The 72,089-nt window shown below is 41.7% G+C and overlaps 1 protein-coding gene and 1 pseudogene across 4 annotated transcripts; one reads left to right on the top strand and one right to left on the bottom strand.

Annotated features, from left to right (window-relative positions):
- The first annotated feature begins 13,770 nt into the window (after positions 1-13,770).
- Positions 13,771-14,494, top strand: LOC119038567 (mitotic spindle assembly checkpoint protein MAD2A-like; annotated as a pseudogene).
- An 18,168-nt stretch (positions 14,495-32,662) lies between these two features.
- Positions 32,663-53,587, bottom strand: PLEKHF2 (pleckstrin homology and FYVE domain containing 2). 4 transcript variants are annotated; one of them, XM_037131098.2, is made up of 4 exons: positions 53,495-53,587; positions 52,591-52,672; positions 52,178-52,419; positions 32,663-35,243 (listed from the first exon to the last, which is right to left on the bottom strand). In XM_037131098.2, the coding sequence occupies exon 4, from the start codon at positions 35,227-35,229 to the stop codon at positions 34,480-34,482; it is 750 nt and encodes a 249-aa protein (XP_036986993.2). In that variant the 5' UTR covers positions 35,230-35,243; positions 52,178-52,419; positions 52,591-52,672; positions 53,495-53,587; the 3' UTR covers positions 32,663-34,479. The 4 variants fall into 4 exon arrangements, with proteins under 4 accessions (XP_036986993.2, XP_036986991.2, XP_036986992.2 ...); XM_037131096.2 differs by lacking the exon at positions 52,178-52,419; XM_037131097.2 differs by lacking the exons at positions 52,178-52,419; positions 53,495-53,587 and adding an exon at positions 53,342-53,428.
- Positions 53,588-72,089: the final 18,502 nt, after the last annotated feature.

Below are 72,089 nucleotides of genomic sequence, written 5' to 3' on the forward strand. Positions count from 1 at the left end.
AATAGTATCGCAGTCAACGTGCAGCACCTACAATAAGCATTGGGGGTTTGGAGCCCTCTCTGAGACAAGGGGAAAGTGACTGCAGAATTCCTCATGGGTATGAATCCTGACTCCTCCACTTACCAGCTGTGTTACATTGGGGTTGTTGCTTAACCTCTGGGTACCCATTTCTGTAAACTGAGGAAACCTATATACGATACGGGGTTCTTATAAAGATTCAATGAAGTGATGTTTGCAGAGCACCCAGGACCTAGTTGCCCCCGAATAAATGTTATTTTCCTTCTGTCCACCTCTAAGAAGTTCTCATGTCAGCATTTTGGGGCACCTTTTTTGTGACCATATATTAGTGGGCACAGACACAGGGAGGAGTAGTTAACATTTAGTTCTCATGTCACGTGGATGCAAACCCACCAAGGACTGAGGACAGAGGCACCATTAAGTTAATCATCAGTCCATCCTGTGTATGAAAAAATTCCTCTGGCATTGTCTTCCCTGTGTGCCTACTTGGTATTTTGTAAGGACAGGTTTTTAATTTATAAAGATTAAGTGGTTTTGCTATGAATCCATGGGGTAATCTCACTCCTCCCACATTTAACACACACACGTACATACCCCTTCCTGGGGCCAGGGGCAGGGGAGGAGGAGCAGAAACCTAGGACATCTGCACAAAGCAAGATGCCATGGAAACTTCTCAGTTTACTCAAGAGAAACCATTTCATCACAACTTCAGAAGGGCCTTCTCTTATTATTAATAGGAGGTGCCAGACTAAGCATTTTAGTTGCATCTTTTCATTTTATCACACAGCGAGCCCATGCGGCTGGCATTTTATTACAGGTAACTTGCAGAGAGGGACCTGGGGCAGGAAGGAGCGCTAATCCACGGTTACAGCGTTTGCCCCAGAGCTCCATCCAGGCCTAAGTACATGACCTCCGTTCTCCCCTCAGGTGAGAGCTGCCCAGCCAGCCCCCTGCAGGTCACCTGATCTGACACAAGTGGATAACAAGCTTCCAGCTCTGTATGCTTCTCCCTTCCTTAAGATGACAGACCTTTTTCCCCCCTCCATCATACCAAGCCCCCCAAAAGGCAGGAGGAAAGTCCACCGTACTGATGCGCTCACATCCCACTGTCCCCTGAGTCTGGCAGTCAGGTCGACACTTTACCCACCCTGCTGGGGACGCAGCCACAGGGCGAGTATGCCTTTTGGCTTCAGCCGACCGGCAGGGCCCTGCAGGTGTTGGGCGGACAGCATGAGGCCTGGGCGCCACAGTCCCTCCTCCTGCTCTGGGGGCACAGCAGAGCACCCAGGGGCACCTGAAGATAGGGACCAGGGCTGCCATCTGACATCTCCTCTTATAGTTGTGAAGGGCCCAGAAAGGAATCTGCACCATGGCACGCGGAGGAGGGCTCCTGCCCTCAGAGGAGCCAGAGTGATTAGGTGCCAACTCAGGGCCAGGTGCGAGCCCAGCTCCGGAGGGGCTGGGGGGTGACTCACATACTCCCAGCTGTAAACCTACACAGAGCACAGGGCTTATTCCTGTATTATTTACTTATGTATTTATTATTATATTATTTATTACTGTTAACTTACTCTTGTCCCACCCTGTGTACTTTGTGGCAGCTAAAAAAAATAATGTTTTTCCTCTCACCTTCTAAGTTCTTCTGGCTGGGCTAATAATAAAATTAACAGAGATAGATTCACAGGAGAAAATCAGATTCTAATACATGTGCATGGAGAATTCACATAAGCATGAAAATTCCAAAGACAGAGAGGCAACATTGGGTATATAGGACATTTTGGACAAAGGAGAAAAAGGGGGAGAGGAGGCATTAGAGTTCAGAAGTGAGAACGGGTGATTTACAGAGGACTGAGGAAGAGCAGAACATACACGGCAGGAAAATTTTTCTAGGCAACTCAGAAACAGTGGGGCACAGGGGGACCTGGCTAACTGGCCCCTGCCCGAAGCCCTCTTATTTACCTTACTTACTTCACATTAGGCTAAGGTACATCCTAAGATTATTCCCATTCTGAAGCAGGTTTTTTTTTAATCTGAATCTCCTGAGCAGGAACATGGGGAAGATATAAAAGTTTCCTTCTGAGCCTTGAAAAGGCAGCTCCAGGATGGCAAAACTTTGGTTCCCCTCAACTTATACTAAAAAAATTCTTTGTTGTCAAGAACAGGCTGACAGTGACCAGAGGGGTGAGGGGAGGGAATTTCAGGAGGAAAGGGGAAGGGTTTGCAGGAACAAGTATAAGGGACACGTGGCCAATAACAAGGTGAGGGTAGAAATGGGAGGGAGGAAAGGAGGGCTGGGGGGGGCCAGGATGGGGGTAAAAGGCAGAAAACTGTACCTGAACAGTTAAAATAAAAATTTATAACCACCACACCTAAACAAAAACAAAAACAAACCAAGCAAACAATTAGAACAGGGACAGAACCACAGAAATGGAGATCACATGGAGGATTAGCAACAGGGGAGTGGGAGGAGGAGACAGGGGGAAAAGGTACAGAGAATAAGTAGCATAGAAGGTAGGTGGAAAATAGGGGGACGGCAAGAGTAGTGAGGGAAATGTAGAAGCCAAGAAACTTATATTTATGACACATGGACATGAACTAAAGGGGAGGGATGTGGGTGGGAGAGGGAGTGCAGGGTGGAGGAGAGTGAAGGGAGGAAAATGGGACAACTGTAACAGCATAATTAATAAAATATATTTAAAAAATAAACATTAAAAATTTCTTTGTTGTTTATCTTAAAATCAAATGTAACTGTACTTTATCGGGTAACCCTAGCTGGTGGCCGACTATGTAGCAGATGTCACTCTACATTCTTTTATTCGCTCCTCATACAGCCCAGGGAGGGAGCGATTGTCAAGCGATAACGCCCTCACTGTGCAGATGAAAATAGGGATACTTCGGTACGCAGCCTGATTTGCTCTGTGGGAAACTAATGCCCTGTCCAATAACACATTTGTCTTTATGTGTATTCAAACAGCAGTCCTCTCAGGAAAGTTTCCATTCTATTTGGTTTGGGTTTGGGTGACATGTATTTTTACATATTTAATTTTATTAATACTATTGTGAATGGACTATCTTTTCCATTTTATTTTCTAACTTGTTTTTGCTGATGTATAAGAAACATATCATATGTACTACCATTATATATTTATTATATTACTAATGTATATATGTGTGCATGTGTGTATGTATATGTAGCATCTGCATACTATACGGAACTCTGATCTTCCAAAAGTTTTTTAATAATTTTCTTGGTAGTCAATCATATCATCTTCCAACAAAGGTAATTTTTTCTTCTTCTCTCCAATATTTAGACATCTTGTTTAATTATCTTGCTCATCATATTGACGAGCACTTGTAAACAGGGAGAGAACAGTAGCACTTGTCTCCCTCTGACTTTAACAGAAGTGTTTCTAATTAAGTTTGAGATTTTAAAAGTACATTATGAATTTTTCATGAGACAGATTATACTAATAGACTTCCTAAATTTTGTTATCCATACATTCCTGGAATGACTATCCCTTGGTCATGATATATTCCTTAAAATATCATTGCTGGATTTTATGTCCAAAATTTTATTTGATACTTTTCATCAATGTCTATGAGTAAGATGAAAATGCGGGGTGTGTGTGTGTGTGTGTGTTCTGTGTGCTCTCTTTTCTGTCTCGTGCAATTAAAGTTTGTGCTATGTTTTCTTCATTTGGGAAAGTGCTTACACTGTGATGTACATGCAGTGTTTGCCTTTATAAGCAGGACAAAGAACCAAAGGACATCAGTGATGGTGGCACTGGCCATCTAAGTGGTGGGATTGTTAGGTAGACCAGACAGCAAACCAAGGCAGGGAGGAGGAGGGACACATGTCCCACCCACTGACTCAGCCGTCCTGAGCCTGGTCCGGTAATACCGACAGGTGGGAGGAGGGCAGCCCTTGGTATTCTATGTATGTCTCCACTATCTGAGAAAGAAAGCCTTTGAAACTGTTTCATCCCAACACCTGAAAGGTGAGAGCGGGTCCACAGTGCCCAAAGAAGAAGCCCATAAAACAACTCTGGTTAACTGCCTAACTCTGGTAACTATGTTTCACAAGGGAGTCCCTAGTGCTTACAGAAAGAGCCTATAAATAACTTTGGGTAAATGACCCACATTTAATTAACTGCCTCCTGTCATATATCCATTTACAAGATGAACAAATGGAGTCTGGAACAAGAAAAGGGTTTGGGCTAACAGACCCCCACATATACCTAAGTTGGGTTAGTCATGACCCACTGGGAAAGCTGGCATCATCTTTACCCATAGATCAATACGTAACTTCTTCACCCCAAATCCACCAACTATATAAGTCCTCAGAACAAAGGAGCTGGCACACACTTGCCACCCTGGCCTTTGGCTGCCCTTACTTTCACCACCCTTACCCTGCTTCGTCTATGCCTTTCACCCCCTACCTAAGCTAGGTCCAATCTCTTCCATGAGAACAAATCACCAATGAACTCTGCTTGCACACTAATGATCTGCTGATCTGTAATTCTTTACTGTGTTGGCAAGAAGAATTGAGTTTCTCCTGTAACAGAATTATAGGTTTCCCCCCACCATCATTTTCTATAATAATCGAGTATTATTTTTATAATAGAATGTTTTAAATATATGCCATTAAAAGAGAGCAATGAGACTACATTCACAGTTATCTCTGGAAGGGGACTGAGAAGTGACTTTTATCTTCTCCATCCTTCTGTGAACCCTCCGGCCATAACTACCACTCCCTTTTTGTCTGGGTCCCCTACCTGACAACCAAGAAATATGAATACACATGTTTACATTATTACTTTATTAAATGTTACAAACCAGGACTTATATTATAATAAGCCAGTGCAAGCAAATCTAAACTATTCTCTGGATAAAATGAACAGGAAATTCCATGGCTATTAAGAGGGGACAAGATGAAGAAGGCTGTCAGCTGTGAACATCCACGTTGGAAACCGGAGTCAGATGTAAGTTATTGCCTCTGCTTATATGGTATAAAAGCAGTTGATTTGTTTAGGGATCTCAGCAAAACTAGGAAGTCTTGTTCCATTAGAAAGTTAGCATTAGCTTCAGTGGGACAAGAGGGATTTTCAAAAGCTTGAAGCCTCACATAATACACCTGCAGCCTCACTCAACACACCTGCAGCTTCACTCAATACACCTGCAGCCTCATGCAACACACCTGCAGCCTCGCCCAACACAACAGTGCATAGATATTGGCATCTTTCCTCCAAAGATTCCTAATCACTGAATCTACTTGGACAAACTTTCTTCAGCTATTAAAAAGAATAGCTGAAGTTGTGTCTTAAAAAGTAAATGTTAGACTTCCGCCAAGATGGAGGCATAGGTGGAAGCACTGCACCTTCTCACACAACCAAGTTTAAAAACAACAAAGTTTTAGCAACAAAAACGCAGCCAAACCACAGAAAATTGAACTATCCGAAAGTCTGACAACAACAAACCCTTCAGCCAAACCGGTAAGAAGGGCAGAGCCAGCAGCAAAGTGGGGTCGGGCAGGAAAGATCCATTGGACCTACCAGGGTGCGCAACCCAGGCACGCCAGCAGCCGTGGGTGGATCCCAGGTGTGGAGTAGCAGGTGGACTCACTGAGGGCTGACCAAAGTCACCCAGTTGAAGGCAGATAAACTGGTGAAGGAGCGAAGTGGTGAGACAGACCATGCAGGCCCCAGTGGCGGAAAGTGGCAGAGGGGACCACCATTGTCCCTCTCTGACCCGCCCCCACATATAGCGTCACAAACCAGTGACCTGGGTGGCCCCACCCTGGTAAATACCTCCTCGTACGTAACAGGCATGAACAGATCAAAACATGGCTCAAGAACAACTCAGAGCCCCAGAGCCAATAAATCTAAGCAATGAAGAAATAGCCAAGCTTTCAGATGCACAGTTCAAAACACTGGTGATCAGGATGCTCACAGAACTGGTTGATTATAGTCACAAATTAGAGGAACATATGAAGGCTAAACTAATTGAAATGAAGGGAAATGCACAGGAAACCAACAGTGATAGAAAGAAAACGGACTCAAATCAAAGGAGTGGACCAGAAAGAGGAAAAAAAATGACCAAACAGAAAAGGATGAAGAAACAAGAATTCAAAAAAATGAGGAGAGGCTTAGGAACCTTCAGGATATCTTTAAACATTCCAACATCCGAATTATAGGGGTACCAGAAGGGGAAGAGGAACAGCCACCAGTGGAAAACTTATTTGAACAAATAATAAAGGGGAATTTCCCCAATCTGGCAAAGGAAATAGACTTCCAGGAAATCCAGGAAGCTCAGAGAGTTCCAAAGAAGGTGGACCCAAGAAGGAACACACCAAGGCACATCATCATTACATTAGCCAAGATTAAAATGAAGGAGAGAATCCTAGAAGCAGCAAGAACTAAGGGGACAGTCACCTACAAAGAAGTTCCCATCAGACTGTCAGCAGATTTCTCAAAAGAGACCTTACAGGCAAGAAGGGGCTGGAAAGAAGTATTCCAAGTCATGAAATCCAAAGACCTACATCCAAGATTGCTCTATCCAGCAAAGCTTTCATTTAGAATGGAAGGACAGATAAAGTGCTTCTCAGATAAGATCAAATTCAAGGAGTTCATCATCACCAAGCCCTTATTATATGAAATGTTAAAGGGACTTACCTAAGAAAAAGAAGATAAAAAAGATGAACAGTGAAAGGACAGAAAACTCACAGTTACTAAGAACCACACCTAAAACAAAAACAAACTAAGAGGACAGCTAGATCAGGAGCAAAACCATAGAAATGAAGATCACATGGAGGGTTAGCAACAGGGGAGTGGGAGAAGGAGAAGAGGGGAGAAGGTATAGAAAATAAGTAGCATAGATGGTAGGTAGAAAATAGATAGGGGGGAGGGCAAGAATAGTATGGGAAATATAGAATCTAGAGAACTTGAGACATGTGGTCATAAACTAAAGGGAGGAATGGTGGGGAAGGGGTGTGCAGGGTGGAGGGGAATGAAGGGGGGAAATAGAACTGTAAACATAATCAATAAAATATATTAAAAATAATAAAATAAAAATGAAAAATGAAAAAAAAGTAAATGTTACATACTATCTTATTGAATGGCTAGGCAAGCCTTCAACTGAGGGCAAGGACAAGGTTTGGGCCATCAGGGCTCTCTGGCTCCAGGGGATGTTTCAACAGCCCACCACGGGGCTGCACGGACTAAAGAAGAAACACTCGTTACACAGTCAGCAGAGAAATTCGTTTTTCTTCCCACCTCTGAAGGATGTCCTAGTTTGTTGACTCTTTAAGGTTGTGCCAGTTGCAGATGTTATAGTGCCATTGCTAAATTCTGATGCTCACATTTGCCTTTGTCTCCCTCAAAGATTTGAAGTCCAAGGGTTTAGTCATTGCCCTAAGCAGGAAAATAATAAAACATATTGTTCGTCTGAAAAGGTGAAAGTTCAGATTTTCCATATCACAGTCACAGCAGAATTTCAAGTTGGCCAGATTAAGGTAGAAACTTTTCCCATTTCCCATCATCTCCACATCTTCCAGGCATTAAAGGCAACTCCAGCCCCCTTTCTCGAAGCGTCCACTGCTCTGACATCCACTGAGTGCTGCCAGACGTGGGACATGGCCATGACAACACAAAGGGATGAAGAGGTTTTCTTCCTGAAGAACTCAGTCAGGAGGAGAGACAAGTTAAAAAGAATCGCAGCGGTATCAGGACTCACCGAAGTCAAGCACAGGGCATGATGAGAGTGCAGAACAAGGATGCCCACCAGCCTCCAGGGAAGCTGGTGCTCAGGCTAAGGGAATAACACCAAGGCAGCCAGGCCAGGAAGACCCCACAGGAGGCCCGGGCCCCTCCTCCTTGAGAGAACGGAGACCACTGTATTTCCTCAATTTTTACACCATGGATTGTAAAGTACACCGTGGATATTTCTCAGATCTTTAGGAAGAAAAAGGAAACTATATTTAAAATCAGGATAAGTGAGTGAGGTTCTTAGGACAGACAATAAGAGGAGGCTTCACCCTCAGGACACCCCCACACTTGAGTGGAGACCCTGAGACTGACCTCCTCCCTATGTTTGTGTCCCAGGTGGGCCACTCCTCACCCTGGTCCTGCTGAAATTATGTAATTTTTTCAACTGTCAAGAGCACACACTTATCAAACACACTTCCTTCTTCAGTATCGTGGTCAACACTTAAGTCTAAGCCTGCTTTGCATTCAGCATCTGAAGAGCTCTTGGGAACCATTCTTGGCCATCAGCAGCCATGCAAAGCATCCACAGTGGCATACTGTTGTCCACAACCAGAACTTTTGACCTTGACCTCTATGACACCTTTAAAATTGACAGCTAAGTTCAAGGTCTGGGGAAGAGTCCTGGGAATGCCTGCGTTTTCTAGGTCCCCTTGAAGTTTCTTTTTCCCTTCATGGGATTTAACATTGTGGGAATTAGATACTTCTCATGAAAGTCAAACCAGAAGGTTTGACAAACTGTCTATTATTCTCACTTCTCTGCATTTTGAAAATTCCAGGATCTACTTTGAGAGATTTGGTTGTTCCCACTGCCTTCAGTTCAATGGCTTGGCTGGTACAAACCATCTTCTGATTATTGTGTGTTCTTCCTGAAGACATTAAATAATAATTACGAACCTAAATTTAAGTTAAAATTGTCATGTGAGGAGCCATCTAAGCAAACGACTCACTGAAATGCATATCTGATAAGCAGCTGTGGCAGGCCAAGTTCTCATACATTTACAGAGGCCAAGATGCTCAAGACAGAGCTTGTCCTCAGCCTGACTGGAAAGTTTATTTTGATAGGATTAAAAGACAGCCCAGGGTTAGCAAGTTAGGGCTAAATGTCTGCTTCTGCACTGCCCAGGAACCACAAGTGGTCTTTACATTAATGAATGGTTGAAAAAAGTTAAAGAATAATACTTCAAGAACCAAACTTTAACCCCAGTTGGGTCTGACTCCAAAGTCATGTCTCCAGCTGCTAGGCTGCCTGGCCTCCCCTAGGTCATGGGTGCCTCATGCAGGGTCAGACAGCCCAAGGTCAGCAGGCTGTGTGGGAGTCAGAAGCCATGCTATTTCTAGTCAAAGATCTGTTTATATACCATACCACTTCCCTATTATAACCCACACTGCCAACTCTGAGGTTTTTAGGTAGAGTTTTCAAACTTTTTTCTGTGAAAAGTTTTCCTTAGGGAAGTCAGATTACATCCAATGTCCTTGCACAACTGAGATTGCATGGTTCTAAGAAAATGCATAGGAACTCAGAATTTTAATACCAAAAGGGATCCCCTTCATGTAACAAAAGAACAGACTGAGTCTCCACAGCTTGCTCAAGGTTGGGGAATGTATTCAATATTTAAAACTCCCCAATAGACCAGCCCAGCGAAAAGGAAAAGCCAGGGATGCTGAGATGCCCCCCACACGTATCCATGGAACAGCATGAGCATGGGGAGTGTGACCCCAGAAGAAGGCTGCAGCAGGGTAGCCAAGCCCTGGCTTCACCTGAAAGGACGATGCTTTGTTTCCTGTCCCCTCCAGCTGGCGGGTACTGAGCGGCAGCCTGAGTCACACAGACGGGGCTCACTCAGCTGCCCCGTATTACCACTTCCTCCTCCCCAGAACAGGCGTCCTCCACCAAGTGGATGTATCTATAGATGCCTCCACCTACCACTTGCAAGGAACCCTAGACTAGATGTTCTGGAATCACTCACCAAAGCTGGAGTGAGCATTTCCTCCTCAGGGCTCTAACAGACGATGGGGTAACAATGGCATGAACATGAAATGCACTGAGTTAGGACAAGTGAGATGAAGCAATTCAGCAGAGACATATTGCATCATAACTGCAACTCAAAAATAAAACAAGCCCTAGTCCCAGGGTGTCTCTCGTGCTCCAGCTTGCTGATGTGATTGTTGTGTGAAGAGAAGTTGGCTCAAGCCACGGAAAGAATGCATGCCACCCCAGTACATCCTCACAACTGGCATGAGGATCTGCACCTGAAGTGTTTTGATTTGTCCCTTTTTTTTTCCTCTAAGCAGGGATTTTTGAGAGGTCCCCAGGCTGCCACAGCATGGGAAGAAAGAACAGAAGGATGAAAAATGCTCTCGTTTTTTTCCTCCTTTGAGTGCTGAGTAGGTCAGTGTATTGGCTCCAGCAACAAGTCTAAAATTACATTTGAGTAAATAAAAGGGGACTAAGCCGCTGCAAAAAACACATCTCAAACTTCTAGAAAAAGAATAAGCAGCTTGAACTTAATTCCATCAGTAAATCTATGGGAGAGGAACACGCTACAGGCAACCCTTCCAGCCCTGAATGACCTCGTGCTACCGTGGGGCTTCACCACATTAAGGGTTCAAAGCAGAGCCACTCAGCCCTGGCTAAATGTTAGTTTAACCAGGGAAGCTATTAAATTCTGATGCCCAAGCTCACCAGCCAATCAAATCAGAATCTTGAGAGTAAGGCTTGGGCACTGGTTATTTTTACAGAAGCTGTCCCTCCTGTCCCCCAGCCCCGGTGTGCAGCAGGTATTGAGGGCCACTGGCCTAACAGTGAGGAGGGAGAGCAAACTGGAGCGCACACAGCAGCCACTGTGGCATTTAGGCACAAAATACGTATCAGCATTCCTGAGCCACGGACCCCAGCTTATGAAATCGTGTTCCTGGGGTACGGTTGGTTTCGTGTTACTTTCCCCTCCACTCACCCCTTGAGGACGGGTGCAGTGTGATGGTGGGTATCTGTTGCTTTTGGAGACAAACATCTCCATGTCTCTTCGGGGGCAGTCCTACAGGGACTGTCCATCCAGGTCCCCACTGCGTGGCTGAGGGATAGGCAGATGACCCAGACTAAGCCTCTCCAGCCCTCTCTTCCAGAAACTGGACTCTTGGGTGGAGTAACCCAGGAGCTGAAACTGGTTGGAGCTGAGATATGCTGGAACCAGACCATAAATATCTGAGAGTCCTAGGGCTGCCCTGCCGCCTAAGACCTGAACGTTCCTGCCAGTCTGTGAGCTGCCCGAGGGTCCACCCAGTCCGTTTTTGCTTTAATTTGCCAGAAATATAATTAACTTATTTGTGCTTTAATTTCAAGTGGTTTCTACTACTCGAAATCAAAGAACTCTATGTGATAACGTTATTGATCAGAGCAACTCAGGTTTTGCCATCACAGTCCACTGGGGCTCGGCTCTGTGTCACCCCCTCGCCAAGCAGGCCCCAGGCTGATGGAGCAGCCACCCCTGGGATAGAGAGAGGAGAGAGCACCTCGGAGGGGCTCACACTGTCTGTTAAATGCTCTGTCCAGGCAGCACGTGGCAGCGCCTACAGCTCATTGGCCAGAACCATCCGGAATTCCCATGGCCCCCACCCGACTGTTAAGGACAACCCTGCAGTGCAATACAGTTTGCCCTCTGTATCCATCGGTTTTACATGGGAGGATTCAACCAACTGCAGATTTAAAATATTTGGGGGGAAAAATCCCAGATAGTTCCATAAAACAGAACTTGAATTTGCCACACACCTAGCACTGCACTGAATCTACATACATGGAGTGATGTAACCAAAATGCAGGTTGAGCTGCTTGCCACTGTGAAGCCAGTACTTGAGAGGCAGGCGCTGATGGAAAGGAAAGTGGTTTATTTGCAGATGCCGGCCACCTGGAAGATGGTGCCTCATGTCTCAAAGCTCATCTCCTGGGAAGATAGGGGGACTCACATCCCAAAGTTCATCTCCCCATCTCAGTGGGGCAGAGGTTTTTATAAGAAGGGAAAGGGGAACAGAAAAAAGAGATCAAGGGAGGGGGTTGAAAAGTTCTCTACGTGCAGACGATCACCGTCCATTCAGACAAGGCTAATGATGGTCTGGAGCATCATCCTTGTTTCATCATCCTGGCTTCACCTCATCTCAGATTCACGTCATCCTGGCTCCACGGTTGAAGGTCAGCAAATCTCCCAGAGCTGGGATGCCTGAAGGTGTCGGGATCTGTATCTTTTGAAGTTAGCTCCTAGGATTCTTATACAAACATGCTGCTCATCTACAAGCTACATATTAGTCAGAGTCTGCACTTACAGAAACAATGAGAAAAGAATGGTGGGGCGGGTTACAATTTCCCACCATTACAGTACACATACCCTGCTGTAGCCTATATGCAAATATAGATTATATGGAAATACTGTACCATCTAATATAAGGAATTTGAGCATTCTAGGTGTTTGGTATCCAAGGGGGTCATGGAACTAATTAATCCCCCCTGCCTCATGCTGAGGAATGACTGTTGTTGACAAATACCAGTAATAGTATCCAGCTACATTTACCCAACATTCAAATATACTGAAAGCAATCACTATATTATTATTTCAGTAAGTTTTTGTGGGCTAACTTGGAAACTCATCAACTACTGAAAGCAGTGATCCTATAAAAAAAAATGTGCCAAGTTTCAAGTAGCTATCTTATAAAGGTGGAATGAAAACTGTTAGGAAGTTGGGCTTACTAATGCTTGTAGAAACATGGTCCCAGAACTTGACAGGCTGGATTGACTTATTCGACCGTAGCCATGACAACCACAGGTTGCTACCTAATTCCCGGGCCCAGTTGTGGGGCCCCTTGTTCATAAGGCAAGAAAAAAGGGTCATAAAATATAAAGCTTTTCCCTTTCTTCTATGGTTGTTTATTTGGTATTTAATATTATTGTCAGTAAAGAAAAAGTAAATTTTAAAGTATTAGCATGAAGTTTACTGTTCATCTTTATATTATGCAATGCCAGTTTTTAAAGCAACTGTAAGAGCATTTCACAGGGCCAGATACCGTTGGCACCTGGTCCTCTCTTTAATTAGGGCAGAGCTTCATCTGAAAGTTAATGCTTAGCCAAATCTTCCTGCTTGGTTCCCCAAGCTTGTCCCTGCAGGCTGGCCAGAGGAGCGGCCCTGGGCCAGCCAGGCTGGGGAAGCAGTAACTGGAGACTGGGGCACAGCTGGCCCCACCAGGTTTAGTCCCAGCTCGTGCAGAACGAGGAGGGCTGGGCGACCTGGCCACTCGCTCACCACTCCCACCGGATCTCTGTCTGAATGGCTCTGCTGTTGTTATGTGTTGGCAGATTCTGCTCCATCCCTTCAGCGTCAACACTGGCATCTCTGAAGCTGGCTTTGTCTCCCACCCCATTGTTCCGGTCGGGCTGTGTTTCTGCATTTCGAAGCTCTTAAGAACTTCATGAAGTAGAAGGGACAAGAAAAGGGGCAGTCAGACAGGACACACTGGTGGCACTATGCTCGCCAGTCCATCCAGTTCCAAGGAGCTCCCGCATCTTGAATAGAAAATGAAACGCTAATGCGCAGCTGGGCCCCCTTGACCTGCTACCTTGTTGAAACAAGCTAGATAAAGGCAATCCTTTGGAAGGCTCCCGAAACACAGGGATGAACCACTCTAAGAAACAGTTTATACTTGCGAGTATTACGTTAAAAAAAGAAAAAGTCAGTGTAGGTTCATTGATGGTGACAAATGCACCGCTGTGGAGCCAGACATTGTTGCTGGGGGAAGGGGGGGGGGGCTTGCGTGGGAGGAGAAGGGGGCATGTGCCAACTCTCCCTACTTTCTGCTCAGTGTTTCTGCGGACCAAAAATACTTGTAAAAATAAAATTCATTGAAGATTAAAAAAATGAAATGTTATGAGGAGGACTTCCTATTCAAAGTTGTTTGCGTAGCTCAGCCATTATTACTGTGTTCACGTCTATTGTGGGGATGAAATGAAATGAAAACTAACAATGAAAATGCGCTTTATCTTTCAGCAGCAGCTATTTGCACGTGTAATTTGAAAGATAAGTATTATATTAATAAACCGGAAGCCATTGGCGGCGCTCTGCGCCGGGGGCGCCTTGGATGTGGGCTGCGCACGCTCCTCGGCGCAGTCATCGCCCTGCGCCCCAGCGCCCAAGTTGTGGCCGAGCTCCTCTCGTTTGTCATCAACAGCATTTCATATCAGCGTGGCACATATCCATCCGAAACCTTCACTCAAGAATAGAACTAGGGCCTCCCCTTACTTGTAACTACTGATCCTGAGCTTAGGAAATGCCTAATGTGATGGATCGGCTAACAGTTCCATCCAGAAACCTGCGGTAGTCACCTCCAGTGCTGAAAGTGGTGAGGTCCTCCAAAGATGGCAATTTGATATTGAATGTGACAAGGCTGCCAGAGATGACAGCGTACCCAGGAAAAGTCTCAGAAAGCTATCTAAGATGAAATCTGCTCTGCTGTCAGACAGGTCACAGCTGCAGTGGCATTTCTGGCACTGGTGGAAGCTTCTTGTTCATTTGATCTGTCGACTTACACAGACAAGACCTGGTTGTACCCGAAAAGTGGAGAGTCGGGGCCACAGTTCATTGCCAATTCTGAGCACGCCCACCTGCATTCCTTCACTGCTACAATCCACAAAGGGCTTGGTGGCCTACGAAATCCCTGTGCCTGACCGAAAATGAGATGTGGACAATAATATAACTCTCAAATATACTTTTCCTGAAACCGAGTCAGCTATAGATCGTATGTTTTATTTCATTGGTTAGTTTTTAGGTCAGAAAAACTTAACACACTTTGCTGAGCTCGGGGTAATTCTTTCATTTTGGATACCTGTTGGACTTTCCAGGGGTTGATGTAATTTTTTGCACACCATTCAAAAGGAAACCAGCAGATTACCTCAGCACTGTGACATCAATTCCTTTGAAGGTGGTAACTGGAGATAGAAAATCTTTTGTTATAAAATTAAATGCCTTCCTAAATCAGCTGTTTTGCTCAAGTAGCTTTACTCAGAATATAGGTAGAGAGGTATTTAAATGTAAAACACAGCAAAAGAAATCTGAATATTCAGAATCTTTAAGTCCTAAAATAATTGGTAATCCACAAATAAATGACAAAGTGTTGCTATTCTATTAGGTCCTTTCTCCATTTATTTCATTTGTATACTTTCCAAGTTGAAAAAAACCTCCAATTATTTGGTTTTAATGTAATAACATAGAGTTACCAGTGTTTTCATTCCAGTGATACAGAACTCCTAATTATATGTTTTATAAACTCAAACTTTAAATGACAGTGATAAATAAAGTTAAATGTGTATGTTTAAAAAAACTTAAACTCTTCATAGTTACAATTAATTAAACAGTTGCTGTACCTTGAGCTAAGCACTTCAATTACCTCATGGATTAGGGGGAAAAACAACTCTACCAGGGAAGTGCTCCCATCATCCCTATTTCACAGGAGAGGAGACAGGTGTAAGCAGGTTAAGAAAATTATATCAAGTCCCACAGCCAGTGAATGACTGGCTGGGAGACTGGCATTAACTGAAGAAAGAAGAAATTAAATCGGAAGTTGTCAAATATTTTTGCCTAAAAGTAAACAAAATTAACATGTCAAAAGATTTTCAATTAGAAGGGAAAAAAACAAACCCCTCCTCTTACCTCTACCAGGCCAACGAGCCGTAGCCGGGAAGCTTGGAGGTGAGGAGAGAGGAGAGAGGACATAAGAGGACATAGAAAGTGGGTATCATTTTCTAAGCAATACCCAGGTTGGGGGGACGGTTAAAAGAATTCTGCCAGAAAAAAAAAGAAGCTAAGTTCAGAGAAGGAATAAATGGCAGAAAGGAAGGATATAAGAAGAAAGAAAAAAGTATGTTAATAAATGGGACATTTCGTTCCTGTGACTTTCATATTGAAATTAATTGGTTTCAACAAAATAATAGCTTATGGTGGCATCAAATGTGCCATCAAATATGCTGTTATTTAAACTTAATTACATGATCAATTAAAAACCTGTAAAGAGTTTTTAGTTTTTGTTCAGTGTAGATGTGCTGCACCTGCCCCCTTTCCCTCCCTGGGAGTCCCTACCATCTCCTCAGTCAGTCCCACGGGCCTCTCGTGGGGGAAGCATGTCACTGCTCGGTGCCTAAAGGTATGTGTTGGGGGTTCCCCATGGGCCACATGCGAGCCAGTGGCTTCATCTGGTGCTCAAGTGAAGACACAGTCACCTGCTTCAGCGCTGGAGGAAACACACGCTGTGTTTGTCTCACTGAGAGACTATGCAGGTGTCTTCCCAAAGGGTTTCCAGAAGGAGCCTGGTTTGACTGGAGGTTTGCCCCACATGCTGTTGCAGAAGGTAACCCCCCTGTACGATGGATGCAGGAGGCATCTGTCCTTCCACTCCCCACCCAGTAGTATCCAGACACTAGAACCATCCAGGACTGTGAGACGAGCCATTAGGAGAAGCCACACCCAATACCAATGCGTCCTCTTTCCTGTTCTCATTAGCACGTCTTCATTTCAGCAATGCTTAGCAAAATCACACCGGTGCCTCGGTTATCCTGATTAGCAAACGCCACTGAGCAAGTAGGAAAGGAGGAAACGTGGGTTCCTGGCAGGCCCCTGCCTCACGGCCTCTGCATGAGCCCAGGCAAGTCACCAGCCTGGGTCTCAGATTCCTCATCAGAACAGGTAGAGTGGGCCAGATGACCTACAGCCCATCCAGCTAAACACTTCTTTCTCCTCATAGCAAGCAAAAGCTGGAGTTAAAAAGAACTTTAAATCTCAAATTTTGACCACTATATGAACCTTGGATAGTCTCCCCAAGACTGACTGCTCACACTCACACATAAGAACACACATACTCACGCACACACATGTACTCGCCCATATGTCACATGCAGGCTAAGAAAGCTGCATCACATAGAATAAGAAAAACACTTTCCATCCTGGCCTGGGCTCCTTGAGAACAGCTTAGGACGAGCTGATGAGGAGGAGAACAACACACTATCTGTCCTCCACCTGGAATATGATCGAACTGCCCCATCTATATTGACTCCTGCTGTAATTGTCACAAAACACCAGAAGCACAAATAGACTGATGAGCTGACATTTCACCGTTGAGCAGTCATGGAGAAATCCGGAGTAAATTCAGAACGCGCGAACTACCACAGGGCCCACAACTCTGCAGATGTCACACCCAGTCATCGCCGTGTGAATGCATCGGTCCTTGAGAAGCACAGCAGAGCCCCGAGTCCTCCTGTGGGCCCTACTCAGATTTTTATTTCAGTTACCTTTTAGTTCTCGAATCTGCCATAGAGTTTCTGAATTACTTATCCCTGGAATTTTTAGTTAAAGAAGTCAAGGATGAATAACTTTATAAATTTAACATAACGATGTCTCATCTAAGGATTGTCCAGTGGTGAGGTCGCTTGCAACATCAGGGATGTGCATATATTTGGTTTCTAGGTTAAATCACAAGAGATTTATTACAGATGATAATCATCATTTATAAAAAGGAAGGTTAAACAGCTACTACATCTATTTTTTCATATCAGGTCCTAAAAAAAGTAAAGTGTACAAAAACTTTTTCTTGTCTACATTAGTATTGAGATGTTCCTGCTGGGAGAACCTCAACATCCTGAAGTCTTTCCCTCCCGCCCCTCTCTGTCAGTCTCTCTCCCCCCACTCTCCTCATTGCCGTCACATACATGATTGTGACACATCCTTGCTTATAAACAGGTAAGCAGGTGCTGCCAGGCCTCTTATGGCCCCACCTGACACCCAGTCACTCTCCCATAAACGCTGTGTCACAGCCACCCTGAACTACTCAGTCATTCATCTCTGGTGTCATGAGACCCCTTCTTCTTTGTGCCTCTGACCGTGCCCCTCCCTCTGTGGGAAAAGCACTGGGAAGGCTGCCTCCTCCCAGAAAGGCCCGACACTTGCCCCTGCCGTCCTCTCGGGGATTCCTGGACTCATTCTTTGGAATACTTGCAGCCAGCATTCCCTCCAAGCACCAGTTTCCTATCATCTCTGGCCACTGGCGAACCCCTCAGGTTGTCTCTTCACCTACACTATAACCTCCAAAGAGCTCTGAACTTCCTTGCCATTGACCAAACTCCTACTGCTCCTCTCCCTCCACAGCCCTTATCCATGTCCTCAAGAACTTCATCCCATGGCCAAGTCTCTCTCATCCACAACCATGTGACTAACAGTCCTTTCCTCTGCCTCCTCTGATTAAGGGAATCCTGGCCCATCCCCGCAAGGACACTGCTTCTGTTCTGTAGCCCTCCTAAAGAGATGCCACTCATTCAGCCTCATCCCACAGACTGCACCCAGGAGTTGGGAGGAGAGCCCCAATATCGGTGTCAGCCAGATGACATTCAGGCTGATGCTACACTAGCTTTCGTGCCCTACTTTGTCAACACCTGATGCCAACCTCCTGTCATTCCTCCTCATTCAGGGAGACGGTGGCACCTTGCTTAACCTTACTTTCTACCCCAAACCCTGCATTTATCTTGGGTAGCTTCAAGATCTCAGTTCTTTGATCTCAAGAGTGTCCTCTCAGTGTCACATAAGCCGCCCTTTTCTTGGCCACCTGCTGGACCTTGTCATCACCCAGAATTGCTCTGCCTATGAAAAATGAAACCCAGCAGCCTATTCTGACCCCAAGGTGTCCCCATTCATTCCGATGACTATCACCTCATCTGTATTTAATTTCCATAAGACCATCCAATTTTGATTCCTCTGCTTTTTTCTTCTCTACAAATTACCTCCTGTTCTTTTTTAAAAAAATTAATAAATATATTGGTGAGCAAGAGAGAGGGAGAGAGATCAATTTGTTGTTCCACTTATTTATGCAGTCTTTGGCTGATTCTTGTATGTGCCCTACTGGGGATCGAACCCTAAACCTTGGCATATGACAATGTTCTAATCAACTGGGCTACCCAGCCAGGACCAATCCCCTCCTGTTCTTACTTCTTCTCTATCAAATCCAGACTCCATGACATACGGTGTCAATCACCACCTTACAGATAACCTCAGCTCCACTGCAAAGTTCACTATCTTGCCGTTACACTCATCTGGCAAATGTCCCCAAATCTGGATAGCTCCACCCACACACCCAAACTCCCCCACCCCCACTTCTAAACCCAGGCTTCCAAGGGAACCTACAGAAATGTCCCTTAACCTTGTGGTTGGGCCACAGACAGTTCAAGGTCTCCAACTGCAACGGGGCCTCCCCAGGCCAGACCAGCAATCCTTCCAGATTCTCTGCCAGGCTCCAGGTTCAGCTTCTTCATTCCTCAAACCTTCTACCCAACCACTTCTCCCCACCCTGTACCCCTTCCAAAGAATAGCTCACCCTCAACTTCACAAAAAAATAAAAGAGAAGTCATTAGAAGGGAGCTGGTGGGGCCATCTTGCTTCCTCCCCTCAGGCCCAATGGAACTGTTCTGCCTGTTTGGCTCAGAAATGCATCCGTTATCCTTTATCTCAGCCCCTCTCTCACTCCCTCCTGCCTGCCAGCATTTAAAGAGGTTCGACTGGCTCCCAGGTTATAGAAAAAATAGAACTCTCACCTCCAAGCTGCTTTCTGGAAAGTTCCCTTCCTTCTGTGGATGAACAAAAAAGGGGCCACATACTAAACCCGAGAAGCTCAGGGGAGGCCTGCGTGGCAGCCGACAAACTCAGAGACTTAGAGTGGCAACACGGGATAGTCTGAAATTAAAGCTCCTTATTAAAAGTGAATCGTGGCCTGTGGCCATGTCTTAGGCTAGTATCTTCCTTGACAAAAGTCACTCTTTACTTTAACCGACCGAGCCTGTCTACTGTCCCCTTGCATCTACCATGACATTCCTTTGTCACATCAGAGTGATCCCCTTTTCTCCAGACCCCTCGGGGCGCAGTCTCGCACCAGAACCCAGAGCACAGATCCCTCATTGCCATTTTGTTCTTCCTCACATCATCTTTACATGCTGAGAACGCTGCGAACTGTCCCGTACCTACCAGTGTAAAAGAAGTATTTGTCTCTTTACCTTACTTTTTATCCAATCGCAGAGATTTCCCCACTTTGCTTTCTCCCTCCTCCCTAAATACCACCTCCTTACGCCTCCTCCTTTGAAGCTAATGTATATAAATGAGGTGCAAAACCGCCATTCTCCAAGCTTTTTCTCAGTCCCTCAAGATGCTGTTTCCCGACAATTGTCTTCAGTTTGGCTCAAATACACTTGTAAAAATTCTCTACGGGTTTGGCCGTTTCTTACACCGACACTTCCTAGCCAAACCTGATACAAGGATTATCCACACTTTTGCCCCGGACTCCACAAAGAAACTTTGGACCCAAGCACTCCTTAAAGGAGCTCTGAGCCTCGTGATCCAACACAGCCTCGAGGCTGCCCCTCTTGGCCACTCCCTCTCCTGTCCACAAAGGGCCCTCCTCCCTCGGCTTCACGAACCGCCCCCTTCCCTCCCAGAATCTCATCCTTTCTAGGACGTGTTTTGCCTTTCCCTTTAAACGCCAGTGCCTCTGTTGGAATCTTCCCTCTCTCCCTTAATAATCTCCTATACTCTAATTGGACCTCTGGCATTTAATTTCTTTTTCTACATAGGATGGTAAGTCATTTACTTTGCTTCCACACCCCCAGAAGACTATATAATCTCTGTATTTAATTTTTTGAACTAAAGAATTATTTTGACACGGATATAGGTATAAAATACTGCCAAAAGAACAAAATGAAATTTACTCCTGATGCAATCAGTATTTATAGCATCTCTACGATGAGATAGTTCCAGAACCACGGTAGGTACGATGTCCTAAGCAGTTACTGTGCGGCGGGCATAGGTGTACGAACTTCGGGGACTCTCACCAAACCTACCCACCAATTCTGCAAGGTAAGTATTACTGACCCCAGCTTTCAAAGAAGAGGCTATGAATGAGAGAGATTATATAATCCATATAACCCTCAGGGTCCTGTCGCGAATGACCCACAGGGCTGGAATGTTATCCTGGTTCTGACAGACACTAGACCGGTCTCCTTTCCACCCACATTGCTTCTCCTGTTTGAGTGTTTCTATTCCCATCCAGTTCACTATGGGCTTCTCAACAATGCTAAACAGAGTATCCGTTTTTCATGACATGTAAACATTATGCAACATTATAATCAACAGCAAAAACACCAGAGATTTTCTCTAGAATCAACTTTATAGATGACATCCCTAAAGAAGTTTATCCCATGCTTGTGCCATCTATTTTTTTAATATTGTAAAGTTTCCTTTATTAAAATGTATTATATCAGGCCCTAGCTGGTGTTGCTCAGTGGTTTGACCACCGGCTTTTGAACCGAAAGACTGCCAGTTCAGTTCCCAGTCAGGGCACGTGCCTGGGTCGCAGGTCTGGTCCCCAGGTGGGGTGTGCAAGAGGCAACAAAGTGTTTCTCTCACACGCTGATGTCTCTTTCTCCCTCCCTTCCCCTCTCTTTCTCAAAAATAAATAAATAAATAAATGCACTATATCAAGATTTTGTTTATAAAGCTTTCTTGTAAGGGAGTGCTATTAAAGTCAGTTCTCAACTTTCTTTTTTTCCACTAGAAACGACAGTAATACCAAGCTTTATCTTTCAAACCCTGACCACTATAACGTTTTGTGAGAAACTTCCAAGATCTCGAATTTTTCTCCAGCCACCAAGCCTGGTATTTCACTGGAATACCAGTGAAACCCTGGAAAAAGACTGTCATTCTCTGGTGACTAAATACACATCCCTATAATCTGCATATTTCTTTGGAATTGCCAGCCGATCCCAATCCTGACCTCTGCTGACCTAAAAGCCAGCCCTGGCTTCAAAGGAGGCAGCTTTGGGTTTCTCACTTCATAGGAAACACAGTAGTAAGTCCTGTAACTTTAAATAAACAAGGTTCAAATTATTTTCCGTGAAAAGTCAGCAGAAAAGCTGTTCCTCCCATGAGGCACTGGGAACCGTGGAAGTCGCCAAAAGTTTAGTGTTCTTCCCCTAGTTTGAGAAAGTGAGACAAGCTGAGCCTCTCAAACAGGTGGGAATGCTGTTCCATTACTCGTCAAAGCCTCTCCTACAGACATTTACTTTCGCCTCCCGCACGCCCCAGAGCTCCACTCTGAGCGTGCGCTCGCTGGTGGACACCTGCTCATGAAAGCAAGGTGTTCCTGGAAAGCAGAGAGCCTCGCTCTGCCCCTGTTCAGGTTGATACCAGCTCAGTGTGGGAACCTGGCAAGCAAAGAAATCTGCTCAGTGCCTGCCAGAGGTCAGGGAGCCCTACCTTCCATCTGTGTGCATTCCCTGAGTGCATCAAGCTCCCTCCTTCTCCTGTCCCTCCACTTCATTTTCAGTAAACCCCTTCTTTTGGATTTGTTTCACCTCCTCTCCAAATTTCTACCTGGGGGTGAGGAGTGGGGGGGGGGGATGAGGTTTGGCACAATAATCCCTTCACCGGTGACAAAGGATCTGGGTAACTAAAGTGAGTAGGAAAGAGGTGAGGATGCATAAGAGACACGCCTCCCTTTACAAAGCTCACTTTGAAAAGGAAAAACCAGCAGAACCTTTTTTTTTTCCCCAAGGTAAGTGAAAATCAAGAAAAAGTCCCTGCTCGGCAAAAATAGAACACAGAATGGCAAAGTGGTACAGATGCCTTTCCAAAAAACCCCGGCCACAAACTTGTCCTTCTGGCCCTCGGAACCAGAAGGCAGGGCAAGCTAGCCTCCTGCTAAGTAGGAACGAGCGGCCTGGCGTTCCTTGGCACACTGCAGAGGGCGAATTAAATCAACAAGCAGCAGTGCTTCACTTCAGCTTTCCACACCTGCTTACAGAAAATGTGTGCATGCAGACCCAGGAGACACTGATCTCTCTCCTAAAAGAGGATACTGAAACACTTCCATGACATTCGATTCACATGTCACACACTGACATGCTGGGGATAAAAGGATAAACCTGCCCCTGGGGAGTTCCAAACCAGCCTAAGAAACAGGCTGGGATAAAGCAACTCTAAGGCAACAGGAGATTAGACTTAGTGGGTGGATGCAGTTCTGTGGGAGAGGGGGTGTGGAGAAGGCAAGGGGCAAAGGGGACGAGAGTGTGGGAAAGCGTCTCAGAAGTGCTCACACTGAGCTGGGTTTTCTCCCCACTTCCAGAGCCAGGAGGCAAATCCCAACCTTTCAAAATGCATTGGTCTAAGTAGAACTCACAAAGACTTGAAAAGAGCTACATTCTTTAAATATGCAACATCCTAATTAGTGGCTGTCCTCTGAAGCCAAACAGGGCGACTGGGTAGCAGACTTCAAAGCCACTCGTGATGACGGACTGGGACACAGAAGGACTTTAAATGAGAGTAAACCCTGGCTGAGCTACATATTGCTAGCATCCCAATTATCACCATTGCTGGCATGCCCAATGTATTCCCTCATAAAAGTCTCTTTCTCTTTGTCATCCCAAAGCAACATAAATCTTCAGTGGTCCTCAGAGGGAAATATTAACAAATTCATTCATTAAAAGATGCATGTAAACTTGACCCTGAAAACTATCATTCTGTTTGAATTCAGTAAGTGAGCCAGTCCTTGAATCTGAGTCAAATACTCCTTAACAGGATCTACCTTCACCTAGGACCAGAGGCCAACTTTATTTTAAGCAGTTACTGAAACAAATGTTCATCCTTCAGAATGGAATTATACCCTAACAGTTGATTCTAGTTTATAACAATAGACTAAATTTCTAATCTTGAGCTTATTTTTCATTCATTCCAGCATTTATGAAGCACCCACTACGTACACAGTAGGGTGGAAACCGAGCTTTCTTCACCATTTTCAACCCCTCACCGTCATCTTCATCCCAGCACTGATATACCACTGACATTGTATTACAACGTACTTGCACTTCACGGGGGTGGGAGCTTCAGACTGCTGTGATAACTGCTACAACCCAGAGCCTAAAACATTGCCTGGTGGAAAGTACTTACTAAGATACTGTTTGTTCGCTCAGGTCAATGAAGGAGCCAGGTATTGGACCGTGTAGTTGACACAAAGTTACAGAACACAAGTAGCAGCTACATTATTTCCATATGAAGGGAGTTGATGGATGGAAGGTAGGAATGGAAGGAAGGCATGTGCCTTAAAACTGGTCTGTGCAGCAAGCACAGTGTTTCTACTGAGATTATGTGCTGATTTGGTGAGAATACTGGAGATTATGGCAGAGCAGCTAAATTCTTGCCACTAAATGGTAAATGAATAAAAGAGTGAATGTGTTTCAATAAATATCAAAGTCCTAAAATAACATAGGAACCTTGCCCTCAGGAAGTCACATTCAGCAGGGGGAGCAGACAGTGGATGACTAAGACGGTGGATGTACACATACGTACAGCAAGCGTTACATAAAACCAGCCACGAAATGAGGAGGACAGGTGAGGACACGTGAGCTGAGGCTGACTGAGTGGGAATGTGCCACGTGGCCTATCTACAAAATTTCCCGTAGTTCCCTCAAACACACAGAAGACTTCCCCAACTTCGTACAGCCTCTCGAGGTTAGACACAGGAGCACGAACTCTGACCCAGGCTGCCTGGGCTCACCATCCTGAGCCTGCCACTTACTTACATGCATGACCTACCTCCTTATCCCTGTAAGTTGAAGATAAGAAGATATTTATACCTACCTCACAGGATTAACATGAGAATTAACTGACCACAAATGTACTTAGAACAGGGCCTGTCATGAAGAGTAACATCAAATGTTAGTTGTAGTTATTTTTGTCATTGTTTTTAATGAAATAGCTATTGTTATTGTTGTTATGGACACAGTAGCTTCAGGATTAAATAAATTACCAATGATGACTTAATGGCAGTTTTAGTTTTCACCCTAGGCAGTGAGGTCAACTGGGCCCAGGCCAACTGGGCACCAATAACTAGAGAGAAGACCTGTTTTAACCGTCCAGGTAAATCTTACCCCTAAAACACACAGCACAGCTTTCAATGGAATGGAAAAATCTGAGTTATTTACACATGTACACCATAAGCTCAGGTAATAGATATCACAGAGAAGAGAGGCTCCCAATGAAATAAGAAATTATATTAATTTATAACATTCAGCCCAGACTCTATAACTTGTTTTGATTGGAATTAAGATAATTCAGCATTTTAGCAAGTGTCCAAGTGCAAGCTACCTTCAACATTTTATCATTGATTCTTCCTGCTTTTAAGACCTTAAATGCTACTAAATATTCTGAATCACAGAAGCTATTTCTAAACCACTAGATGCAAAAATTTCAAATTATCACTGTAAATTTAATGACATTAATACTGAAGGTTCCCTACTATGAAATATAAATTTCAGGAAGTCAGTAAAAATTCTACAAGTCATTTGCTTATGTATAACCAAGCATACTTTTTACTCTTTTATTCATGCAAAGCAACAAGGGAAATTTTGACTACAGGTGTTCAGGGATATAGATGAAATATCCCCTAAAATACCCAGGGATGTAGATAAAATATCCCCTAAAATGCTTTTAAAAGATAAAAGTTTATAAAATTAAAAGTCATAGTTTATACTTTATTATACCAATTTAAAAGTAAACTGCTTTAAAAAAACAGGTATTAAAAGAATTTAATCTCTTTTAAACTCATTGTCATTGCTCTAGCAATTTCCTCTTTTTTAAAAATATTTTATTTATTTCTTTTTAGAGGGGAAGGAAGGGAGAAAGAGAGGGAGAGAAACATCCATGTGTAAGAGATACATTGATTGGTTGTCTCTTGCACACCCCCAACTGGGGAACTGGGCTGCAATTCAGGCATGTGCCCTGACTGGGAATCAAAGCAGAGATCTTTTGGTTAGCAGGCTGGAGCTCAACCCACTGAGCCACACCAGCCAGGGCTGCTCTGCTTTCTCTATTTCTCAATGACACATTACTCTATGTAATTGTTGTCATTTAAGTAGCAATATTTCCTTTGTACATGTGAATATCAAAGTTTCTATTTACATATTTTATTTTTCTGAAATATACCATGATTTACCACATTGGCTCAAGCACAAATGCAGAACTGTATATAAAAGCTGTCACTTATTTTTCATATCACAGAAATAAATTCCATTTATGAATTCTTCATCCAAACTGAGGTCCTACATCTCCTTCCTCCTGTTTAGTCTATGACACTGCTAAAACAAGTTGATTTATTATTTATAAGTAAACTAAAGCTCCAAAAATAACACCTTTACTTTCCATCATCATTAAATAAGAACTGGAAACCACTTATTTTGGGGCCACCTAGCCCATGCATGCTATGGCAAATGTCACCTGACTTGGTTTAAAAGCCCTGGTTTCCAAATCCCCTGGGGTCTTAGCAAAGTGGAGTTAGGACAAGCACAAGTCTGGCCTGGTTCTTGGGGCTCACCAGCCCTCCCGTCATCCAGAGCAGCTCAGAGGTCTGGTTTTCTCTGTTATATTTGTCTATGTTACCAGGTGTTTCAAAAAGATATTCCCTGGCCTCTCCACCCCCAGCTTCTTTTTCTAGGAGTAAATATAATGTGCATAACCCTCCCCTCCTCCACCTAAACGATTCAATCCTAAAACCATTAAGTGGGCAGAGCAAGACACAAGTCTGTGCAGGGAGGTTTAGAACAGCAGGTAGGGGTGGGCGTGTTGCCGGGGGAGGCTAGGCGGCCTGGTGCAGTGAGTCAGGGCCCAGAGAGGACGAGGTGTTCACAGGGGTTAGTGGCCTGACACCAGTTGGAGCCCGGGCAGTGCTGGAGGGCACGCTCCCACGTAGGCAGCTCAGCACACAGTTCCCTGTCCCACACACAAGTGAGGAGGGCATCCAGCAGGGGTAAGGTTCAGGGCCTGGTGCCAAAGCTCGAGCAGTGTGAAAGGGGCGCTCAGGCATAGGAGCAACTCTGAGGAGAGTCAGAGACCAAGCAGGGGAGTGTCCTTGAGTGCCGGAGGCCCAGTGTGAGATGCCACAGGGCATCCCCACAGAGGTGGTCCATTGCTGAATGCTGGAGCCCATGTGAGGTATGGAGGGTGCCCATATGCAAGGGAGCCCAGAATGAGGTGAAGAACAAAAAGGATGAGGACATACCAGAAAAAGGACCAGCACGGAGACTTGGGGTCTAAGGGGACACCCGTACCAGGACTAGCCTGGTTTGAAGTGTCAGAGCCTATAGTGTTGTTAGAATTGGAAGTATCCCTATGAAGTCATGGATTTCAGCATATAGAAGTTTGAATATGAATGTATATGTATATATATGCATATGTATGTCCCCCAGATGTGTCTGCTGACAGGGCCTAGGCATGGTACTTTGCCCAAAGCAACAAGCAACACCTAGTGCCCAGATCTTTGATTCTAAGTACCAAACTCCACTAGAGAAATCACAGCTCTTTAGAGAAATGGCTAATTCTTGGGTTGCAGCAGCAAAAGTTCAAGATGAATCTAGAAAATCCTGTTGTAGCGAAGAAGTAGCAACTAAAGATGTCAACAGGGCACAGAAGTCAGCTTGCCAAAGGCCAAATTAGGGACAACTGGAAGACCAAAGTAAGTTATGATAATCACAGGTAATGAAGTACGGTACCTGGGCCAGCAACAATAGCATCACCTGGAAACTTGTCAGAAATACAGATTCCTGTGTCCTGGCCGTGCTACAGGGTTGGGGACTCTGCAGAGGAGCCTCCAAGAGATGCTCACGCACACTCACGTCTGAGTCCATAAAAGAAACAAGTAACAGTTTGATGAGGATTAAGACATCTACATGGTCTCCAGAGTAACAGCTCACAAGATACTTATTATCAAAAAAGGAACTTTACAATGAAAAGAGTCTGGCACACGCCACAGTAACCAAGTGATCGAAGTTAACATAAGTAATAGTACAAATTGAAACTGAGCACCACCTGATGTGATAAAACATCATAACTTCTGTGATATTTCGGTTGCATATATGCATAACCTGAATTTTTATCTATTTTTTTAAAGATCTGATTTACTTATTTTTAGACAGAGAAGTGAGGGTGAGAAACATCAACCTGTGGTTCCCTCACATGCCCCCTACTGGGGAGCTGGTCCACGACTCAGACATGTGCCGACTGGGAATTGAACTGGCAACCCTTTGGTTCCCAGGTCCGTGCTCAATCCACTGAGTTACACCAGCCAGGGCTCATAACCTGAATTTAATAAGGAAACATCATACCATTACTGAGGGCCATTCTACCAAATCACTGGTAGAATGTGTCTTTAAAAATATCAAGATCATGAAAATTAAGGAAAGAACAAGTTGCTGTTCCAACTCTATTCAATAGTAGTAGACACATTAAAAGTGCTCAATAAACATCATGGAACAAAAAGTCTGCCTTAAGGAGCTCTGGAATTTTGCCTCAAGTCATTAGAATATTTCATCTAAACTTAAAATTTTACCCTATTATTTTGTAATAGATGATCTTAAGTCAGAATAGTTTGAGTCATTCTTTCTGACAGTAATTGGACTATAAAGCCAAGTTATATTAAGGCAGCTCCCCAAAACAATAAACCATGTGTTCAGCATAGAGCAGAATGTTTGTTTTCTGAGCATGCCTGCAGTACAAGCAAAAGTACTTTTATCCTACTGACTTGAAAGAAAGGCTGCTGTGAACTCGCTGCTATTTTACTTCACTGGAAATCCACTAATGAATTGTCTGATTCATCAGGAAATACTTCCGTATTCTAATTCTGGAGGTAGTATTAAGAAAATGTTCTGCATAATCAATAACCAAGAGTCCTCCAAGAGTGACTCAGAAGAAAACATCAGAGTAAATCTTGGTGATTTTGAGTTAGGCAACAGTTTTCTTAGATGTAACAACAAAAGAAAATAACTGATAAACTAAACTTCATCAAAATTAAACCTTTGTGGTTCAAACAATGCCATCAAGAAAGTGAAATGATAATTCACAAAATGGAAGAAAATATGTATAAATCACGTATGCGAGAGAGGTCTTGTATCCAGGCTATATAAAGAACTCTTACAATTCAATGACAAAAAACAAACCACCTCATTTAAAAGTGCACAAAGGATCATAGTACACATTTCTCCAAAGACATGCAAATAACCAATAAGCATATGAAATTATCATTAGCCATTAGGAAAATGCAAGTCAAAATAAGATACTTCACATGCCGTAATTAAAAACAATTCAGTGTTGTGAAAGACGTGGAGAAGGTGGAACCCTCCCACACTGCTCGCAGGAAAGTAAGATGATGCAGCCACTTTGGAAAAGCTTGGCAGTTCCCCAAAAGGTTTAGCATAGAGATAACATATACCTAGCAATTCCACTCCTAGGTATATGCTCGAGAATGAAAACACAACCACACAAAAGATGTACGCGAATGTTCGTATAACATTATTCATAATAACCAAGAAGTGGAAACAACCCAGTACCAACTGACGAATGAAATGTAGGGCATACAATAGAATATTGGCAATAAAAAGTTCTCACACATGCTACATGAATGAATTTTAAACACACACTAAGTGAAAAAAGCCAGAAACCAAAGACCACATGATACACAGTTTCCTTTGTGAAATGTCCAGATAAGGCATCTCTATAGAGACAGAAAGTAGAGTAATGGTAGCCTAGACACTGGGGACTGCGGAGTGGACTGCTAATGGACAAAAGGTTTCTTTCAGGGTGGTAAAAATGTTCTGGAAACAGTAGTGATGGTTGTAGGGATATACTAAAAACCATTAAACCGTACACGTTATATAGTTGAGCTGTATGGTACAAGAATTTTATCTCAAGAAAGCTGTTAAAAAATAATAAGTACAAAAGCATACAGCACCTCTAAACATTAAGCTGACGAGCAGGACGACACAAAGTCTGATTAAAGTGGTACTTAATACTTTTTTCTTCATCGACTGGTAAGCTAATAACATCAAGGCTTTACAGCAACCATTTTAACTAATTTGAATAATTAAATACAATAATGATTTGGATGAAGTTAAGATAGTGTTAGCAATATATCATCACCAATTTTTTTCTACCTTTCTATTCTTGATAAATTAAACTGATACAATGCTCAAGTCAAGCAATTCTACTGTTGCCAATTTTGTGTTTGACCACTGTTATAGTGGACACAGAGAGAAATACTGTTGGCTATCTGGTTCAAATTCTGCTTTCTAATGCCAAAATTTGGTATATAAATGTCGCATGACTCTAAAATAACTTAGCTCTCAAAGACAGACCTCAAAAATAGTTTCATGTATTTTCAACCTGGACATCACAAGTAAATTTCATTCATCTTTTAAAATGTATAGCAATCTGAGTCTAGGACTTCCGCTGAGATGGAGGCATAGGTGGAGACGCCTTGCTTTCTTACACCACCAAGTTTAGAGTCAACTAAACATTAGCAACAGAAAACAGCCAGAACACAGAAATTTGAACTTTTCAGAAGTCTGATAACAACAAATTCTTCAGCCTGACCAGTAAGAGGGGCGAAGCCAGCAGCTGGCGGAGCGGGGTTGCACAGGAAAACTCGGTCAGACGGACTCAGGTGCGCGGATCCCAGGCGCAGGGTTGGAACGGGTGGACCTAGTGAGCGACCCAGCGAGCGACCTCGGGGAACCAGCAAGGGAGCAGGGCCGGGATTTGACTGTGGTCGCACATTCGTGCGCAGATAGACCAGCAAGGGAATGGACGGTTAGACGGGACCCAATGGGCCCCAGCGGGACCCAGCGGCAGCAGAGACAACTGCCATTTCCCTGCTCTGACCCCACCTCCACATACAGCGTCATAACCCAGCGACCTGAGTGGCCCTGCCCTGGTGAACCACCTAAGGCTCTGCTCCTCACCCAGTGGCAAAAAAGAGCAGAGGGGGTCACCATTTCCCCACTCTGGCCACACCCCCACATACAGCCACAACCCAGCGACTTGGGAGCCCAAGGCTCCACTCCTTATACTTAACAGGTGCAAACAGACCAAAAATGGCTCAAGAAGATCTCAAAGCCCCAGAGCCCATAACTCTTAAGCGACGAAGAAATAGCAAAACTACCAGACACACAGTTTAAAACACTGGTGATCAGGATCCTCACAGAACTGGTTGATTATAGCCACAAATTAGAGAAACATCTGAAGGCGAAACTAATTGAAATGAATGGAATTGCACAGGAAACCAATAGCAATGAAAAGGAAACTGGGACTCAAACCAATGGAGTGGACCAGAAGAAAGCAAATAATGGCCAAACAGAAAAGAGTCAAGAAGCAAGAATTTAAAAAAATGAGGAGAAGCTTAGGAACCTCCAGGACATCTTTAAACGCTCCAACATCCGAATTATAGGGGTACCAGAAGGGGGAAAGGAACAGCCACCAGTGGAAAACTTATTTGAACAAATAATAAAGGAGAATTTCCCCAATCTGGCAAAGGAAATAGACTTCCAGGAAATCCAGGAAGCTCAGAGAGTCCCAAAGAAGTTGGACCCAAGAAGAAACACACCAAGGCACATCATCATTACATTAGCCAAGATTAAAATGAAAGAGAGAATCCTAGAAGCAGCAAGAGCTAAGGGGACAGTCACCTACAAAGGAGTCCCCATCAGACTGTCAGCAGATTTCTCAATAGAGACCTTACAGGCAAGAAGGGGCTGGAAAGAGGTATTCCAAGTCATGAAATCCAAAGACCTACAACCAAGATTGATCTATCCAGCAAAACTTTCATTTAGAATGGAAGGGCAGATAAAGTGCTTCTCAGATAAGATCAAATTCAAGGAGTTCATCATCACCAAGCCCTTATTATATGAAATGTTAAAGGGACTTATCTAAGAAAAAGAAGTTAAAAAAACATGAACAGTGAAAGGACAGCAAACTCACAGTTATTAACAACCACACCTAAAACAAAAGCAAACTAAAAGGACAGCTAGATCAGGAGCGGAAACATAGAAATGAAGATCACATGAAGGGTTAGCAACAGGGGAGTGGGAGGAGGAGAAGGGGGGAGAAGGTACAGAAAATAAGTAGCATAGATGGTAGATAGAAAATAGATGGGGGGAGGGCAAGAATAGTATGGGAAATATAGAATCCAAAGAACTTGAGACACATGGTCATAAACTAAAGGGGGGGTAATGGTGGGGACGGGGGGATAGGGTGGAGGGGCATGAAGGGGGGAATAGAACTGTAATGGCATAATCAATAAAAAAATAAAATTAATTTAAAAAAAGAAAAAATGTACAGCAATCTAATACATGTGAATGTTAATTGCTACTATACTGTTTAAAGCTACAACATCTATTTGAGAACAAAATTACCATATCCAAGTAAAGGAGATTGCAACCCAAACCCTGGACCCTTCAAGAATCAAACGGTATACAATTTAATACTGCCTATTCATAAGAATTTCAACATAAAGATGATAGAAACAAACAACTGTTTAACTATGGCCATTTTATGCACTTAGACCCAAAAGCATAAGTTCCTGTACTAAAGATATACCCAACTGAATGTTTTTCCTTGGCATTTACAAAACCTTACTTCTTTTAAACTAGTGGTTACCAATTTGGATAAAGTACTGGGGTTCAGTACAGTCCACATAAATTTCATTCAGGAGAAAAGGCATGACAAATTGGCATCAAAATCATTTCAGGTATATGTAAGATTCACAAAAGGTTTAAAAATTACAGAAAAAGAATGTGGAAGAAAACATATCTTGGATTGTATCTGCATGTAAACTCCATAAAAGAAGGAATTTTTGTTCACGACCCTACCCCAAGGGCCTACAAAGACGCCTGGCACAGTGAAGGCACTCACAGCTGTTAAATGCAGCAGAAGATGCACGGCATTTCCATTACTTTAGTAAAGGGAGCAAACTTCAAGTCACAATATGCACAGAACAGAACGTAAGTTGTAAAGTATTTTTTATTGTAAAAAGGGGTCAAGAGACTGACGACGCAAATGTTACCGCAGAACATTTCCCCTTAGTTCCCGAATCTGCTGGGCTCCTACGTACCAGCAAGTCTCCATTAGCACTTCTCAGGTTTCATGATCCTATTCAGACATGTTGATTATCTCATACACTGCCTGGAAACAAAAGTCCATCTGATATTAAAACAAACTTATTGTGCCTTTCTTTCACATTTCCTACAGGGAAGTCTACATATCTCAAGATGCTGTCACAATTTAACAGTAAAGTTAGTGCCTTAAACAAACCAAAGAATCCTCTGTCACAAGTTACTGAATCAAAGTTCTCATAACGTATGCAATATATCCAGACTTATAGGTTTAAAAACAAAAGAATTTAGAATTTAATACAATCTTTAGGCTGATTTTTTTCATATTTGAAAGAGTGCAGTTATTTGCAGCACACAAATGGAGAGAGTAGTGCAAGATGCATCAAGTTTTATGTGATAACGATGCTTTCAACCTACTGGCTGCCTCAAAGCAGAGTGAAAAATTACCACTTCTCAAAAGCAATCTAGACTGACTCAGTAAAGCTCACAATTTTGAAAGATCAATTTCTACTCTAGTTCCACATGTTGCAAAATGATTTCAGAAACAGATTAAAAATACAATTGTTTTACAAAAATAGAAATATTGTTTGGGACTTTACAAAACTTTATAAAATATAACACTATATTTGTAAATTCAAGATAGTTTCACACTGAAGTAGACAATACTTCCATAAAAGTGTAGTCAAACTTAATTGGTCTGTCGACCATTCTTACATATAATTTCTTCCATATCTTGGCCTAAGTACATCTGTGCTCTATCATAGGATTTTAATCTGTCCCCAGGACTTTATAAGATTTTTCATTCTAGAAATAATGTTAAAGCAGATGAATTTATATCTATAAATGTCTTACTAAAAATAGAAACTAATGCAATATGACAATTCTGTACTGGATAAATTCCAAACCAAAATGCTAAGAATGACCTCCTATTATTTTAAAATTTATATTTGACAATTATAATTTGGTACCTATAAAACAAAAATATAATCATAACTATTTTATGGAAAAAATATCTACATAGAATGAAAAACCTCTAAATTTAGTTATTTGTAGCTGTCAGATGACAAGTATTTTCTAATTACACCCATTCATAAACATTCACTTTATGACCTCAGAGAGCACCAGTGTATTTTTAAAACAAACTAGAAAGTGAGACGGTAGGGGTTTATTTTGTGTAACAGTGCTATTACAATAAGGCACCACTTGGTATATGAAAAAGCCAAAGTATTTCCAAATCATGTATTTCTGTTACTGGTGTCTTAACCATTAGATAGAACGATTAGGAAAAAGCTTGTAATATTATCAACTAACCACACTGTATTCCATTTTCCATCATTCTGTGCCTTTAGTTTTTCCACATAACATATAATAAACACATGTAGTACATGACATGTTAAACACCTTTCCCCAATCTCCCAAGAAAGTAATCTAAAATTAAACAAGAATAAGAAACCAAACATTTATCTGCTGTATTTGCAATAGGCTGTGCCCGTAGAACAGTGGGGAGTTGGAGGGGACGGTGGTGAAAGAGTTGAGGGGAATGACAACAGGACCTATTTTCTATAGAATATATCGAGGCACATAGGTTAAAAGTTTCTCAGGCAAATTCATGGCTAGAGCAAAATTGAAAGAGCTCAGAATTTTACACTTCCTCCAAAGCTGACTTCTCCAATAGTCACACCCAATTAAATATTTCAAAATATGTCCTTAGTCACTGCTATCATCATCGTCATCATCATCAGATACATCATTTAAAGTAGACTTCAATGACTGACTGTAAGAGTCCGATCTAGTAGGCTGGCATGTGCCCATGTCCCCAGTAGAAAGCAGGTCATAGCAGAAGTCACAAATCCGTACAGGCTTAGAGGACTGGCTGGGAAGAAGAAATCTCTTTTCAGAGCAGGGCCCACAGACGACAAAACCACACTTGCGGCAATGGTGACGACGATTAACAGGTGTGAATTTTGCTTTCTGACATCGCATACATACAGTTGCCTCCGAGTCAGGAACCCAGACAGCAGCATGTTCATTACTGGGTGTCTTCCCACTTTTGGACAGTAAATCAGTAACACATTTATTTATGTGATTCATCCATTCTGATTTCTCAGTGGCAGTAGCAGCATAAACTGCAAATGACTTAGTTGGTGTCTTGATAAGCCATCCATTCCTCAAGTCTCCTTCATCTTTGATGGAATCAATAGTGACATTTTCCAGGGGAATAATATGTTGCTTGTTATATTTTTTCTTCTGGATGACAATATTGCCATATACAAGAATATCATTAAATAAGAAAAACTGCCTTGCTTTGGGCTTTTTTCTGCACAACTTGGTCAATACTCCTTCTCCAATAAGAACCCGTCCGGGTATAGTTAAGGGTTGGCCAGCTGCTCCAAAGCAGTTTTCCACTATATTTATACGTCTAGTATTCGCTTCACTGTTTGCCAAGCGATCCACCATCTTTTGCTAATAGCCTTTAAAACAAAAAAAGGAAAAAACATTAGCACATAGAATTATAAATTCACATGAGTTAAAAATATCCCTCCCTGCCCCAGAGGGGACAAGAAAATTGTATTTCTCTCCTTCTCTCCTTCCCTTCCTCTCCAAAGATAAATAAATAAAATATTTAAAAAAATTATCTAACCTAAATTTAGTGTAACAAATCATTACCTTTACCCAAAAGGCAAAATGCTCTAACATTATCTCCCTCTAAGATAAACACTAAGCGTACTAAAAGGGCTAACATCTCCCAAATTTTATAATCATCGACAACACTTAATCATCTCTAATAGCACCATACCAGTCAGGCAGGTATTTATAAAAATATAAACTTCTTACAGACTTCAAGGAACAACAAACAATCAGACAACAACTGTAGTCATCTCTGCAAAATAATAAATCCAGTTTCATGAAATTTAATCTGAGGGATTCTGAACAAGGCAGTCAAATATTATATAAACTAAGAGAAATGACTGATTTTTCCAGTAAAAAATTACCATTGAGCTAAGGCCTTAATTATGATTGAGCTAAGGCTTTAATTCTCTCACATGGATTATCAGAACTATTTCCCAACAAGTACCTAAATTGGTCCTCAGGCTGTGCCCTGAAAGTTGTTCCTAAGAATTAACATGATAATGCAATGTACAGTGTTGCATTAACTCCAAACTGCGATGTCTTCTCTAATTAGGGCAAACCTGCCAGTCAATTACAGGTCTACTATCCTATGCACAAGTGCGTCACAGAAGAGGAAATAAAAACAGCTAATAAACATGAAAAGAGGCTCAATTTCACTCATAATTGTAGAAAACATCAGGATATTTTTCACTTATCAGATTAACAAAAAAAATTTTAATTTCCAAAACTGCAATACTGCTGAGTGTATAGGTAAACAGGCACCCTCATATACTTGAAAATATGTGTACCCCAACCTGGGTATTTAATCAAAAGAAATTTCACTCAAGAGTTTAAAGACATGTACAAGGATATTCAACACTGTACTGTTTTAAAAACAAACAAACAAAAATTAGAAAGCTCCGAATGTCCATCGAGAGGAATTGGTCGAACAATTTATGATATACCCTTAATAATAAGCAAGATAGCTGTTAAGAATGAGATCAAAATATAGTGATATGAGGAAATGCTCAAGATATTTAGGTGGGGAAAGAACTGAACATCATGATCTCTTTTTTGTTTCAAACATACTCATATACCAAATGTAAAAGGCTACAGATTTTAAGACAACTTCATTTTATGTGACACTGAAAAAGAAAAATGCTGCCAATTCAATCATGGCATACCCTTGATTATATAACAACCTGATTTCAAATATAAAATATAGTAAAACAATATTCATATCTTTAGACTCAATCAAATATGGCATAAATGTATAATCATAGAAACTTATAAATATGTAAGCACACATATAAAAAATAAAATTAGAAAACTACATATTTAACAATGTCAACAATGATTATCTCTGAGAAGTACAATTGTAGATATTTTTTATACTTTATATTATATTCAAACATTCAGGGAAAAAAATGACACAGGTAAGGTTAAGGTCCCTGCTCTTCAAGGAAAAAAGAGAAAAAATCTAGAACCAAGTATTAATTAATGTTATAATTTTTACAATGATTTTTTAAAAATTAACTGGAAACTACTCAGATTGGATAGTCAGGGAAGGCCTTTCTAAAGTGATATTATGTTATTTTCTTTTTTAATTCTCACCTGAGGCTATTTTTATTGATTATAGAAAAGAAGGGAAGGAGGAAGAGGGGGAGGAAACAAAAAGAGATACATCAGTAGGTTGCCTCCTGCACGTACCCTATGTATGCACCTATTTATGCACCCGACTGGGAATGGAACCCACAACCTTTTTCGTGTACAAGGCGACAATCCAACCAAATGAGCCACCCAGCCAAGGCAAAAGTGGTATTATTTTAGCCGATATGAAAGAACTAGATATGTAGGCATGGGGAGTAGGGACAGGAAAATATTCCAGGCAAAGGGAATAACTGCGTAAGTCCAAAGGCAGAAAAGAGGTTGGTTGGAACCTTCAAAGAACTGAAAGTATCTATTTATTCCCATTACAATCAACTGCTGATTCTATTTACTTGGACATAGAGTTATTAATCATCTCATATGCAATGCAAATAGGCTTCCTATTATTATATTACTGGAATTAATATTACCACAAAGTAGTACTTTTCACATTTATTATCTTCTGATTCTAATGGTCTCAAACTCTTGTGAACTAGAGAAATCTGTATTATCTCCCGAAGTATCTAATAATATTAACTGAAATGTGAGCTTGAGGAGAAACTAAGACACAGAAAGATTCCACAATGTAAAAGGTAAAACAGCCTGGAATTTACTCCCTGGGAGCCAAAGCAAGCAGTTGAGTACTTTGTATTCATTATCCTATTTCCTACTGGGGTAACCTTACTGTAATTATGCTCTATTGGTTCCATTTCACAGATAAGTAAACAGAGACAAAGGAGGGAAGTACCCTGCCCAGGGCTGTCACAGAACTGGGACTCAAACCTGATTCCTCTGCTGTCACCAGCACGTTACACTATGCTAATCATTCCTTAAAGCTCCGCTGACTTTACCAAGAACTAAGAAAACTATTTCTAATCTCTGGACCTTCACTGCAAACCCTAAAAATACTGATGAGAAAGATAACAGAGTACTATCTTGAGCAAATTGCCTGAAAGAATAGCTCGTCATAATTTATTTAGCCAGTCTCCTGATGTTTCGTTGTTCAAATTTTGCAATATAATAAGCCTGACCCTGTTCACAGATCTTTAAGAATGACGAAACATAAGTCTGGGGCACTTATTAATTGGTATTTGGCTAGAAAAAGCAGCTTTCAAAAGTTGACAATGACCAATATAAGAAATACATCCCACACTGCAAGGGGTTCTTAGTAAACTGGATTAGAGCGCTACCCTTCAAGGGGACCTCTGCCTTCCTCCAAAGCCCAAACCCAAATGCACCACCAGTACACTGAGGTACCCCAAGCATAAGAACTTTTAAAGACTTTCGTGAGAGTGTTAGAATACAAGATACCAGGTCTCGCCAAAATTTTAAGTCCTTTGCAAATCTGTACTCACTGGGGCACAAGGAAGAGCAAGCAGAAGACAACTACAAAACACAGCCCAGTAGGAGCTGTCCGCTTTTCTGAGGAAGGAATACCAGTAAACATAGGAAGAGCTGGGAAGAAAGCTTCCCCATCTGTTGGCAGAGATGACTTCTTCAGGACTGATTCCAAGAAGTAAACTTACTGGGTCAGAAGACATGAATGTTTAAGGCTTTTGCTACCTTTTACAGAAGTTCCATTCTGAAAAGTAATACCAATTTACCAAGCAGCACAATGACTGTACCCATCCTATTTTTGTCTCACAGGGAGTACTGTATTTTGCCTTAAAAGTTCTAGCAACCGGGATTTTTTAAATGTTCTCTCATTTTATTCATTTCATTCACTTCTCTTTTACTCATTCTGTTCATTCATTTGACAATTACTTATTGTACACTTTTCAGATGCTAGGTATTATTCTTTTCCTTTCAGAGCTTAGAGTCCAGTGTAGGAGAATGGCAGTAAAATAAGTAAACAGGTAATTCTGAAAGGTTAAGTGCAAAGAAGGAAATCATCAGGGTGCCAGGAAATCATACAGGGGGGAAACTCACTGAGTACAGTAAGTCCTCACCTAACATCACTAGTTTCTGCAACTTTAAGCAAAATGACATACACGTATCAAAACCAACTCTACCATAGGCTAACTGAAATAAACAAGTTTGTTTCCTACAGCATCTCGTTGACCTTATAACCAAACGTTATTCAAGCACCTGCTGCAGTTCTAAAAGGCCTCACTGAGGTCGTTCTGAATACAATGGGTCTTTAAGGATAAGAAATCACCCATGCAAAAGAACTAGTACTATAGACAAAAGTCCTAAGACAGGAAAAAATAGTACTTTTAACTTAATTGAGTCTTTTATTTTATAGCATCCTAGTGAGGCCAACCACTTTCTAATATGTTAATAACCACTTGTATTTCTAAGATCATATAGTTAGGGGTTATTTATTAATCTGTATGATTATTATATACATAAAGGCTATTAAACCATTTATTTCTTTGCCTTTCCTCGCATATTAATTAATCTATAATTTATGGTACTTGATTAAGAGGTAGTTTTATTTAAGTACTTAAACTTATAGATCTTTTCCGTTGTAATTTTCCTCCATTACTCGTGTTTCCCCTTATCCAGATATCAGACACACCTACTTATTTTCTATGTCTTACAACATGGAATTTATATTTCTTTTATCCATCTGAAATTTACTTTCACACAGGTAAAAATTCCTTTTTTTTCTTTTCAAATATTTGCACTCCAAAAGAGCTAACTAACTGCTCCAGAATCACCAAGTACTATGTGTGACCTCAGGTTTCCTCACTTGTAAACAGGAATAGTAACTATGTCACTAAAATGATTAAATGGAATAATGCAGATAAATGTTCAGCAAGAGGTCAACAAGTGGTAGCTCTTAATAATGATTTTAACAATCTAACATACTGATAATGAAACTCTCTTGATCACATTAAATTGTTATATATTCTAACATCTGCTCTGGGCTGTCTGCTGTAGTATATCCATCAGTTTTATAATTTTTGCATCAGTACGATGCATCTGGTAGAACTAGCCAGACTAACCCCCATTAATCTTTCAAAACCATTTAACCCAATTTCCTGTTTATTTGTCCAGATGAAGTATACTAAAAACAGTGGTTCTCAACCTTAGCTGAACACTGGGGCCGAAGGGAAGCATTGGCCTTCAGTATACCAGAAAAAATAATCATCTCAATTTACTCTCTGAATCCAAAATACCTTTTAAATATTTAAACTATTTTATAACTAATTTATAGAAACAAAACAGTAAAAACTTTAAAAGCATTCCAAATATAAAAATTTAAACACAGCCAATATCTTTCTCCATATTTGTTTGGTTTTAAAGGTATATTTATCCAAAATAGCAGCATCCTTTGAATGCAACGAACTGCTCATAAGTTCTTGCACATGAATCTGTAATACAACTGACCCCTGAACATGGGGTTAGAGCACCAACACCCTGTGAAGTCAAGAATCTGTGTTTAACTTTTGACTCCCCGAAGTTTAAGTTGTCACTCAGCATCTGTGGGGGGACTGGTTTCAGCCCCAGATCCTACCCTCGCAGATACCAAAATCTATGAATGCTCAAGTCCTCTATATGTCCTACATCAATGTAGAAGTTGACCCTCCACATCTGCAGACTCCCAAACTCAGATCAAAACAGTACAGGTATTTATTGAAAAAAAGTCTGCATATAAGAGACCCATGCAATTCAAACCCACATTGTTCAAGAGTCAACTGTATTTTCAATTTCATCTTTAGGAGTACTAATTCCTCACTAAATCTGAGTTTGAGAAAACTCACCTAGAAAAATCATCATCTGAAGACTCACAGTCTAAAATTTCACTTACAATAATTCACCAACATTAGTTTAAGTGTTGCTGTTTCTTTGCACTCATCTTGACTTGTATAATAGTTCTGAAATGTCTCCCTTTCCCAATTTTTCTTTCCCATTAAAAATGGAAAATAAAAAATGAAGAAATTTAAATTTTCAAATACATTAAATGAAAACTTAAACCAAGCAAAAAATTAACAAAAATATCTCCAAACTACTTTTTAAAAAAACATTTTATTTATTCATTTTTAGAAAGCAGGGAAGGGAAGAAGAGAGAGAGGGAAAGAAACATCAATGTGTGGTTGCCTCTCATGCACCTGACAGTGGGGGCCTGACCTGGCCTGCAACCCAGGCATGTGCCCTGACTGGGACTCGAACTGGCAACCCCTTGGTTAGCAGGCCAGCACTCAATCTACTGAGCCACATCAGTCAGGGCTCCACACTACTTTAGTATCTTCTTGAAAGATGATGTTATACTTTAGGCAATGAAATAATTAAAGTGAAAGATGGTGCAAAAATTGTGATTTATTTCTTCATTGCATCATTACCTAGGCAATTACATCACTCTTCCATTATCTTCTTTTTGGCTAAATAATTCCTAGGATAATGAAATAGTGAAATGCTTCAAGATATAAGAAAAACAAGATCACTAAGATCCCATAATAGATCAGATTCACACATGCCCAATGAACACATGGTAACTTCAAGCCAGAATGAGTTTTATTCTATTCTTTAATGATATCAAATTTCCTTTTTGTCTTAAAAATCTCTAAGAAATAATAAGGTACAAATATCAATTACTATTAATAATTAGAGCTTAAAATAGAAATTCAAACCAACATTGAAACCAATGAACTCTGATGACAATCATAGAGAGTTAAGAACTACTGACACTAGACCCTCCCCACATCCTGAGTTTACTGGTCTGGGATATGTGGAGTGTGCTCTGGGCACTGGAATATTTTAAAGCTCCCTGGGTAATTCTAATGTGCAGCTAAGGTGTAGAACCATTTTTCAACTGCAATAAATAAATGAAAAAATAGACAAAACCCACTGAAATTTTGATGGAACTCAGGTTACACGCATACATTATTTTGGAATGAATTAACATCTATAGCTTTGAGTGTTCCTGGTCAGGTTGATAGTCCCTCTTCCCAAGGTTTCAAAAATTCTTTTGTGGGACAACAGTTTTGTAGGTTTCTTCTCACAAGGTGGTTACACTTCTTAAGTAGTCCCCATGTATTTTAGAGTTTTTGCTGCTATTTTGAAGTTAATCTCTTTTCCACATTATATTTTTTAATTTGTTACTGCCATCAATTAGAAAACTTGACATTTCTGGGTTGTTCCCCCATCCCCATCCAGCCACTACACATCACAGAACTAACTCTATAAATCCCAAAAGTTTTCCGATTCACTTCCTCTTCTTTTCTAGTAAATAATGTGTGGAAGTCTTAATTTATAGTTAAAAATGTAAGAACCAGCCCTGGCTGGTGTAGCTCAGTGGATTGAGCATAGGCTGCGAACCAAAGGGTCCCTGGTTCAATTCCCAGTCAGGGCATGTGCTTGGGTTGCAGGCCAGGTCTCCAGTGGGGGCCACATAAGAGGCAACCACACATGGATGTTTCTCTCCCTCTCTTTCTCCCTCCTTTCCTGTCTCTCTTTTAAAAAAAGTAAATAAATAAAGGGTTTTTTTAAATGTAAGAACCATAGCAAAAGCATACTTCCCCCCACCCCATGCCAAACCTCTTCAACTTTCATAAAGCCAGCTTTATATACCAATTATAAAAAAATTAATTCAAAGTTTCGAGTTAGCTCCTTCACAAATGCAGACAAGAACTGCATTGGAGTTCAACTTCCACCCTAGTCTTTTGGTAACATCTTGTTTCTAAAGTAACACATTCTTCAGCAGAGTGTCTACCACCTGTTAAAAGTGTAATACTAGAAGAGGTAAAACTCTTTTAAAAAAGAGAATACCATTTACAATTGAGAAGAGGGCCCAACTGTCACAAAATACTATGGCCCAGTTCTTCTTACTGAAAATCAATACTACTTATCTCATCCTTGAGGGTGAATTAAAACAAAAAAATCCTCATCTAATTAATTTCTTACATGTACCCATGACACCTGAGATCAGTGCGCTTCAGTATTTAGCTGTGAATGATACTGAAAAAAGACCCAGAAAAAAGACCTACAAACCAAAAGACCTGGATTTTAAGCTTAGCTCAGGAACTGAATAAGAGATTTCACACAAATGACAGAAGAGAAGCGGGGAAGGCGGAGGAGGAGGCAGCTGTGGCTGCACTGCAGCAGCAGCAAGCCTTACTTGCTTACAAATTAATTTTCAGTCAGACTTTTTAAAATTGATTTGAGACACAGACCAATCTGTTGTCCCATTTATGTGTCCATTCATTGGTTAATTCTTATAAGTTCCCTGACCAGGAATCAAACCTGCAACCCTGGCATAGAGGGATGATACACAAACCAATGGTGCTACCCACCAGGGCCTAATCAAACTTCTGACTGTCTTAATATGAATCAAGATTTTAAAATCTGTGTTACTGCTAAATTGAGACTTTACCGGAAAGGGAGAAACAAACAGGAAAGGAGAGGTAAAGACAGCAACAAACTAGGTACATCCTCCCTGCATATTACAACAAACTATACCCTCTACTAATGCAGCTAAGTCAAAATGAACAATTATTCTGAGCGCCCACCATATGCAAAGAACAAGACAGTTCTTAATTTCGTATACTGTAGTAAGCAAAGAATAATCAAGGAATTATAGCTAAGACTTTCAATAAAATATTGGGATGATAAAGAAAAAATACTTGAAAGTTCAGCTAATTAAATTTATAACTCTAAAAAATTTTACTTATTCAATCAATAAGAGACAAAGTTTTTTCCTCCTCTTTACACTAGGATTTCTGCCAATGTGACAAACCAACTATATAATGCATATTGTAAGACATTAACAGGGATAAAGGAAACAGGTTCATTTCTTAGAGGCAAAAAACCAAGCTTTTATATTTTAATTTCAAACTCATGTAAAGCTGGATTAAGAACTAAAACTTCAAAATTTTGAATCACATTTAGGGAGAAGCAATAGTAATTTTTAAACCTCTCCTAGACACCAAACACGCTTCTTACTGAACAGTAGACTCAAATGCATTATTAGTCTACAGTCTTAGCCAAGAACACTAACTTTTACTCAATGCCTACACATGTGCTAACACGCCTACACTTTCTATTTTGTTTAATAATTCCAATTTTGTTAAGTGATCTATTTCACAAGAAAAGTAAACTGAATCATAGGCTAGTTAAACAATTTTCCCATGGTCTCACAACTAGTTTTTGGAAGAATAAATGTTCTTTCCACTGTATTTTGCTACCTTCAGAAGTAAATATTCTAGGAATAATTCACTCAATGTGGACTTTATTATATATTTGGGGAAAGCCACTGATAAATAAGAAGAAAAATTGTAAGCATATTGTAATAAGTATAAAATATGCTCAACATTATTCTTCAAATACTAAAGGAAGTGACAAGTAAAGCTATGACTAATTTAGGGTGTCAGTACAGGCAGTTTCAAATAAGTTAGGCTTGACAGAGGAACTCACTATGGTACATAAGAACAACCTATGTCTTAGTCGAGGATTTTAGAAAGTTAATTTGGAAAACCAGAACAGTCCCATTGATAATTACAAATGGTTTTTCTTTACAAAGGTGGGGGAGAGGTTAAGAAAATGGACCTCAACCTTTAAGTCAGTCCTCTCTCTAGTCTTTAGCATTTAAACCATACCACACAAGGTGAGATTAATATTCAACTACAACTAGGATCAGGTACTCTCTAGTCAAAAACCAAAGGTTCCCTGGCCAATGAAATCCAAAACCCTTAAGCCTGTATTCAATGACCTTCATAGTCAAGCCCCAGCCTGTCCCAGACTCCCTTTCCAGTTCTACCTCTTTCCCTATGTTCTCTCTTTGTCACAGTCATGCTCTGGGCTTCCTCCTCTGCCTCTGGGCCAGTCTGTCCTCCCTTGCTCCCTATTCTGAAATCTCACCACTCCTTCCAGAGGTAATCAGTTCAGTAGCCTCACAACCAGATAACTATTTTATCTTTAAATTCTCATACCATTTTTTCTGTTCCACTTACGGCATTTACATTCTATTATGTTTTATAAAGATCTGAGTACCTGCTTATTCCCAGCAGATCTGAAGGTTCCTGGAAACAAGGTTATTTCCTCTAACTTTGTATTCCCAACAGCATCTACAAAAACACTTGTACCTACATGCCATCAGTGTGCACTGAGCTGATTAGGACCAGTACTTTAAGAGGCAGCAGCTTCTCCACCTGGAGTCTGACAAAAATCAAAGACTTTATTTTTGACATCTATACTAATTTTCACAGAAAACAGGAACCACGCCCCATACATCAATTGCTTCACTAGGCCCACAGATTTTACATTTACAGCAAAATATCCTAGCCCATTTAACTACAGTATCTAATTACGAATTCTGAGTATTGAGCACAACAGATCTTGTTTTTAAGAAAATCTCAATCTCATGATAATCTATAAAAATTATTTCTTCTCTTGCCAAAAAGCACAGCTGTTTAGTTAACAAATAAAAAGTATGCATGTTTTCATCATCAACAAAATTCATATAAAAAAATGCATCATTTCAAAATGTATTCGCACAGGGGCAGCTGCACAGTGCTGACAGCTACTAGAAACTACTGTATAATATTTGAAAACTAAAGCTGCCAAAGCTTAACTAAAATACCACTGTGGAACTGGTTATCCCATCACATCCCTAACAAATTTTCTTCACTATTTTTCTAAGCAGTTACAATCTGCTCACTCCATTTTTAAGGCTGCGTGCTTTGTGTTAGAAAGAAAAGAGAATGAACCAGGCCCTGGGAATTAAGATATGTACCACAAGGTTCTAATACAAAGCACACTGAGATAAATACTATAATAAAAAGATTAACAATGTGGTAAGCAAGCTAAAAAGGAAAAAGTGAAGGCATGGCTTAGAGAATGTAGCATTTGAATACTTGAAAAAGGTTGTGAATTATAAGTGGAACTTCAAATGGCAAAAAATGTTGAAGTAAAGGCACAAAGCTAACCAACAAAAATGTGGGTTTAAAATAAAAAGTCACATGTACAACTGAAGTAGATGCTAGAGGGAATTATTTAATAGGAAAACTGGGGAGAAAAAAAAAAGATCTTGTTGGCTCTTGAGAACTCTTTCTGAAGCTTTTGGAAGGAGTGGCCTGAATTGATCTGGAGTTTTCTAAGATAACACAGACACAATGAAAGATAAACTGAGCAGGGCGGGTCTGAAAGTAGGATCCACTTGAAAAATTACTGAAAGAGTAGGGGGAAAAGTTGATGACAGTCTGAGGTTTGCAACAAGAATAGGTTAGATTGAGAACTGCCCTAACTAGATGTGGAAGAGTAAAGCTGAAATTAAATCCCCAGGTTTTCAGTCTAAGCTATATGGAAGCTAGTAAAACCAGTATTAATTTTCAATGACTTTCAAGTAGAAAACATTTACTGGCCAACTTACTCTTTTACAAAGTAGTATTAAAAAAATAGAAGCACTCAAAACTAACAATCCTTGCGAAGAATAAAGACAGCTATATATAAAGAGTATATATAATTCATGCATTATACATGATATAATCAGGGTGTGTTTCTGTTGGAAAGATTATGGAAGTAACTGACTGAGAAGGAAAGAAAAAACAAAACAAGGACGTTTGGTACCCATGCAGTGTTCTGTGGACTGAGGAATACGATTCACCCAAATGTGTGGACTCGAAGTCTAAAGGAATGTAGGAAAAACAAACCAAAAATATTATTATTTTTTAATTAAAAAACAAAGTGATGAAGCTTAGGACCAAAAGGTTTAGTTAGAAGGTAATTTTGGTCAGAGGAAGAATCTAGGAAGAACATTTAAATGACTAGAAATTCAAGCTGGGCCTTAAAGCAAAAGTAGTGGGTCAAGGGACGATGGTACATAAATATATTTGCCAGAGAGGAAATAGTTGAGCCCAGGCTGTAGGAGGCAGAGCCAGGAGAAAGTATAGCAGAAGAACAGAAATCTGTTTAAATGGGGAAAAGCCAAACTGCAAAGGAAAGTAAGCATCAAACTGAAGAGTTTAAACTCTATTACACAGGCAACGGAAAAACAAAGGTTTTTAAATAGGAAAATATTAATCAGTGCACAGAAACAGTACTCAGGATGGAATGGCAAGACTACTGAAGAAGCAAAATTGAAGGAAAAAAAAGGAGGGTATTACAACAGTTTGTAAGTGAAAGGCAGTAAAAGCCCGAGCAACAATAATTGATGCAGACATAAAAGCAGGAAGATGCAAGTAAGATTACTGAGATACAACAGCTAGGATTTAGGAACCAACTCAGCACGTGGATGAAGAGTGAATATAAGAGGACTTCAAAGGTTTAAGCATAAGCCATTATTCAGACGCTAGTTTTGTTTGAGGAGAGAAATGAAGTTTGGAACATATTTATCTTGAAATACCTTCAGGGTATCCACAAGCCAAACATCTGTCAGACAAAGAGAAAGACCAGGATGAGCAGGTAGCTCCAGGACAGAGAGAGATTTAGTCATCATCCACACAGCTGGTGATGCTGCAGAAGAAACAAGATGGCCAAGGACTAAACTTTGGGGAACACCTAGTTTAGAAAGTAGAAGAAGTGAGAGAGACAAAGGGGGTAGACATGAGAGAAGGGCAAAACACTTTCAACATCTTCCATATGTTTCACAAATCTCAGAGGCTAAATAATCTTCTTGTGCCAAAAGTCACAATAATCAGTGGAACACATGGAAAAGGAGAAAAGTTATGATAATGTAGTATATAAAATACTTCAGAAAGCATTGCCCTTTGACCTTTTAATTTATTTTTTAATCCTCACTCACGAACATACTTTTTAAAAAAAATAGAGACAGGGGAAGGGAGGGAGAGAGAAAGGGAAACATGGATCAGTTGCTTCTTGCACATGCCCCAGACCAGAGACCCAACCCACAACCTAGGCATGCAACCCTGACCAGGAATTGCACCCTCTGCACCTTTTGGTTTAGAGGACCACATTCCAACAGAGCCACAATGGTCAGGGCTGACCTTTCAATTTCTAACCACATAAGTTTATCCTGAGAAATAAACTATTGGGGTGTGGGGTTGGGGAAGAATGCTATGTATAGAAAGTTTTCCCTCTGGCATTAACTCTTAAGAGTGAAAAATAGAACCTAAATTTCTAACCATAGACAGGAATGGTTAAATATAATATGAAAAAGCCAAATATCATAAAAGAACATTTTATCACACATAAACTTTTAAAATTCAACAGTGAAGGGGGAAAAGCATTAAAGAAAAACACATACAACGTATGACAAAGGGTCAACATTTGTAATATATAATAAAAAGTTCCCGTAAATCAGTAAGAAAAAAGTGAAAATATCCCCCCCAAAAAATGGGTAAGATACAAACAACAATTCCAAAAAAACAAATGAAAATATGACTAGTACACAGAAAAATGTTGGCTCTCCATGTGAATCAAAGAAATAAAAATTAAAATGATGTATTATTCACCTAAAATATAGGAAAAATGGGCACGCATAGTTTTAAAGAGTATACACTGGAACAACTTTTTTAACTATCATTTTTTTGTAATACAAGCATTTTATAAAGTTCACACAACTGTATTTCCAAGAATACATTAGACAAATAATCAGACCACTGCACAAAGTTGTTCACGTAAAGTTCACTGTAGCTTTGTCTATAATGCTAAAATGTCAGAAACAACCTAAACATTCAGCAATAGAAGACAGGTTAAATAAATTATGGCATAGCCATATAATGGATGTTTAGACTGTTTTTGAGAGAACACAGTTAATATTTAGTGCAAAAAATGTTAAATAAGGAAATATATTAAGTAAAGGTTTTAAAACAGCACATATAAGGGTCCAGCACATGTAACACCCCGTTTGTTACAAAATCATAAGCACATAAGTCTGTAAATAACAATATCACACTCAAGCACACCACATGACATTTTAGGTGAAATGTTCAAATTAAAAGTATAAATTATTACACCCATATTATTACCCTACCTACATACAATACTCTAGCACGCATTACTTCTGCCGGACCCTATATAATAGGAACCTTTTTTAAAAAAAAGTCTGGAAAAATACACACCAAAAATTAAGTACTGGTTATATCTATGTACTAGGGTGAAATATTTTGATACTGCCTAATTATTTTATAATGAACAGATATTCCCTCATAAACAAAGAAAAAAGCTTTTCAAATAAAAAAATGAAAATGTATAATTAGCAAATACAAAGTTATAGGTACAATTAATAAAGATATGAACAAAAAATACAAAAATCATTTTGCTTTTTCCCTAACTTACTGTTTAAATAAAAAGTATAAAGAATTAAGGGTAGTACCACTTATGAAAATGGAGAGAAAAAGTTGATATGAAAAAAAGAAAATAGCCCTGGCTGGTGTAGGTCAGTGGACTGAGCACGGGCCTACAAACCACACGATCACGGTTCGATTCCCAGTCAGGGCACATGCCTGGGTTGCAGGCCAGTTCCCAGCAGGGGATGCACGAGAGGCAACCATACATTGATATTTCTCTCCTTCTCTTCTCCTCTAAAGATAAATAAAAATCTTTTTAAAAAAAAAAGAAAATAGAAAACCGACACCATAAAATCTTAATCATTTCAGAAAGAAGGTCATCTGCTAAGAATTGGGGTTAGCAACCTGAATTGGAATGCAAAAGCAATACAGAAAACGAGTCAACTTGGGCATAAGAAAAGGATTTGGAAGCAACCAGTACACAGGTAGTTGGAAAACAATATTTAACAGTCACCACAGCTGTGACTCTTTGGGGGTACTAGGCAGGGACAGAAGCAGAAAAAATAAACAGTGACATTTACAAGTTGAGAACGGACCCACTGTCACAGGTCACGGAGAGGAGGACTACAAAGTGCTAGTGAGTTCACAGAACAAGGACTATGAGTTCAGGATTGGAAACAAGGAACAAAACTAACAACCTGGGACGTACTGGAGGTGACAATGAAGGCATAAAGCTTGTTCACCAAGTATGATGGAAAACAGAAATACATAGAAAGGCTTTGAATCACCATCTCTAGCCACAGAGCTTAAGACTAGACATATTTCTGAATGAAGACAGGTTAAAAAACACAGTCAACCATGTAGGACATTGATGCAAAGTGGAGGTGAAGGTCACTGGAGTTACTAAAACTGTAGTTCCAAACGTGTGGCCTTTCTGGTGGAAAATAAATTTAACTGTTACTTTAACCTATTTGCACTTCACTATTATCCACTGCAAACACATCTGTTCTAACCTGACTGGTAGGAATTTGGCTGGCACTTAACCTCTCTCTGCACTGTATTCTACCACAAAATAAAGAAAATAAGGAGATAGGAGACTGAATTAAATTAATGGCTCGCAAACCCACTTACACATTAAAATCATAGGTGCAAACAAACAAAAAAAAAGGTAAAATTCCCTATTACCCAAACCCAGAAATTCTCATTTATTTGTACTAGGGTGGGTTCAGATATCAGTATTAAGAAGCTCCTCGAGAAATTCTAATGAGCAGCCAAGCTTGAAAACTGAACTAAGTATTTCTAAAGGGTACATCCCTTTAAAAATTTTTAAATTTTGTGATTCTAAATAAATTCACTGTCACTCTGTTTGTTAAGGTAACTTACTGAATATCATACACCTGGCACTCCACAAACATCTTAGTAAATCCTCACAACACTGTGAGACAAATATTTGTGTCCATTTCATAAATGAGTGCAGTGAAGCTTAGAGAAGTAAAGAAACTTGTTCATGAGTCATGGGCTAATAAGAAGCAGAGCTAGCATTCAGGTTTGCTTTTTTGATCCAGTCCCTTATATGCAACTTGCTTTCTGTAGTACTCACAGAAACAAACTGAATGTCTTCTATTCTCTTCTCAAGACCTACCAAATTGAGCATGACGATTTGTGGTTTAGGGACTGACTGGAGAGAAAGTTATCATGAATTAAGACAGAATCAACACAGAATTAACCAACATATATTGGGGGCACAGAATTAACCTCAAATTCTACAGTACTTTCATTACAGAATTATAAAACACCTTCACTACAGAGGCCCTGCAACTTATAAAATAGCACTCTTTCAGAGAGTGTATCTATGAGGCACATTTTATTTAGTTAGGCCAACACGCGTATTGCTATTAAGCATGCAGCTGGTGTACAAAGCTGGTTCTCAAAACTTATCAATAGAAAAGCGATTCCGATATGCTTTCCATTAAGCAAAGCATTCTAATATAAAATCCTAAGACAATCTGTCAAAACAATAATTGGTAGAAAATGAGATATGCTCTATCAAAGAGCTTAAATGTATAAACATGACTCAATGTTTAGGCATTAACTCTATTGCCATCCAGTGCAAATAAATTCAACTACACTTTAAAATTACAATTATTATCCTTCTCTTGATACAGGGCTTTTTATTTGTTGCTTATACTTCAGTCCATCATGTACTTGGAAATTTCACAAACATTCAAGTTCTGTATCCCCAGGCCAAAGGAAACTACTATGCCCAAGGAAATTGAAATTTAGTAAGAGATTCATGAAGTATCTTTACAAAGGAGTACATGTATATTCATCCACTCAAACCTTTCCTGAGCATCTGTTATGTTCTCTGCACACTGGGGATGGAGAGGCAAATCAGACTGGCAAAGCCTGCTGTCAAGGAGGTGCCAGGTCAGTGTAAAATGTACTGGGACAAGTGAATTATTCTGGGGAAAAGAAAGGGGATGGGGTTAAGAAGAACAGGGCAGAAAAGACTCCAAAGATCCTACAGAGGATGGAACCCAGAGCCCAGGCAACTGCCCTGATGAGGAGGAATCCAACCCATGACCTTCCCTCTACCAGACGACAAGCAACCATCTGAGCCACACCGGCCAGGGCTTAAGTAAGTCTTTTTAAGAGGAAAACGTTCAGTACAAAAACCCGTGTATAGCAGCTCTCTAAAAAATAAGTATACTGAGTAAATTAAAATCAGAAAGAGCAGCAAGACACAGGAAACAAGGTGGGCAGACACTGTTCAGCAGGAAGGAGTTACACAGCCTACAGAATTATGCTACAGGAAAATGAGAAGGCTTCATAGCCATAAGACCTGAGTTAATACCAGCTTGGCTGCTAGATTTATGAAATTAGTTCAATCTCCCTCAATTCTACATAATTCTTCATCAAGACAAACAAATGCATTTATTTGCCAGTGAAACAAAAGAAAAAGGGGAAAATGTTTAAAGAAATTAGCAATCAAATCTGAACATAAGCTATAATTTTACCTATAGATTAAGAGAAATTCTTCAAGATGCATTCCAGGATTTATCGTTGGTCAAGCACCCTGTCAGGTAATTTAACAGAGTTTTAAAGCTAAGATGCCTTCATTTAAAAATAGATATTCGTATTCATTTACTGACTCTCTTTTAATGCCTTGGTCAGTCCACCAGTTTTTATTTTTTGAGGCGATTATATGTGCTTTCCAAATAAGTAACTTAATACCATTCACCTCCAGTGCTGTCAGGACCTGAAGAGATTAAAAATAGAAGTCTTGGTTAATACTGAATTAACCTGAGGTCCCCATAAGCTGCCAGAGTACAGACTGAAAAAAGTAAATGCTCCAAACATGGCAGGAATGCACCTTTAAGGAACCAAAGAGAGAGGAAAAAACAAAATCGCAACGTCAGGATCACTTCACCTTGTTTAACAACACGCGTCTTTAAGTCTCTCAGTCACGTTCCTGTCTAAATCTTTCTTTAATGAGCCTCTTCAGTCACGTACTGAAACACAACAAGAAGGCATTTATCAATTTACATACTTTGTGAATCTATGAATTACAGGGAAGGGCTTAGTTATCTGCAACCTTAATACCACTCATTTCTAGCGCACACACAAGTTATTGCTATCATGTACCAACAGCACACAAAGGTATTCAAGAAACATGAACAGCAAGCTGTGTCGGCCTTCAATAAAATTTTTAAAAGAAAAAATAAACTCGACAAAACGCCACAAAAGTTTAAAATTCCAAATAATAATGTGTGAGAGCCACCGCTTCTATCAGAGCAAACCCTGAAGTGCCATTTTTGCCCCAAGTCACTTAAAATTTGCGGTTCAAGTTACCAAGACCCTGTGCCCAGGCTCTGCAAACTTTGGGGCAGAAAGATGTTGGGACCCTAAGGCGCCCTGGCCACATGCGGGCCCCTGAGCACGCCTGGGACCCTGGTCCTCAAGCCCCACAACTTCTATCCAGCCCGACCTCGGGGCCCCATTCGCGCGTCTGCTGGATCCTCGCCCCGCGGACCCAGGGACCCGCGGACCCTCCCGACAGCTGGCGAGCCCGCCCGCGGCACCGGCGGCGGCCTCCCAGCGGCTGCGCTACTCGTTCCGGACGCCGCGGGCCAACCCCAGCGGTAGGGGAGCGGCCCGGGAGCGCCCCGTTTCTCACAGACCCCAACATGGCGTCGGCCGCTGCCGCCCGCGACGACGACACCTCCCCGCGCCATCGACGGCCCGGGAACCGCGGGGAAAAGCGCCGGAAAGTTTCGCTTCTCCTCCCCCCGCCCGCCAGAGGCCGGCGGACAACCAACCCAAGCTTCACCTACCCGGCAGGGCGCAGACGGCGGCGGCCAAGGTCCGACTCCTCCTAGTCCTGGGCGCGGGCGCAGACTCTGCCCGCTCCCCCGCCTCGGCCTCCCAGGGTGTGAGCCAGCGGCCCCGGGCAACCGCTGGGATCTAGACGCAGCGGGCGACAGGCGTAACCGCTCGCAGGTGACTCCCCCGCCCCTCTACTCGAACCCCACCACGGCCTCCCCGGCTGGCCTCTCCTCTGCGCGCGCACCGGCGCGCCACCGCCCACACGCCAGGCGCGAGTGCGCGCGCACGAGCACTCGTCCCCCGCCCTTTCCTGCCGGTTTCTCTCTCCCCGCCCGAGCGGCCCAGCGCCACACGCTCGAAGGGGTGGGACCACCCTGGAGGCCACACCCACCTAGGCAGCAGGGCCTGGAATTGGTTCCTTTGGCCAATGTGGGGAGGGCTGCTGGGAGTGGTTTGACGGCACGTGGAAAGTCTTACCTGGCCTGCGCGGCTCCAGAGAACCTTAAGAAAGGATTGTTGTTCTCTCAAGGAAGTTCTTAGGTAAACCAGAAAAATGAAAGGGAGGCTGCGCCCTTCTCTCCCACCAGCAAACTGCTTTCCCCAGGAACTCAAGAACTTCCTTCGTCCGGTAAAGAAAGTCTGAATTTAGATGCCCCAGAACTGCTGGGTGAGCATGTATTTGCCATTCACACTTTGCAGGGCGTCTTCCATTTGCATTCCCTGAAACTCCTAGGACTTGAAACCGAGAGAGCCGCCAACAACACACATATCCTACATTCTCTGCACAGTCCATCCCCCTTTTTTTAAGTGCGTGGGTTTATTCCTTGCGTTATATCTCTGGTCCCCAAAACTCTTATCTGATGACACAAAACCTCCTTTAGTATTTCACGTACCTGGAAACTGTAATGATAGTATGTAAAGTTAAGCCTTTCCTTCATTTATACAACTCAACTCTTTGCTAAGCACGCTGGTGGGTACCCGGAGAGACGCCGGAGATTTCTAGGATAGACAAGGAATTGGAGGAGGGGGAACAGCATATTCACTTAAAGCGTGTAGGTAAAAATTAGGTTTGGGTGAATTTATCTTCCCCATGGAGCTCTTTCAGGGATTGATTACACTTGAGTTAGAGCCACCAGCAACAAAGGCGCACAAAACTGAGCACCCACCCAGGGAACGTGAGCAGGTCTTGATTCCGGACCTGCATTCTTTCCATCTGCTCTTGAAACTGGGATTCTACTCCCTCCAGGTCTCCAGCCTCCCACCCTCCCCTTCTTCAGAGTATCAAAAACAAGCAAATATTTTTAAATTAATAACGAGAACAAAACTAGCAAGGGTAAACTTTTTTAAATGGGGAAACTTACAGGATTGCATGACACAAATCTTCACAGGTGTTATTTACAGTTGTCTCCGTAGATGACCGGCACCCTACCCCGTCCGTCTTCATTCATCTTCATACCCTTCACTGCAGAGCAACAGTGAAAAAAAGATGGAGTTGATTAACTCCAAAATTCCTTTAAAATTTGAGATTAGGAATTGTTGTACCTCAATGGTTGTTAAGGTCTGGTATAGAGCATTAGTCACCAAACATTTTTGGTTCCTCACCCATCAGTAAAAATCTTTTCCTTCTCCACCTCAACCCCCTTCCAATGTACTTATGTAGTTTACCCTGAAAAGCTTGGACCTAGCAGTTAAAATGTGCTCAAATCTTGGCTTTGCCACCAACTACCTGTGTCCTTAGCCACATCCAAATATTGCCTTAGTTTCTTCATTTGTAAAGTGAGGAAAATAAAAGTATCTATCCAACAATGTCATTATGAAGATTAAATAAGTTAATATTTGCAAAGCTAAGTGCTATATAAAATTAATATATATAATATATTACATACCTAATATTTTAGGTACATTACAAAACACATGGAAAAAATCAGTAACAATGATTTAAAATGTGTGTGCTTTCTTTCTGCAAATGCTGTGCCTTCCCTGGGCTGTGTGGACCCTATTTGGAGACCATTCCTTTACAGCTGTACTGCATCTATGGTAGTCACTAGCCATCTCTGGCACATGTAGTTACAGGTAAAATTAAAAATTCAGTTCTTCAGTCACACTGACCACATTTCAAGTACTTAATAGCCACATGATTACTGGACAGTGCAGATATAAAGTATTTCATCATTTGCAGAAAGTTCTATAGTACAGCACTGACAACGTTGAAAAAAAACAAGGGACTTGGGCGGCTCGTAGGTGGCTGAGTGGAGGAAATGAGAAAAGGTGTATAAGTCTCTGGCAGAGTACCTGAAACAGAGAGGAACTTGGAAATGCTAGTAAAATTTGACCTTAAATTAACCCAATTCTAAAAGCCTGAAAGGCAAAGAAAAATCTTGCTATTGTCCTTGATTCTAATGGGTAAGTTTATCAAGGATACTGATTTGAGAAAACACAAAAGTTTGGTTAACTTTTAGTTGAAAACAGAGCATTCAAGGGAAGATGGCAAATACCTGGATGTTAATTACCCCTGCTTTCTTTGTCTCTTCTACCCACAGACCCTGGTCTTCTCCCGGTCGTGCCTTCTGGTGAGATGATGGCACTGCCATCCACAAACCTGATGAGTCATCGTCATCTCATCCCGTTTCCCATCTCCTTATCCAATCCGGTTGCCTCCAAAATATTGTAGGACTGACCTCCAAAACACTCCCCCCTCCTCTGTCCCATCTGCACAGGACCGGACAGAATCGTACCACTCCTCTGCAGAACCCCTTCGGTGGCAGAAGGGGTTCCCCATTGAGGCTGCCATACACAGTTACACAGGTTGTAGTAGAACGCCCCTGTGGAAGACTGCCTTTCACAGTGGAGCACTGCAATGTTCATTGCAAATGTTCTCTGGTAGATTTTAGTGAAGTGCCTTGTTCTAATAAAAGTATTTTACTACAATTTTCCAACAAAATGGAAAAGTCTTGAGGAGTGGATACCTTTCTCTAATTTGCCCAAAGGTGCCACATAGGGTAGGAACATTTCTATTCTACTCAAGACACAAAAATGCCAGCTCATCACCTGGCCCTTTAAGCCCAGTGCAATCCAGCCTCTGCCATCCTCTCCACCAAAACATGAGGCCGAGCGCCACCAAATTCCAGTCACATAAACCTATGGGTTGTTGTTTGGTTTGGTTTGGTTTGGTTGGTTAATATACCAAGCTCTCTTCTGCTGTGGGTCCCACTGCTCCGGCCACGTCTCTGTGTAGGCAACGACAGGCCCGCCCCTCCTTGACCTTCACAGAACTGTGGCCCCCTGTCTTCCTTCAGGCTTCTGTGCCCCGAGAGAGCGCCTTTGTTATTCTAAGTCACAACCCTATGTATTTCCCCACTGGATTTACAGATCTCTCTGAGGATCGTAAGCTCCCCAAGGGCAGGCAGCTCACGGTCTTGTTCTCCTTTCTCTCTGGAAGTCCTAATAGAACAGGCGTGTGTACCACTCAGCGTTACTGCCACCCCTTTCTACATTCTCCTCTGCCCTTCAGAGAGAAAGCCTAGAACTCTATTCTCCAGAGGACCTTTCCAGAATGGTTCCCGGTTAAATTCTGCCAATGGAGACACATATGTGGGATTTAAAAGAAAGAAGAAAAGGAGAAATCATTATTCTCCACTACAACTTCCAACAGGCAGCTCAGATCACAGGGCACTGTTTCCCTAGAGTTCTGGGTAAGTGGCAAACAAACCTGAAAAGATGAACATTCTATTTTTTAAAAGGGGGTGGGAATATATTCTTTAAAAGGGCGGTGAAAATGTCCCAGATTAAGAGATGCAAAAGAGACATGACACTAGGCGCAACACTTGACCCTGAACTGAACCCTGTATTCAGAGGGGTGAATGCAACAAGAGACGTAATTGACAAAATCAGAATATGAAGAGAAAATAAGATAAAAGCGTTGTACCAAAGTTAAGTTTACTGTTCTGATTATATAAAAGAATTCCGCTATTCTTGGACTATCCACACTAAAGTATGTATTTAGGCTAAAGGACCATGATATATATATAATTTAACCTCAAATGACTCAGAAAAAATTTCACATATAACATATATATCAAAGAGAGAAAACACCTACATAAATGATAATGCAAATGGTATGAATGTTAGTAGGTAAATCTGAGTAAAGAGTATATGAGTGGTCTTGGTAATATTTCTATTCTTGAAAACTGTAAGTTTGAAATTATTTCCAAAGAAAGGTTAAATATATATAAAAATAAGCACTAAATAAAGTATCCTGAATAAAGTAAAACAAATGATGTTAGTTGTCTTAAATATCCAGTCTCAAAATAGGCCCAGACTGACAGCTACATGATTAAAAAACAATACATTTTATGCTTTTCTTCTAAACAAAAAGTGATTTTACATTTCTTACAGAAGGCCAAATGCTCCCTGTCTATGGGAAAACAACCTATAATACACACAGCATGTCTTTCTAAAATAAACATTTAATTATGGACATTTGTGGCTTTGCTAGCCACTGTGTATCCTGCGAACCAGCTTGGCACAGTCGCATTTGCTGCAGACCCTGGGCTGCAGGAAGTGGAACCGATACTATGTACATTATAAAAAAAATGTATTATGTAAAGAGAATAATCTAAGTAATAACCACAACCCCACAGCACTGTACACCTTTTGCTTTGAAGCAGAAGGCCCTGGGGCCCGTGAAAATACAGTTCAATGCTGTTTTTCAATACAGGGAACCTTATAGTCACCAGTTAGAAGATTATTTAGAAAAGTTTCCCAATTAACACAGAAGATTGCTTTTAAAATATTGCAAGACAGTAAACTGATCAATAGTTGCCAGGTGTTAGGAGAGGAGGGAGAGATAAACAGGCACAACACAGAGGATATTTAGGGCGGTGAAATTATTCTGTATGATACTAAATAATGGTTAAAACTCACAGATGTATAACACCATGAGTGAACCCAATGCAGGCTATGGACTCTAGGTCACATTGACACATCAGTGTAGGTGCCTGGGCTGTAACAAATGCACTGCTTCAGAAAGGGTGTTGGTAGTGGGGGAAGTTGTGCATATGGGGGGCAGGTACATAGGAGCTCTGTACTTTCCACTCCATTTTGCCATGAACCTCAAACTTCTCTTAACAAATCAAATCTATTCAAAAAATCATTGCATATGTCTCTTGGAGAGGTTGGGGTATTACTTGAAAAGCTTTTGGTCTTCAGACATTTTAATTCATTTCTTAAAAAATTTATTGTAAATCTGAGTCATGTTTCTCAGATGACTGCTCTTTTAACCATTGCTCAAGCTATCTTTGCTTAGAATCAAAAAAATATTTAAATTTGAACAGAGATGCTTAACCATATTTTCAAAAATTACATTTTTTAGCAGAAATCTGGTTTTGATCTTGGGGAGTTTAACATATAAACCTAGTATACATCAAGAATCTTGTGAATTTTCCCAACCATGGCTATAAATTGATCATGATCTATCTCACTCCAAACTAAGTTCATATATTTCTCACAAGAACATAATGTATTTGTCATATTGGAAACTAAAAGAACTAGTTTTGTGCTCATTTTCTCTGTCTTATCCTAAACATAAGCCTGAAAATAAATTCTAGGGGGATGAGCGAATTACATGTAAAATATGTAAACTTTTGTATAGAACAGACATATAAAATATACAGCCATATTAATTTTTATATTTGATAGGATTATCCATGACTCTTTTTCTTCTCTGTGAATCACCATTTTTTATATTAAATATGTATTGTTTTATTTTTTTGAAGGCACAATTATGGGTAGGTTTTTTAGTGAAGTAGAAATCATATTCAAGTGCTCATGCACAAAAGGACACAATGGCTGCTTTACCCTGTAGAAAATTCCTAAATTATTTATACATAATCTTCCCTGCCGGGAGAGGGAAATTATACAGCTAATGACTTACTCCTCAACACTAGCTACTGTAAATGACAAAGAATAAACCTCAACAAGCAGTTATTGAAAAAGCTTATCTTCTGTAAAACTAGTAGAAATAAGTATACAACCTGCAAAGTTAGAATACTGTATTGAGTTTTTTAAGTTGGTGCCAGAATAAATAAAATTCAACAGAAACTTTAAATCTAAATATTATCAGGAGAAATTATTTTGGAAAACAATATATTTTTCTAGAATTTATACTGGTATAAATAAACCATTCATAGTTTTAGGTAAAGAGAAGAAATTTAAGTGTGATTTAATAAAAAATGCATTTTTTAAATACAAACATTTATAGTTTAGAGCCAGCTAGACCTGGGTTCAAATTCTAATTCTGCAATTTATTAGCTGCATAACTTTGTGTAAATGGCTTAATTGTTCTGTGCCTCAACTTTCTTACTAGTAAATGTGTAAAATGGAAAAAATAATCTCTACTCCCTAGAATTATAAAGATTAAGGATAATGGGTATAAAGCAAGTAAATATAAGTAAATAGTAAGTGTCCAGCAAAGAGTAGGTGCTTGATAAACAGTGGATGTGATGGTAATAGTTGTAGTCATAACTATGATTGCTGCTCAAATTATTAGTAAAATATAATGTTTTATCACTTATGTGAAAAGGCAGGAAATAGTAAATGAAATCGTGACATGCCTGATCCACAGATCCCTGGCCAGTTCTGACAAAGGTCCTTCCTCCACATTTGTGCCTCTCTAATGACTCTTCGTACACTTCAAGCTGAGATAAACAAATAATGTTCACAAGCAGGACAAACCCTGTGTAAATGAGCCGTCACTCAGCAGCAACCACCCAGTCGCACTCCTTACCCGGTATCCCTCTGACTCTGTACGGAGCCGCCCCCAACACCCATCTGCAGCCCGTCTGAGGGTTTCTACCCAAACCCTCCCACATATTTCTTCACTTCTGAGCTCAGGCTCAGCCACCAGGCCTAGTGGGCTCAAGGACAGGCGGGCATGGCCAGATAGGACAAAGTACCTAATCCCAGAAAAGGTGCAGGGTGGGTGGACCACGAGCGCCCGCAGAAAAGGTCCAAGCTTGCAGAGCAGTCGTCCTGCTCCACCTCAGCTGGGCCTTGGCACACACGATCACCATGTATTGCATTATGACTCACACGTAAGGAACCTCAAAGTTGGAAATGAAACTGAGTGGCTGGCAAGGCAGCCAAAGCCCCCAAGAAACAAGGAACAGAGGCGAGAGACCTGGGCTCACAGCCAGAGACCATAGGACTTGGTACAGAGGACTGTTTCTAAAGCTGGGGTCAAAACTCCTAAGGATTGAAAATGACATGTCAATTTGGAAAACACTGAATAGCTTTTTGATAGTGGAAAAAAGTTTTTTCAGTGGAAAACACTGAATAGGCTGTTTGACACAGAGTCATGAAGGGCCTCTTCCTGCCATGCAGTACCTTCTTCCCACTTGCTCCAGGTACTGAACTGTTTTCCTATTTGTGTTCCGAATCATCTCCAGTATGTCTTCACCTTAGTTTCTCCTGGCCTCTGCTCTCCTGCAGTATTACTCCTTATACAAATTCTACTTCCCAGAAATGGAGGAGGATGTGTATGTATAGAAATATAAATATGTACATCAATGTATTTGAAGACTAAACTAATCCATGGAAATCTTTACTTGGGGATAAGTTACGGTGGAAAGAAAAGATAGTGTGAATTAGATCTTATTTATTTATATGTTAATTCACTCATTTATTCAAAAAAAATATCTACTGACTGCTCTGAGCCAGGTATTGTTTTAAGAGTTGAGGACAGGCATGGGGTATGTAGGGAAAACAGACAAGGACCATTCTTCGTGGAGCCTACACCGTAGCACGGGGAGAAAAGACAGATAATAAACAAGAGAATTGCAGACTGTGATGAGCACAATAAAGGATATAGACATGGCAATTACCATGATATCACTTAGGTCTGTATAGAGTACCTTGGCTCCCTAATATTCATCAATCCCACAATCACTATTACTCTTCTTTGAAAGGGACAGTCGTGAGTCTCTTGATCTTCCGGACAAGCGTCCCAGCCTAAAGTCACCACCAGCTCCTCCCACCACCACGCTTTCAACCAGATTATTGCCCCTAAACTGCTCTCCTATAAAAGTTCTAGAGGTACAGAAAACCAAAAATGGAACTGCCTTTTGACCCAGCAATTCCACTGCTAGGATTATATCCTAAGAACCCTGAATCACCAATCCAAAAGAAGCTATGCACCCCAATATTCATAGCAGCACAATTTGCAATAACCAAGTGCTGGAAGCAACCTAAGTGCCTATCAGTAAATGAGTAGATCAAAAAACTGTGATAAATCTACACAGTGGAATTCTATGCAGCAGAAAGAAAGGAGGAGCTCCTACCCTTTGCAACAGCATGGATGGAACTGGAGAGCATTATGCTAAATGAAATAAGCCAGGCTGTGAAAGACAAATACCATATGATCTCACCTTTAACTGGAACCTAATCAATAAAACGAACATGAAAGCAAAATATAACCAAAGACATTGAACTGAGAACAGGCTGACAGTGACCAGAGAAGAAGGGATAATAAGGGAAAAGGGTGAAGTGTTTACAGGAACAATTATAAAGGGACAATAACAAAGCGGGGTGGAAACCAGGGAAGAAGGTGGGGAGGGCTGAGGTGGTGGGGAGGGGTGAGGGAAAGTCAGAAAACTGTACTTGAACAACAACAAAAAAAAAGTTTCGGAGGTAATAAGAAGTACAAACCTGTAGTTACAAAATTGTCACAAGGTGCAAATTACAGCATAGGGAACAAGGTCAATCGTATTGTAATAACTATGTTTGGGACCAGGTGGGTACTAGGCTTATCAGGGGATGACACCATAATTTACATGTCTAACCAGCATGCTGTACACCCGAAACTAATATAAAGTAACACTGAATATCAACTGTAATTAGGAAAAAAAAGTTCTGGGGTCATCATGGGGTATTTAATGGAGAGTGGTTATATCAGGCAGGATAGTTCATACAGCCTCTCTGAGGAGATGCCGATTAAATTGAAAAATGAGGGCGGCAACTCTGGGAAGAAGTAGAAGAAAGTGTTCTGGACCAAGGGAGGAACACTGTAAAAGGCCCTGCGGCAGAAAGAGTGTATTGTATAGTGAACTCGGACTAGAAAGGTCGGTGTGGCTGGAGGAGGGAGCGGCTGTAAGGAGCTCAATGCGGTGAACAGAGGCTAAAAGGATTCTGTCCCGAAGTAAAGGGTTAAAAGCAGGAGACTGGTATTCTTTGATTTAAAGTTCTAGCAGATTTAATTCCGAATGAAAAGCCAAAATGGAAGGAAGAAATCTCTCAGCAGGCCAGTGTGGTAAGTAGCTCAAGGGAAGATGATGATAGGTTAGACCAGGATGGCTGCTTTGGGAGGAAGGAGAGATGGACTAGTGAGATACGTTTTGGAGGCAGAACGGGTAGGACCTGTGTACTGGCTGCAAGAAGGCAAGAGAATGGAAGGAACGAAGAAGGATTCCGAGATTCAGGCTTGAGCCGTTGGGACCATTGTGACGCCATTTACTGAGATGAAGATGCCTGGGGAAGGAGCTGCTTTGAGAACACGGGAGGAGAGTCAAGAACCATTTGACATATTTAGTTTGAAATGCCTACTAGTGATCCCAAGTAGTGATGTCAAGTTTAGCGTAAGGGGAGAAACCAGGACTAAAAACCTAAATTTGGGCATTGTGCACAGGGAGATGGGGAATGACAGTATAGTTAGGGAAGCTCTCACGAAATTTATTGGAATAAACCTTTCAAAACCAAGGATCTAAAGACAAATGAATATAATCTAATAAAGAAATAGTGTGTCGTACATGAAGATATTTATTGCAGCCTTAGTTATAATATCAGATAAATGGGGAAACACTAAGTGTCTATTTGGGAGCAGTCGAGTTCTTTGTGACAATGAAATATTGTTCGGTAATTTAAAATCTTTACTAAGACCTTGATAGGAAAGAAATATGTTTACATTATAATGCAAAGTGGGGAAAAAAACACTATCAACTTGTCTAAATGGCATGATAACTATATAAATGTGTACAAAAGATAAGGAAATATATGAAAGGTTAATCATAGTCATTCTTTCAATCTATTCCTATTTTCTATAATTATATTCATCAGCTTAGGCTATGCTTATGTTTAAGTAACAACCTCCAAAATCTCAATAACTTAACATGTAAAATTTGTTACTTGTTCACCAAAGTCCACTGTAGGTCAGGTATAGTAGATAATGAAAGATGGCCACTATCAGTAATTTCCCTCCCTGTACCGTATGTTACCCCCTGCATCAAGAGTAAAAGTCTAATTCTCCTTCCTTTAAACATGCACTGGACTTAGTGACTTGCCTTGACCAATACAATATGGCAGCAATGATGGGTCGGGACATCCAAGGTCATAAGAAGCCTTTCAATTCCTCCTGGGTCTCTTGGAACACACACTCTTGGCATGCTTCCTCTCAGAGCCCAGAGCCCATGCAGTGAGAAGCCCAAGCCACAGAGGTGTTCAATAGCCAATCGTCAATAGCCAGCATCCATTCTAGCCGGGCGATTGAGACCTCTTAGATGTCAGCTCAGGTGTGTTGTTACATGACAGCGGCTCCAGCTGACAACTGGCTGCAGCCAGGGGAGGGACCGCTAGTGAGATCTCCCCGCTGAGCCCAGTCAGCCCACACAGAACCACAGAGATTATAGTGAACTGTTGTCTGAAGCCAGTAAGTTTTGGAGTGATGGGACACATAGAAATCTATAACCAGATCATCTGACAATTCTCCAAGGCAACTGACATCCGCGCAGTGTCTCAGGGATCCAGGCTTCTTTGCTCTTGTACCTTAACCATTTCTATCTGGCCCTCACTAGCCCCCTGAGGAGGGAGAGCTGAAAGCTTGCACAGGACTTTCCACTGTCTGGAGGAGACACACTCACTTTTGCTCACAGTCTATTGGTCAGCACCAGGCAAACCAGGAAGTGTAGACTCTTGTGTGTGCAGGAAGTAAAAAAAATTATATACTGGCCTCATGTTACTTTCAGTTTTTAACTGTGAAATACTGGAATCATATAACCCCAGGACTGCTGACACCCATCTCGGGACCATAAAGGAAGTCTTCCCTTGGATGCAGCTCACTTAGTGGAAGCCAGAACAGAGAGAGGAAGAGAAACAAGAACTTGACATCATCAAGCCTTATATAGTCTGAACAATCCCTGGCTTTTTAGGTGAAATGATAAATTCCCTTTATGGTTTAAGCCAGTGTAAGTTGGGTTTTCTGTTGATTTCAGCAAAGACTCCTAATTCATGATACCAACACTCTGGTCCAGCCACCTCGAGTCACTTTTGGTTCTCTAAAATACCTTTATTTTTAATTCAAAATATGTTAAATTGAACCCAGAGGTATCAAGCACAATCATCACAAACGCCTGATCTGGGTCTCTGTCGTCATGGCTGAAGAACAAAATCACCATCTGCAGCATCTAGGAAACCCTTTAAAACCCGAAAACATTGCAGCTGTTGCAGAGTGCCATTTCTTAAGTGTTAACTTGTAAATATCTATAATTTTAGGGCATCTACCTGGATAAATGACCGTGGGCAGCTCTCTGAGGTCCAAGCTTCTCTGAAAACTACCTACTGAGAAATCAGGTTGGGAGCCACCGAGAGGAAACCGTGGTGCCCTGTGAAGACCCCACCTGGGGCCCGACAACTCCTGTATGAAAAGCATGTGGATAGAAAAGCTCCTGTTGATTCAATGTCACGCTTCTAACTTCCTGATGTGGTTGTATGAATGAGGAAGTGTGCGTCCCTCTGAGCGTGTCTGAGACAGCTCCAGCCAGTATGGCTGAGTCAACTGGAAAGGGTTTCAAGCTAACACAAAAGGGGGAAATGGAGAAACACTTTTAATCAGGGAAGCCAGCCTCTCCCCTCCCTTCGTATTACACTTCTCTCATTCTCTCACCATATTTAAACCGCTAGAGAAGCCTCCAAGAAAAGTGATATAACAACATTTAAAGTTGCCAAGGGAGACCTTCCAGAAATAGTGCAGCGAACAAAACACTTAGTCTTCTCAGTGATACCAGTTCGTCTTTTCTTGATCTCTATATATTTTTGTCTTCTCTCCTTCAGACCTGTTGGTGTTGACAAAAACTGAAGTAGGTGTTCAAGACAGTTTTTAGACCTCAGTAGCAATGATGGATGAAGTAGATCTATTAAACATAAAAAAATTTAAAGAATTGGCAATTTGGCAAGGTGGGTACATAAATTGATAAGTTCTTCAAATGCAAGGCTAACTTGATATACACTTTTAGTTACTGCCCACCTCAGAAGAGAATTTATATTAGCTTATTTGTAATTTCAGGTATGAGTTAAAGCACTAGTGTCAAAGTTAGTTGTATAAATCTCCATGAGATATTTTTTACAGGTTTTTTTTTGTTTATTTATATTTAGAGAGTGGAAGGGAGTGAGAAAGAGAGGGAGAGACACATCAATGTGTGGTTGCCTCTCGTGCGCCCGCTACTGGGGACCTGGCCCACAACCCAGGCAGGTACCCTGACTGGGAACTGAACCGGCAAATTTTTGGTTCACAGGCCGGCACTCAATCTACTGAGTCACACCAGCAAGGGCAAAATCTCCATGAAATATTAAAGAAAACCACATCTGTCTTTTTTGTTGTTGATGATGCCATTTTGATCGCACAGAAAAAAATGTAGGAAAAGGTAAAAACATAACTACCATCTCTATCCACTGAATGAAAGAATGCAACTACAGAAGAGTGGTAGAAAATATAAAGTCAGCAAATGACTCATAAGTACAAAGCCCTGAAATAGCTCAGCTTTGCTTCTGTGTGACACATCTGCCAACGACTACCTAATGTATTAGAACAATGAATCACTTGGGACTAGATTTATTTAGAAGTTCCTGTAAAGTACACCTACATTTCTAGTACCAGAAATGCCACTGGCTTTCAGCAAGCGTGACTATGAGCATACGGGGGGAGAGGCAAAGAGGTCAGACGTTGGTGCATTCCATGGCACCAGCCCCACTTACTTTATCCTCCCCTTGCCTGTCTGGGGAGCACAGGTGTTCAGCAGTTACGGGGGCCACACCCCTAACTGAGGCTGGTGTAGGTCTCCCTGGTTCCCCTTTCTTCTCCTCTGCAAGCCTCAGGCAGCTGAGGGCCCTTCCCTCTTTCAAGCGATACCACCCATTTTCTCTCTGGTTTTACTTCTTCCTTCCAAGACTAGAGATACAGGTTTTCTTGCTTTACCTGACCTCTGGTCTTACCTTACCGAAGCATGCGTCCTCTCCATGCTAAGACTTCCCTGCAGATCAGTTCAGATAAGCAGGCAGGGAAACAACAGCAGGTGTGGGGAAGCCTCTGGGCTCAGGATGTCTCCCCAGGTTCTCGCCTTCCGGGTCCTGGCTGAAATCCCTGAGTCCCAGAAGTCCCTGGGCCTCCAAATATTCTGCATTCTCTGCACTAGATTGTATCACGAGCACTCAGCGCACCTCTCCCTGGCACTTGCTTCACCACTTGTGTGACCTTGGGCACATCATTGAACCCCCATAAGCCTCAGTTTCACCAGCCTACCGGGCTGTAGTGAAGTTTCACAAAGATATTCCACTTATCACAGTGCCCAGTACCCAGTAAGAATTAACATTAGGACTCTTGCCAATAGCTGGCAGCCACGATCCAACATGTGAAGAGGTAACGCCTAGCACGGCGGGGCCTCCTGGACTTTGCTCCATCATCACAGCAGCCAGCGCCCATTCCAGCTGTTCAGCACCTGTGCCATCCTGGCTGCTAAAGGTTTTTCATCTTAATGCTGCTTGTACTATGTGTCCTGAAAGCAAAGTCAGCGAAATGCGTAGCATTGGGTAATTAAAGCACTGGAGAGGTGAGACAAGGATCACAAGCAGAAGCACAGAGGAATGGCAGGGCACAGGGTGGCAAGGTGTCTTTTGCCTGTAACACAATAGACAAACAGGATTTCAATGGCTTTTGAAAGCCATTTGTAGACAAGTGTAGGGAAGTGTAGGGAAGATGGTTGTGTTAGTTCTCTCAGATGCCATCCTGATGCCACAAATGAAGCTTTAAGACATAAACAATTTATTCTCTCACAGTTTGGGTGGCCAGGAGTCTGCACCCCTTCTGCAGGTGTTGGCAGGGCCAGGCTCCCTCTGCAACTCCGGGAGAGAACCCCTCCTTGGCCCTTCCAGTGTCTGGTGGCTTCGTGGGCTCAGCAGCACAGCTCCAGGCTCTGTCTCCCTCTTCACACGGCTTCGCCCTTCTGGGTGTCTGAGCCTCAAATGCCCATCTGCCTTCCTCCTACAGGAACATTTGTCACTGGAGTTAGGGCCCATCCTAAGTCCAAGATGACATCATCTTGAGTACTTTAATGTAATTACATTCGCAAAACCTTTTTTTCAAAATAAGGTCACATTCACAGGTTCTGGGGGTTAAGACTTGAACATATCTTTTGGGTTATTTTACTCTCAGCTCAGCACAATTATATGTAAAACAGAGGCCTGTGCACACAGAGGGCACTTAATAAACACTGTGGCCAACACATGTCTTCATTGCACTTGCTGGTTTTCAGAGGCTGATTCTACAACATTGAAGAATATAATGTGGGGGCCTTGGTGTGTTCCCAGGTGCTCCTCAGCACCCTCTGGCTGCTCTGGCTCCAGGGGAGAATCTTTTTCGGCTTTTAGAAGCACTCGCGTGGCTTGGCTCCTGGTCTCGCCTCACGCCCATCTGTGCTTACATCATCACATGACCCTTCTCCGACCCTGGTCCTCCTGCCTCCCTTTTATCGGGACCCTTATGATTTCACTGGGCCCACTCAGATCAGACAAAATAATGTTCCCTTCTCAAGGACCTTAATTTATTCACATCATCGAAGTCTCTTGCTGTGTAAAACAACATGATCAGGTTCCAGGGATTACAAGGTGGACATGTTTGAGAGCTTTTATTCCATTGACCATAGTTGGAAACTTGGGTTTCATTCTAAGACCAGTAGGACTCAGTGGAGGGTGTTAATTAAGCAGGAAAGTGAAGCCAGCAGAATCAGGATGACAAGAAAGAGGGAGAATTGGACTGGATTGCAGGGACTACAGGGTTAGCCATGCCCAGAGGATTTAAAACTTGCCGTAGAAGCCCCCTCTGTCCCCTCAATATTTTGAAATTTATGAAATATCTGATCATGTATAGGAAAACTGGTATATAATATATTTTATCATAGTCTCAGTTCGGCCTTTCTTAATTAATCCTTTGAGGGTTTTATGAAGCCTTGAGTCCCAGTATACCTTTGGTTATTGTTATAGGTGAAAACCTGGACAAAGTGGACAAAGGGCAACTATTTTGGTCAGGATTCGGTGTCCACAGTGAGTAGGCCCGGTGTCCGTGTGCCCAGGGGAATGTCTCTCTAGCAGGTACAGTTCTGTAACACCTTACCAAAGCAGTGCCCTGAGGGGAAGATAGCAGAACCAACTCAAGGATAAGGAAATGGCCAATCGCCAATAGGAAGAAATGTCATAAAATTATCAGAAATCTGAGAATGTGGACTATGTTGATTTCTGGAAAGGCTCTACCCACAACACTAAGTGGAAAAAATGCACAGAATAGTTCATACTGATTACATGTTACTTACGGCATCACGAATTAATAAAGATTTTAAACAAAGTTTTAAGTTTTCTCTGAAGTTTGGTAAGTTCATTGAAACATGCTGTGCTTCTGGCAACAGCTTCCTGTCCCTGGTCTTGCACAGAGCTGCTCAGAACAGCCCAGAATGCCCTCCAGCGACTCCCTTGGACTTGCCTCTCCTTCCCCTGTCTTCACTGGGTTTCTGATCCCATTCCACGCGGCTTCAGCTCTCTGTAAACCTGCCTCGCCGGCTCCCCTACCCAGTCTGGGAGTCCTGCCTCCCCCTTCAGAGCTGGGGAAGAGAACCTCGGACTCCCTGCTGGGCCGCTCAGGGTCAGACAAGCCAGGCCAGCCCAGCAGGCTTCGCCTCCAGATAGGGCAGCAGAGGGATGGGACGGTCATCTCTTCCCAGAAACACACTGCCTGAAAAAGCTACAAGTTTTTTACCAATCAGCAGAAAAGCTGAATTTAGTCAGAAAATTATAGCAACGCAATCTTAGAATGTTGGGATCCAGAAGGGATGTTCCAATGACACCTTGACAGGGAAAAGCAAGCAAACACACATGCCCTTTGGGACTGGAAGACAACACAGTTCTGGTGTATAATTACCCATTATATCAAACTATACATTATGGGTGGAGAGGAGGGCAGAATAGCACAATGACTTAAAAACACAGACTCTGCACCCAGACTTTCTGGGCTCAAACCCCAATCTCTGCCATTTATTGACTGCTGCTTTTGGACATGGGACCCAACAGCTCTCCATGTTTGTTTCTGTAGCTGCTCAGGCAGGACCACAGTAGCATCTATCTTACTGAGTTCTTCTGAATATTCCAATGAGTAAATATATAGGAAGCACTTTGAGCAGGGCCTGGGATGCAGCAAGCATTCAAATGTGTGCTAGCTGCTAATACGTTTATGGAATGTGTCTGCCACTGCAGCACTGATACTGGAAACTGCCTAGAGAGTCCATCTGGCTTCGGAGCAAGCAGCACCCATGAACCGAAGCTCACAGAGCAATGAAACCGTGTCTGTATACAGAGCCCCACAAAGGCTGCTTGGTAGTTGCTAGGTAGGAAGCTGAATCGAATTTTGTTTGGTGTGTGGTTTGTTGGTTGAGGCAAGATATTAATAAGACCATAGCAGTAGTCTTTACTTCTCCAACCGTCCTCGGGTATGTCATTGGCCCTAAGAATACCTGGTCAGCATGATTGGCTACTTTGGGACTCAGGGCACTATTCTTAGATTAATTGCCACAGCACCATGGGTAGCACATGGCGAGTCATTAGGGTTCCCTTCCCGAGTGAATAAGAATGCATTTTACCACCACCCACAGAGTTGGATAAAGATGATTCAAAGAATACAGAGAGAACAATTCCTATAAGGACATGCTAATATACAACTTCAAATTGTTCGAAAGCGAAGCAAAATATTCCATAAAAGAAGTAGAAATAGACCTGCCTGTGTAATCTTGCATAAGTCACTGTCACCTCACCAACTGGCGTTTCAGTTTCCTTATCAGCAAAGGGGGGGGAGGGTTGGGGGAGGATAGTGACCTAAATCAGCCTCACTGGAAGAGCAAATCCTTTCTTACATGGAGTGCCCAGAATCTCACAGGACACCGTCCTAAGGGTCTGTGAGGAGGAATGTCTGGTTTACTGTGCCCCAGGTCAGCAGCAGCAGCAGCTCAACTGGCTCCAGCAAAGGCGTCCTAGAGGCTCACACAGCCCTGCCTCCCCCCAGCTCTGCTCTACGCCCTCGGTGCTAGATGCTACGTCCATTTACGCTGTTCCAACTTACAGACTCCAAACACATGTATGAATATGAATACTTATGTGCAGGCTTAGAGAGAGAGAGAGAGGAGAGCCCTGAGTGTCCCATTCAGTTCTTCTGGGTTCTTGATGTTGATAAGCCAGGATGATGGTCTCTGGTGCCCTTTAATGCCCTTTCTGGGTGAACCTCACTGCAGGCCTCGCAGGCCTTTCCTCCTTCATAGGAAACAGTGCAGTAGCTGCTCTACAGAGGCCGCACCGTTCACGTTCCCAGCAGCCATGGACAGGGGTTCCAACTTCTTCACCTCACACCCACATTTGTTTTTGTTTTCTTTTCTTTTCTTCTTTCCTTCTTCCTTTTAGTAGTCATCTCAATGAACGTAAAATGCCAGCAGACGTTTTGAAGATCATCTGGGTGGGAGCACTTGCCAACACGATCTCACCAGACACAAGCCTCCCAGACTCTGAATACTGCAGTCACCTGCCCCCTTCCCCACCCGTCTGCCATCTGTCTCTGGTGCCGTCCGAGCACCCAGGCCACCAATCCCGATCCAGTGACCTCAGGCCATGGGTTACAGCCTCCCGAGCTCCTCTTGCTCCTCAAAGGCAGGCTCAGTCCGCCCCACACATTAGTCCTGTATCACCTCCCAGATTCTTTGAGAAAACGCGGTAATCTGTGTTCATACTAACTTCTTAAAATTACATTTTTTTTAGCAGCAGGTTTATTATTGTATAATTTATACACCATAAAATTTGTCCTTAAAGACAGTTTTCTGGTTCCTGTGATTGAGACGGTTGCTCTAAACTCATGGTCACTCCTTCCAAGAGGAATATTTGTCAGAGGGCAATAATAACACGCCCCTCAGCTGCACATCTGTCCACAGGCCGGCTGTTTCGGTTAGGCTCCTTCGACTGGTTAACACCAAGACTCAAGTTCTTATTAAAAAGAGCATATGATAAAATCTCCGTGAACAGAAACTAGGACGCCATCGGCAATCAAACTACTTTCCCCTCTTTTTCTTGGGCCGTACCATCTCCGTCTCTCTGTTTTTCTCATAGTGTCGTTGCTTTTCTGAGTGTCTCTGTTCCACTCAAAATTTGAATTGCTTTTACTATTCACGGCCCCAACTTATGTGCCCTCTTTCCAGGCACGCGTTCCTCCTCTCCTCCTCCCCAACGAACAACTTCATTCTCTCAGAGGGAAGTTCCGATTGG

Source organism: Artibeus jamaicensis, unplaced genomic scaffold, assembly GCF_021234435.1.
Source record: "Artibeus jamaicensis isolate MK-2021 breed Jamaican fruit bat unplaced genomic scaffold, CSHL_Jam_final scaffold_916, whole genome shotgun sequence".
Taxonomy (NCBI): Eukaryota; Metazoa; Chordata; class Mammalia; order Chiroptera; family Phyllostomidae; genus Artibeus; species Artibeus jamaicensis.

Coding starts and splice junctions, on each gene's coding strand:
- PLEKHF2 (XM_037131096.2), bottom strand. CDS start 35,229: ATGGTGGATCGCTTGGCAAACAGTGAAGCGAATACTAGACGTATAAAT.